The sequence below is a fragment of the Colletes gigas genome, unplaced genomic scaffold, assembly GCF_013123115.1.
Source record: "Colletes gigas isolate AHSC1104 unplaced genomic scaffold, ASM1312311v1 Colletes_gigas_Sc00002, whole genome shotgun sequence".
Taxonomy (NCBI): Eukaryota; Metazoa; Arthropoda; class Insecta; order Hymenoptera; family Colletidae; genus Colletes; species Colletes gigas.
The window spans coordinates 4,423,760-4,495,848 of NW_025106631.1; the positions used below are offsets into that span (position 1 = coordinate 4,423,760).

The 72,089-nt window shown below is 47.7% G+C and overlaps 1 protein-coding gene across 1 annotated transcript; it reads left to right on the top strand.

The window, feature by feature from the left end:
* The first annotated feature begins 6,032 nt into the window (after positions 1-6,032).
* On the top strand, positions 6,033-42,096 carry LOC122398957 (B-cell lymphoma/leukemia 11A-like). The gene is made up of 3 exons (XM_043399230.1): positions 6,033-6,331; positions 28,558-29,010; positions 39,959-42,096. Exons 1-3 carry the CDS (start codon positions 6,295-6,297, stop codon positions 42,094-42,096), a joined length of 2,628 nt encoding a protein of 875 aa, XP_043255165.1. The 5' UTR covers positions 6,033-6,294.
* The last annotated feature ends 29,993 nt before the right edge of the window (positions 42,097-72,089 follow it).

The window sequence follows — 72,089 nt, forward strand, 5'->3', positions numbered from 1 at the left end:
TCGAGGGTTAAAATAATTTTTTGTTTTTAATTTGAATGTTAAGATGGTCGATGATGGTTGGTTTGGGTCGATGGTTGGTGGTTTCTGGTCCGAAAGGCGTCGCGTAGAAAAATATTGCCTCGCCTTGGAAACAACGGTCGCGAAACAACGTACTCTCGCACCGGAGGAGTGACCGTATAAGACCTCTTCCTGTGCGGGGAATCGTAGAAACCCACGGGTTAAGACGCGCGGAAAAATTGCATGAACTTGCGGACGTTTGAAACACAGTGCCCCACGGTAATGAATGTGGGAGTTTCACACGGGTCAACGGATCGCTGCGTTTTCTAGGGATACACACGAGAGATGCACTTGGAATTTCTCCTGGCTCTGCTCGGCCCGCACTATATAGCGTGCACGTCCGTAATAAACAGGCTTGATAACTTATGCATTCCAAATAGACGATACGATCTATCTAGCACTGCAATAAATACGACGCGCGCTGGATACCGCCGGTTATAAATTCGCCAACATTTTCAGCGGAGTCCGCGTCGACGCCGCTGCCCAATAAACCTCGTCGGGGCAGAGCCGGTCCAATTTTCGCGATCGATCGAGAATCCTGTCGATCGAGGTCCAGCGGGCGGAACGATCGTTTTCTTAAAAACCGGAACGCGGCCACGTTCGAACGAATTTTACGAAAATATAGAAACGCCGCCCGGTTGTAGGCGAGCAAACATAACAGGGGACCGTGAAATGACTTTTTGGATTCGGGGGATTTCGGGAAAACAAGTATTTCGCGCGACTCGAGTCGCTCGATCGATGGTTTCCATTCTTCCTTGAAGAGAGATCTAATTTCTTCGATCGTAAGACGCCTTTCGCTTTAAGAGACGCTGGACCGTGTGATCATTTTTATCGATGACTGTACACGGTGTAATTTTATTTATGAAAATATTCTACTCGACGATTCGATCGCTTTCCGTATCGTTCTCGGAGAAGAAAACGTAGCAGCTAGAATATTATAACGGCGCGACGCGATTACGGCCACGGCACGACACAATTAAACTGGATTTATAAGGAAAGGTGCACGAAAAATAATAACACGTTTATCTTAATTGAAGTCTCGACCCGAAATCGTTCGTTCTCCGGACAACTAACGTCGTATTTATAATTTAAACGTGATAAATACACGAAAACAGGAATCTTGAAACGGACATTTAAAGAATGATACAAAAATTTATCCTTGAGTAGTAAAAGGTACTTGTCTACCGAATTATTTTTATAATCCATTGATACGATGCATTAATTTTGAATTTCTTCCCAGAAAATTGTTGAAATAAGTTGTTTTCTTTTAATCTGAAATTAGCTGGCAGCTCGTTCGAGCGTTGGAGAGGCCAGGATGGAAATATCGGTAACCTTAACGCGAGAAACAACGAGCTCGTGTGCGAGGTATCGCGAGAAAGCTCGACGGAAATGCGATGTTCACAGTCCGTGCACGACGCAGCGCGGCCAGGCCCAGGCACGGTGTCGTTTCACAGATTGGTCGAGATATCTGGGACAGGTCCGGGGAACACTGTCCAGGACCCAGGAATCTGTACCAGGACCAGCAACAGATAATTCCGTCGGTTAGTCGAAAGTCACTTCAGATCCTTCGGCGAGAAACGCCGCGGACAGGACAGCCCCCAGGCCTGGGAAACGTTTTCGGCACTCGTGGCCCTCCCTCCCCACGTTTCCCGAGCCGAGGGAAAGCAGAAAAAGGCCCAGCCCCACTCTGGGGACCAAATTAAAAGACGCTGGTCGACGCAATTAGAAATTTAACCATCGCGATCAACGCTACTGAAATTTATCTGATAACAGAACTTGAAGTTTTAAGAAATTAATAATTCTAAAGCGTGCCTTTGTGTAAAATATTAAACTTGCATCGATCGAATAGCAAACGAGTAATGGACGCTTTGCTTTGTTATTTGTAAATCTGGTATTTATCTCGGTTGAAGAGATTGTTGCTTGTTTAAGGGGTCTGTTAAAAAGTTTGGAAAGCAGATCCTGGCGATCGTTGGCGTCCTCGTCGCTCGTCGAGATCGCGCGTTCGATTCGTCTCCCTCTCGGTTGTCTTTCTGTCTCAGGATCTCGATCCTTGGGCGAGTAATCCCGTGGAAAGATCCGCGTCGCAGGTATCGATCCCACCGTGGATGAAGGGTTTAGTCACGGAATAATTAATGTGAGAGAGCAGGTATCTCCTTGCGTACACTCGTCTACTCCACTTTCTCTGCGATTCGACGGTGTACGTGTTTACGGGAAGTTCGAAGGGGACGAGCGTGCATCGGTAATCGCTCCCGCGGATCCATACCGTCGCTTCGCCCAGTGACGAATACCGCGAGATCATTGTTCGCGCGAATATAGTCATACGTAGGATTCCACCGGCTCGAATCTAAACGGTCCGTTTTAAAAGTCGAATGAGCGCCCGGTATAATTCTCCCCATGTTTTCGTCGCACGGTCAATGGGCTGTTTTGAATCTACCCGTTTCGGCGACGATTCACCGCGATGAATTAAGGATGACGCGAAAAATCACCAGCCTCCTTTTCCATTAATAGATCAAGAAGGAAAATTCAAAACATCGAGCACGAAATCTTGAAAATCGTAAATAAAAAAAAGTCGCCTCGAACGATTAAAATTCCAATACCATCGTTTCGTTTTGCAGTAACGAGGAGTAACTGTCGTACGACTCGAACAGAACATATAATTAATACGCCAAAACAAGATACAATTACCACGGGCACGATCTTTAACGAGTTGCGTGAAAGACACGTTAACCCTGCATTGCATAATTTACCCAATTAGGAATCTAATAAAAACAATCCTTGTAAAGTTTCGCTGAGAAAATTTTGTGGGATTTGCGCATTATAGGGGGATCTAATAGCTCTGCTGGTTCGCTCATTTACTGTCTGATTGGAGTATTAATTAATTCATGGACGCACAACCAACCGGAGGAATAATTCCTGTTTTGAGAGATAAAGTAACATTCATACAATAGATGGTTAAAATACACGAGCGGCCCTTTAAGTACTAATTGCTTATTATCTAAAGTATATTTCGAATTTTAGTTCGGTGTCTTAATTACGATCAATGTCGGCGATACGGAATGCGGACGCAATAATGTGTTTATTGTTTCGATGTTTTCGACCGATTATTTATGGGTTACGATAATCTACGTTGAAAGGAAAAAGTATATAAATTATGGGTTCAAAAAAATTACCCGCGGAGGAAAATAACGTAGGAAAGTAAAGACTACGGGTAAAAAATAATGTATAAATTTATAAAGAATTGCGTTTTGTGTTCTTTAAAAATTTTGACAGTCTTCGTAGACGCAAAAACCGAACCTGTGGGGAACCCGGTGCAAACTGTCGTCGAATCGAATGCTAGCGCCCGTATGCAACGCGGGACTACAAATAAACTCGTCACTTCGAAACTGCTCTCGATAAACGTACCTCGAAGCACCGCGAAAGTGATCGTCGGTCGCGTAAATCGCGTCGCAATATTTATACAACAAAAACCGAAAACGAAAGGGAATAGAAAACGTCGCGAGGAGCGACCGGGCGGGCAAGGATACCCAAAAGAAATTTCGAAGAGGCAACCGGGGTAACGCGAGTATAACAAATGTGACACCGATCGTCAACAAAAGCCTGGCGCCGGTCCAAGCTGCCTTAACACGCATAGAAATTACCTCGGGGTAATTTAAACGCCTGACCAGCGTTAATCGTATCGTCGCCCCCTGAAAACTAACGGCCCGTGTATTTCGAAAACTCTCGACACCCCTCTCCCGTTCCGCCACGGAAACCTGGGAACCGTTAAAACAGCGCCTGGAAACCGAGGGACCGAGGACGTCGGGAATCCTAAAAACGCCGTCAAAAAGTGTGCTTTTCTTCGATGGAATATAAATCGGGATCTTCGAAATAGCGTTTAGGTACTGGGCTAGGTCCGGGGTTAAGTTATTGATCTTCCCCGGCATGAGATGGTAACGAACATTGGGTCCGTGCTCGGAGAAATGATCCACCGAATCGGAGCTAATTATCTGGATCACACTTTGCTGGATAACGAATAATAGAAATTACAGATTTGGTACCCGATTTAAATAATGCGAATTATGGAGTGGATATTTTATGTCGAGTCGTATGGGAGAGTTATTTCAAATGGAATAAATCATCTATCTATGTGTACAGGATTTTTACAATTGGAGGAAAATGAATTGAACAAAACTGCTAATCTCTTCTTCCTTTTAACCCCTTAACATTCATGACCGAGTCCGACTGCTTTGAAAAATGATTTAAGGGATGACAATATTTGTTTTCTTTCAAATTATATGTTAGATACAATATTGTAATTAACAAAACCAAAACTTTATATAGCTTAGAAACAGATCCAATAAAGAAAACTGATTATTCTTGGTCAGCCCGAAAAATATGAGCGTGAAGGGGTTAAAAACCCCGCAACCGATGTTTCCCTCGCAATCCCCCACTCTTGCACGCGATTCGAATTAAACTACACATCCTTTGCGAGTGTATTGCTCTTGAATTCTTGAATCGATGGTTAGTAACAGCTGGCTGATCTACGTTCGACGAGTGACAATTGTTCGTTACCTTGGGACAGAACGGTTCGGTCGCGGATACGAACCGACAGCGATGCTCGCGTTCCGTTCGACGGGATCCCCGGTCGGAGGAAAAAAGCGAGAACAGCGAGAACAGCGAGGGGTGAAAAAAACGCGGCGGCTACCCCTGTGGTGCGGTAAAGGAAGAGGATCTCGGTGCGTCGTCCGACGGACACTCTCCTGGAGCCACGAGACTCGCGACACAGCCTGGACAGAGAAGAATGATCGAGCTGGGCAGAGGAGCGGAGGGAGAGGTCGCGGGGGGAGGACTAACGCGGTTGTAGGACTCGCAAGACCGAGCGTGTACGTGCACGATGAGAGAAGGGAGACCGAGAGAGGCGAGCAGATGCCTGCGGACTGAGAGAGAGAGGCGTCGGGCCGCCGAGAGCGTCGAGCGCCGTTGCCGCGACCGAGAGAGAGGGGGATCGCGTTACCCCCACCACGGGGGTGAAAACTACCCCGAGAGCGCGTGGGGTGTCCGGCCTCGGCGCCGAGCCGAACCGAGCGCGTCCGAAGCGAGCGCAGTGCCCGACACACCAGGTCCCGCACGGCACGACTAGGCGCACCGTCCGGCACAGTCCACTCAGAGATACGACCCATGCTGGACCATCGTCGCTCTGGTCCACGCCGGCATCAGGCATCCAGCATCCTCCGCGCGTCAGGCCGCACGAGACACCACCACCAGGCCGTAGAGGACGAGCAGGACACGCGACTCAGTCCCGGTTACGCGTCGCGAGACACCGGAACAAAGAGGGACCAGCGTCGGCGACGGTCCGCGGAGACAGTTGGCCGTGCCGAGACGCGTGTCGCGCGACCAAAGGACCTTGTTTTTGTTTTCGTTTACGTTGTTCCGACTGCTGTTTGTTCCGGTCAGTGAGAGGGGCCGAGACCAGTGACGAACGGTCGTAATGATCGTGACACGAGCGTGACTGTACGCGACGGCGGACCAAGTGATCGGTTTACCCAAGAGATACGTTCCCGTTTTCGGTGGTGACCCGTGTGCTGTGAGAACGAGCGGGAATAACGAATAAGGCGCGTCGGCACCTGTGCGGCACGCGGCGGGCGGTTCCGTCTGTCCGCGAGGAGAATCGGTATCGGTATCAGGTGTGCCGTATGCGCGCCGCGAACCGCGTCCTCCCGTCCGGCTCTCGCGATCACGCGGAGCAGACCGCCGGTCGAGGAACATGAGGACGCGCGCCAGTTGACGAAGAGGCGCGACCCGGCCGACTGTCAGTTCCGTCAATCGTCGCGGCCAGGTGCGCGAGGGACGATCGGACGCGACAGATTAAAGGACCAGGGGGCAGACAGGGTGCGAGAGAAGCCGAACAGTGCGTCGAACAGGGGGGTGTCCGGTGTAAATCAGTAACTGAAATACCGCGAGCCCAGTGAAGTTTATCAAGGTGGAAACAGGTGAAACGACGGATGGACTCGTTCCTCAGAGGCGGAGGTGAGGGGGAGGAGGAGGGCTGAAGCGTGACGATCTTCCCTCTTTTCCCCGAACGAGAAGACGCTTTTCCTTCCACCGTGGTCGTCCTCGCCTCCCGTGGAAGGAAAAGTTTACAGAGACGAGGGAAACGCGAGCACGACGACCGCCGCGAAACGACCCCTTCCGTCCTGGACCGCCGAGGGAAACGCATTTCCAGACGTGCTAAGCGCCGCGAACATCGAGAACGTCACCATGAGGATCAAAATGCCCGCGGTCAGGATCGCGCAAGGTGAGTGCCAGACAAACCGAACGCCGACGGAACCGAGTATCATTATTTTTGGATTCCGCGCCGTCGACGAGACCCGGCCGCGCGCGCTCGGCTGAACTTGAAAAGTAGAGCGAAACTTTTCGCACGCGAACGCGTCCCTCGAAACTGTTACCCGACGATCGACGAACTTTTGCTGAACGCGACGTTCCGCGAACAGGGGGCTTCGATCGTTGGAATTCACTCGCGCGGCGTTCGAAACGCAGGGAGTTCCGTTCTTCGATCTCCCGCGGACGCATTGTTCTTTCGAGAACATGACGTATTCGCTCGGGAATTCTTAATGCCACGTTCGTACGCGCGACAGTCGGGTTTGCAACGGGAATATCAGAGTCGACGCTCGAAAACTTTAGAGAACGAGGATCGAGGCACGAGAAAAAAGGCGCGCGGGTTGCGTGAAAGTTTAAACGGCCCGGCGAATGATCGAGCAAATTGCGTTTGAATTTCCTGGGGATACGAGAGAATTAACTGTAAAATCGGATAATAGCGCGGGAGGAGGATCGATCGCGTCGAAAGATATTTAAAAGGCCTTGACTCTCGCGTAAACGATCGTCGTTAAATCCTATGGGGTCCGAGAGAAGCTATCTTCGATCCCGAGCCCTCCGGATCGTGCCCTTAACCCAGTCGCGTGTACGGTAAATCCGGCCTGGATGGATCGAGGAAATCTTTTCGTCGCGTTTTCTTCCCGCCGCAACCTGTCGCCCCGCGTCGGAGGGTCGCGTGGCCGCGCCGGGAAGAAAATAAAAGAGGCGCGCGGACGTCTCGAAGGCGACGCGGAATGACGCGAAGGAGCAGCGGGCGGAGGAAGAAGGGGCCGAAGGAAAGAGAAAGGGAAAGAAGGAATGAATGAAACGGGAAGGATCCCGACGGGGGAGGGAGGGGGGGAGGCGGCGGGAAAACCGGGCCAACGTCTTGGAGGGACTCGTCGACGGTTGAATTTTTAATTAGTACCCCGACGAGGCCCCCCCACCAGCGCTCATCGGGGGTAGAAAAAGACGAGCAAGGTGGCGGCCAAGGCGGAGGTGGAGAAAGAAGAGCGCAGCGGGGTGGGCAAGAAGGTGGGGCGGCATTGTCATGCGCGCGTTTTTCACAGACTTTTCCACCCCCGACGGTTCCACGCCACCATCCCCCGCGTCGCCTCGAGCCTCGAGCACCCCCTCGCCCCCCACGGAGAGCAGCGGCGGCGGCGGCGACGGCGGCTCCGTTTTCTTAATTACAACTGCGATATTCTTTAGTTCGCGCGATGACGCCGCCGCGAAAAGATACCGGAATATTTCTCCACCGATTAACCCCGACGTTGCGTTCGACGGGGACGCGACCTCCGCGACGGTCTCTCGATCGATCGGCGATCTCGATCGGTCAGTGGTCGATCGTACGTAGGAGGCACCAACAGTCGCGAACCTCGAATCGCGAGACGACCGGAAACGACTTTGAGGCTCGGTGGTCGTGACTCGTGTACACACGCGGGGGTTGACGATCTTTCTCGGCGATCTTTGTCAGTGTCCGTAGAGTGGTCCTGGTTGAACAAGCAAGATTCTGTGAAGGTTGAACCGCCGGCGCACGCATGTCTGGTACGAGGAGTAACGGAAACCGCTCGCGGAATCGCGGCGCGACGCTCGTCGAACGTTGACGAATGGGATCGGTGGTCGAACCGATCGAGATATGTAGCGTACGAGATAGTTTCGAGAAGAATCGAAGGATATGCCGTCGCGTTTCGAGCGTGACGCGAGCCCCGAGAGGTGAGACTCGGAACACTCGTCCTCCCCCTCGACTATCCCCTTTCTACTCTGAGAGTGTACGCCATCGAAATAATTCGCGTGGGATACGGAAAATGAAGAAACTTTGCCCCGATTTTCGGTGTTGCAATATGCACTTGTCGAGATACATTTGTCAAAGTAAACTCAAAAATGGCATAGAATTTCCAGAAATCTAGACTCCGTATCGATAGTTCCGGATTTAACGAGAAAAATTGCCATTCCACTTCGCGACGAGTATACTCGTGCGCGGCTAATGGGTCGAGAGCTATCTGTCTGAAATATTCGTTCGTCTTCGAACTCCCGGGCATGATCGGTGTCTTCCCCAAACGACCAACGTCTGTCAGTGTCAGAGAGTGGTCCAGGTCGAACAGTAAGATTTAAGTTAAAGGTTGAACGCCGGCGCACGCATGTCTGCCACGAAGTTGGAATCCGAAAACCGCTCCGCGGAGTCGTCGACGCGTCTCGCCGGCGCAAAACTAGTCGCAGCCTGATGAACGATCGGCTTTCAGCGGGATTTATGCTCGTAATTTGCACACGGCATTACGGGTCGTCGATCCGGACGTCGCGTATTCGATAATTTCGAAAATTCCAGGACCGTCTTACCCATTGTCCGTTCGGGTTCAGAGTGCCACGGTAAACACGAAGTTTATTTCGTTGGTCGTTGGACGTTAATAGGAATTTATACGATCGTAAGAACGGAAGCAGATTCGACAAACTATCCGACGGGAGAGCGATCGACTCTCTGCCAGCGATCGATCGTAGAAATAACTTTAATTTATATTTATTTCTAGAATGTGTCATGGTTCGTAAAGCTTGAATATGACCTAACGTGCTCGTCGCGAACATATATAGAATATAAATTGAGAAGTCCTCTTCTAGATTACTTTGTAATATGATCTTTAATTCATATTAAAAGTTAGATCGTTTGAAAAATGAATTATACTTGGAGTTCGTCACTCTTTTTGGGAATCGTAACCTGTAACGTGTTCATATCCTTTTAATAGAACGCGTCTTCCTTTGCGCTCGTTTCCAGAGATCGTTGATTGTATTCCCTCTCGAAATGACTCCGGGAGAGTTGGACGTCGAGAAACTTCGGGCTGTCGTTCAAACGGACGTTGAGGGAATTTAAGGGAGCGCGGCTCGATTTTGGCGACACGAGGCTTTAAATTTCTGTTTGGAAATGTGGATTATCCACTTCCCAGAAACGAACGTACGTCTCCTGTTTACATCGCGATTATCTACCTTCTCGCCCCGTCCTACATATGTACGTATGACGAAGTAAATAGATCGCGCGTTTGCCCGGCCGTCAAACGGCAAATACCTCTCTCCGCACAATTACCTCTCGATTTATGGCTACGATTTCGACAGAAGCGGCGGATTTCGGGCTCTTCGATCTCGGACCTCGACGCCTTCGGAGCAAACTTCGTCGACGACGACGCGTGAGAGTCGCGAATGCGCGGACATTTAGAAAAAAAAAGAAAATCTGAAACGATTGAATTTAGGTCGAAACATTCGTAAGATAAGTTTTTTTGTTTCTTTCCTTAATATAAATTCATTTGATTCGTTTGATAAATTTATTTGTAAATAGCTTTCGACGATCGAGACAGGAAAATTACCTTTTCAACGAGCGTCGTGCGGTTATTCGGAGCGAAAAATTTCGTATTGTAAATCAATGATTCCGGAACGGAGACGTGTAATAATGTCAGCGTAATTAGTTTACGTCTTGTTCCGTGCATCGATCGTATTTACAGGAAATTAATGTTGTCGAATTCAATAAACGGCGTTGCCCGATAAACGAGGCCGCGAAGGAAACGTTGGAAAAATTGAATGAAACGAACGTCGAATGTTCACCCGGTCGCCATATTCATCGAATCGCCACTTATTAAAACGTTTGCATCGAAGAAGGAAACCTTGGGTGCATTTTATTATTATTTAACCCCGTTGGCGAGTTTAAAAGATTACAATTATCCGCAATATTTTAAATAACGTTCGACCGGTAATATTTACCAGCAAATTAAAAGATTGTTCCCTTTTTAATTATATGTACTTGGACTCGGAACAATTCCGATACGAGCGTTGCTCGAACAACAAAAAAAAATTCTCAGCAACGTTCATAATGGTTTTTAATTAAGAATACGTTTCCACGCTCGTTCCTCCTGGATACGAATTTTTTTTCACACGTCCACGACCAACGATCGAATTTAATATCAGTCGCGATGTAACGATTCCTTATCTGGATAAGCAAATTCCCAATTAAGATACGAATCGTACCTCGTGTGTACGCGCTGACGCGATGACGTTTCTGTCCGAGGAATGTCGAAACAGCTGCTGTTCGAACACTAAACGGCATTGAATCGAGCGAAATATTAACAACAGACCGAGCGGAATAAAGTGTCGAACGACTTGCCTCCGATACACGCTAATTGTCGCTCCGTAGAACGAGGAAACAACATGGAGAGGAGAAGGGAGCCTCGGGAAGGTTCGCGACGTTCATCAATTATTCGTTTATATTCCTGGACAATGTACGATCGCGTGTTTCGCGTGGAGAACAAATACGGAGTATATTTAGAACTCTACTTTGGACGCAAGAAATTTTTTAGAGACGTTAGCGATGATTAAAGCATAGTTAACTGAGAAGAAAAAATAATTTTTTTAAATGAAACAGAGAGTACAATTATTCTCGATTTTTGGGCTATTTTACGCTTTATCTTTTTTATTTAGGAACTTTCGGTGGTGTCTGGAGGCGTCGTGACGAGCGAAAAGGGAAATTGATCGTCGGTAGTCGCGCAAAAGCAATTTTATCAGCCGCGTCGAAAGCGTGACTCGTTAATTGACGCAATTACGCCCGCATAGCAGGACACCTAGCGTCGCGGCGTCCTGCAAAGCCTCCCTGGGAGCCACGGTATCGGGCCGGGGCACTCTCGAGGACGTTATTTAGCAAACAAAGCTGAGTTTTACGTGCCCTTGTCGGCACGTGCGCGGCATATGCGCGTTTTCTATGCCCGCGCGCGTTAAACATTGTCTTTGACGCGGCCCGTCGGAAGCCCTTCTTCGTCTTTCAGCGATCTTCTTCTCCCCCCCCCTCTTCTCCACCAACCCCGCGTTTCTCGCCCGACTCGCCACCCTTTTTCGTCCTCGTTCTTATCCCGCGAAACCACCGTTCTTTTTCTCTCTCCTCCGCGTCCGACGCGCCTCTGGCCCCGGCAAAAAACTACTTTGATTTGATTTCTCAGATTAACCTTTCGGGGCGTCGGGCGTCGGGCGCGTGGCGAACCCTTCTCTCCTCCGACTACTCTCTCCCTCTCCTTTTGTCCTGGAAGTTCACGGTGTCCTCCGGTGTGCCTCTCCTATCTGTTTCGGAGGCAGCACGTGGCCAGGTAAGAACTCACGGCCGATCGTGTACCGAGGAACCCCGACTTTTCGTCCCGGAAGCACGCGAGCCGCGCAAAAAGTCCTCGCGACACGAGTCTACGCTAATAGGTGCCACGTTCTCCACGATTTTTCGTCAAATTCTTGCCCAGAAAACGATATCAAGCTACGGATAAAAGATAATAATTTGTCCGATTACTCGATGCTAAAAATAAAGATTGGATCGTTGGCTTTTCGTTGCTTCAGGGTTTTATTGGGTGTCTATTGTTAGAAGGAAAGTTTAGGAGGTTTAAAGTTAATATAAAATACTAGTTTATATGTAGATCGCCTATACAAATTCAGTTTGTTATACATTTAAGACTAAAATACTGTTACCGATAACGAATTCAACGAAGGGATAAATTCTAGATAAAATTTGAAGCCATCGTAACATCAAATCCGAAGAAAATAAAGCAGAAAAGAAACATTCCCACCACCGTGGTCAAGAATTTTACATGAAATCGACTCGCAGGAAGAGTATATTGAAAATGGCCTGCAGATCCACGACCAACATCCGAAGAACGTCATACTGCATTATTCCAGAGGCATAATGGAGCGAGACTCCTCTCTCCGCCACATAATTCATCACCCGATTCATTGTATTATAGACATCGAGGATTATAGAGATCAATTTGCTTGATGAAATAAATTGAAAAGATCAATTTCTTGTGTTTCTGATTCCGTATGATCCATCCCATCTATGATTTTCAAGGGGTTAAAAATATTATAAATATTCTTTAAACGAAACACTTCTATTCCCCCAAGACAATCCACCGTTCAACCTATTATCCCAATTTGCAAATTGTAAAAGTAACTTCTCCAAGTATAAATATTCCTTAAACGAAAGGTTGCTATCTCCCAAGACATAATCCACTGTCCACTCTATTTATTGGGCATCTTGCAGATTGCGAGAATCGGTTAAATGGACGAGGGCAAATAACTCGTGCCCTCCTAAAGGCGACCTAACCCTCGAGCAGCCCGGAGGAATTGTCCAGAAAGAGTCGAAACGGTCGACGTCTCGTCACGGGGAGTCCCCGTCGCCTCCGCGCGGATTAGTTCATAAATAACGGGACTGTTTACGAGTAATCGATCGATTCTCGAACCTCGGGGAAGATAGATGGCGCCACCTGGCGTCGTTGTCCGACGCCGCGTTGACGCTCGCTACTGGATAGCGAAAGAATGCTCCACCCGCGTTGCGGTTTAAACTCCACCGCTGAGTAAACAGAACGGCGACGCGGCCATTTAGGCACTCCGTGGCCGCGTTCCGCGCCGTCCGGTGTCGTTTGAAAATAGTTGCCCGATAAGATAAGAAGCAGAAACGCTCGAGTTCCAAGCCGACGGCGTTTCCCCGTTATTTCTGGAACCCGGGCGACTTAATAACCAGCGATCGCGTAATTCTTTGCGCAGAGTACACACCGGGCCGGGGCGAGAGACGTCGAAGGCAGAAGTAATTAAATCCATTACCAGGAAGAAACGACGGGTCCGTGGAGTAGAAATTAATTAGCCATCCGGCCGGGGGCTTTCCTTAAATCCTCGTCCTTAGCCGCCAGGACAGACGATGTCGATACAGCCTCTCCCGTCTCGCTATCTTTCCCGAACTCCCGGGCTGTATATCGTCCGTCCAATCTGCCGTTGGGCAATTTCGGCTGAAATACGATGTCGTCGGGTTCGCGAGCGAGCCCCGACGGCCCCGGCTTATTGGCCTCCGTGCCGTATCCCTTAAAACGGGGTTAAGACCGCGAAATCGTCCATAGAACTGGTCGCGTTTTTTATCCGACCAATCGAGCAACCCGCCTCGAGAACGTTCCGTGGATTCTGAATACGCTGATCCACGGTTCGAGCAACGTCCAAGCTGTTCCCGTTCTGTACATCGACCTACCATTCTTTTTTTTACAACCTGTTTCCTAATTGCAAAAGTATACTCTCATCGACTCGATTTAGGACTACAAAGGGCGAGAGTTTTCAAACGCAAAGTTCTGTTAGGTAAATATTCTCGAATAGATCCTGAAACCCCGTTCGAACGTCCCAATCACTATTCGAATGGCGGCAGAAATAGGAGAAGGGACACTTCGACTTTGGGGCCATAATGGATTTACAAGCACTCCAGAATAGGCTTTTTCAGAGCCCGACAGGGTCTCTGGACCGAGCACGGAGTACGGAGTTATTTGTCCCTGGGTACTCGTCGGTAAAAAAAGAAAAAAAAATAGAGAACGTAGGGAAGAATGGAAGCGTCCAACCTGCGGATGTCCGAGCGTATAATGCTAGGTGCCGTAGGAAAATTTATGTTGTTTGCAGTCTCGGTTTCCCGGTCCATTGTCCACTATTGTCCGAGTCCCTCCTTCCAAGGTGCGAACACCCTTCGGGGCGATAATCTGCTCGCATTATTGTACGCTTTGTCGGTCCGTTCACTTGTCGGAGGGGGGATCCTGACGGCTACCTGACCAAGGGTCACTTCGTAGCGCCTTCCACCACTTGTCCAAGGTGAGATTCCCTCCCTGGACCATCGTCTACGGTGTCTCCCCGTTCAACAGGGTGCATCGACAACGAGGGTCAACCTGACCGCCTCTCCTTGCGATCCCCGGACCCCTTTGCGGTCGACGTTTCGCTAATCGCGAGGTGCAGAGGTCGTGTTGCCACGCGTGTCTTCCTCCTCCGTGAACCAAGAGGCTCTCTAGGGTCTGGCGCGATCGATTACACGTATCATCGAATCTACGCCACGCGTCGGACAGCTTTAACAATTATTCGTCGAGATCTTCAAGATCTGTACGAAAGCAACTTCGAGGCAGGTGAGTCTCCTCCGTTAAATTGTCAACGATCACCGAACAGTCAGCGCCACGTTCAAGGATTCATCGGTGGCTGAGCTCTGTTTAGCGTCTTCTTAGCGCGGATAATTGTTTACAGAAGTCTGGAAGCTTTAGTAGATCCGCTTTCTTTCAGGAATCGAAAGAGAGCGCTTTCGAGAATCTTCGTGGATTATCATCGCGTATAGGTTCGTTGGGCTCCCTTGGCCGTGGTCACCCGTTATAATCTAATATTCGAGGACGGTGCGTGTGTAGACCATGTGGCGTGTACGCGTCCCTTCTATAAATAGGAGCCGCTGGAGACCAAGTTCAGAGGAACGGGGAGGACCGCGTCGTTTTTAGATTTTCCACCGGTTTCCAGTCGAGTCTGAGGTTAGAACGCCGCGAGCTAGTTATGCGCGCTCGTTTAGGAACGGCGTAACTTCGGGAACTTGAACGCCGCTTCGGTGCCACTTTACGGGAAGCCCGGCCCTGCTGGCGGCGTGTAATTAAATGGGAAAGAGGAGCCACCGTAATGGCGCAGCCTTGAGGATTTTCGTGGTGTTCGACGGATTCGGATTCCCCGTCTTCGTGATCCACTTCCCCGGGACCTCCGGAGCAGCTCCCTTTACCCGGCGACCTGACTTTATAGACAACTCCCGGAGTCGTTCGGGAAGTGTATTTTCGAGGTTCGAGATTTTCAGCCCGTCCCGTTGACTTCGCCGTCGTCAATTTTATCGAGGATTTATATCCACGCCTCTTCGCTTAAAAAGTTATTTTAAAACCTGGTGCTTTTCTCTGAATATTCCTCGACTACCAAGAACGTTGAAAAGATTTTATATTAAATAACCGACGAGCGATTTATCAACCCGAAAACGTTAAAAATATATTCCTCGATGCAGACCCTGTCTAGAAAGGGTCGGCTCTAAATATAAACGCTGAAAATTAATCAATCGTTGGAGAAACGGCACGACCCAACATTTTTCACCTACGAAACGTTCGGTTACGCAAATCGCGGCTCCGTTTGTTTGCACCGGAAGGGGAAGCGACGATTCGAGACGCGATTTTCTGGCCACGGCAGGATATTTGCTTTAACGAGAGACGGCCATCGGTCGAGAGAGCGCGTAGATAACGCGAGGGAACGTAACAGAGAGACCAGTTCGTAGTCATGTCCGGCCATCGCGTCTCGAGCGATCCGGAAGTCGAACGAGAAGAAAAACCGGCTCGAAGGTCTGCCGGTTCGACCAGTGGCGTGGCCGTTTCGACGGCCGGTCTCCCGATTGGCTGTCGACGACAAAATTGCACAGCGGGACGGGACTTTTTTTCGAAAAAGTCCACGCAACAAGAAGAGAGCGTTCGAGCGAGAAGAGAGAGAGAGGATTGTCCGAGATAATTCATTGTACCGGGCTCTGGACCAATTGCGTGGCCGATCCGCGGGGTGCTGCACGACGGGGTCCGAGCACACCGGCGTGAAAAAAGAAATTAGGGGTCAGGCTTTTTTTCTCCAATGGCGAGAATAGTAGATAATAATAGGGCTTTAATAGATAATCGATCCTAACCAATGCGTAACAATTTATTCGCGACGCTCGATCGAACGGTTCTGATCGGTTTGTGTTTCTTTTATTGTCGTCTAGATTATGATTTTTAGGTATTCCTGCGTGAAAAGTAGGGTTGAGTTAGTCTGTACGATACTTCTATTTTTGAAGTAGAATTGACTTTGAAACTTTAGAAAATTACGGCTTCGAATGGGTGTATATTATTTTAATATTATGAGTTCGTGTTTCCTCGATTATCAATTCCCATCACAATTTTTGAATCATATACATAAAAGTACGTGTACCCAGGGTGCAGATCAGAGCATCGATTATGAAATTATTCTCCAAAGAATGTAAAAAGCTGTTGATAAGGGTGGTTATTCTAATAGATATATTTTGGGTGACCGTGTCCTAGTGCGGGGCGACAAAGGGGTCGGTGATAGGATTTGTCGTGGATCAATTTATCGCTCGCGTGATCCTCGATCGGGTGGTTTATCGAGCGGAATGAATTTCGTATAATCGTAGCGGGAACGCGGAATGATGCTCCTCGCGGAAAGTAAAAACAGCGAATCGAATCGGATGTGAACAGAATGCCTATATCGAGCCACCCCAAAAAGTTACAAATACAATTTTATGAAACAAATAACACAGAAGATTTAACAGGCTCCTCGAGACCGTGTCCCAGGACGAGTCGCCCAATGAATAATAGACTGAACGCAGAACGGAGGAGACACGGGAGAACAGGTTGCAATCGAATACACTCGTCAAGATGGTGTGCCGTTTAAGTACTTTTCCTCCGATGTTGAGAGACCTCGTAAAACTCCCCGCTTTGGATACGAGTGACAACGAAAGGAGAAATTATAAATACGTGTAAAGACACGACCAGCTTTGTCGCGACACGAGAAGTCGTGGTATAATCCGAGCGCCCTTTCTCGGGACAGTTCTCGTAACGTTTTCGGGGATCGCGACTTCGCCGCGGGAAATTTCGGGGGCGAACAACGGGGGCGTCGAGCGAGGCCGCCCGGCCGCGTTAATTCTCGCTCGAGAAAATTCGCGGCGGTCGTTAATTATTTCGCGTGACATGCTTCGGCACTTCGCGCGTCCGCGCGTTGTCAAAAGTTTGCATTCGGATGTTTTGCGGCGAGCGGTACCGAGTTTCGCGATGGTGGGGTGGGGGGAGGGGGACGTTTTGAATAATGTAACAACGAAACCCACCTCTTCCTCCCGGCGACCCCTCTTTCCTCTCTTTACCACGGAACTTTCTAATTAACCGACGCTGGCCTGGGCGAAAGAGCAAGCCGGAGAAACGGTCGAAAGCGCGACGAAGACACCGACAACGGAAAAGAAAGAGAACAGGCGAGAGAGTGGGAGAGAGAGAGAGCACGCTGGACAATAAAAGGCCTTCCATGGTGTTTCGTCGCGTTCCCCATTGGCGATCCTACGGGCTTGTTGTTGCCGCGGTTCCCGTCGTTTGTTCCCCCGCGTCATTGTCGAACCGCGAATGGGCGACCGACGCGTGCCGTTTCGCGATTTTAGGCAAACGAATAATATACTCGGGGACCCGGGAAGAAAAAGGGAAAACGTCGTGAATGGGAATGGCACTCGGAGTCAAGATGGCGTAGTTCGAGTGCCCTTCCTCGAGGATGCAGGGAACGTCGAGAGGGTTATTCCGGGTCTAAATTGATTCCGGGATCAGGTGGTTATAGGTAAACGCGACGTTAAATGTTTAGCAACGGTGTGACTCTCTTCTTGGCAAAGACCTTGTTCCAGAAACTGTCCAAATGGGTTTTTAATTACGCAGCTGCCGATCGTTCGAACGTAAACAGCGATGGGGGTGATTTCGTTCCAAGTACTGTTCGGTGCTTAGCGAATCAACCTTGGAAAGGACTCCTAAATCTATTCCTTTGCGAGTAACGATGAGTAACGAGAGTCAGTTGGTTGCTTGTTAGAGTCTGATACATTCTGGTAGAATTTTGGGGGAAGATCGTCGCAGAATTTAACGTCCAGGTGCTTCTGAGCCCTGTGTCCGGAGAATTTTGCTCTCAAAAGTCTGTATCGAAAGGAAAACTACAGCGAACGCGCAATTGATGCTTCGATATCATTCTTTACACCGACTTCCAACTTTCCCAAGTACGAGACTCTCAAGGTACGACAACCGGAAGGACAGATGGGCGTAGTAAATAAGTCGCTGTTATCTCTCCGGCGGAGATGGGCAGAATTTAGATGCGAGTTCCGAATAATGAATAAAATATACTCGATCTTCTATTCATCGTTCGTTAAATAAAGAATTTGAATTTCCATTATGCGACGAAGGTCTGTTTTCGCGTTAAAACATGACGATTCCGCGTGATTCTTAAACACTTTGAAAGTATACTGTAATTAAGCTTGCAGGGCTCTCTGAACCATAAATATCAAGAACAAAGTAATTAGAGCCGATCTAACAGTATCTGCAATAGTTAGGGTAATGGAATTACGTTCGCACGATATATATTTTTATATCACCGTTTCGGATCGTGCACCTGGTCGACGAAGCGAACAGTAACATTATACTTTCGTTCCCAGATTGTTGCAAAAGTTACGGAATCGTTTCGATTTTGTAAAATAATTACACTTTATATTATTTTTCAATGTGCATCGAAATATATGCTATTCGTACAAACAAATCGGTATATATTTACGGATGGGAAGATCTGGATCAGTACCTCTCAACTTATGGGTCGCGACCCGGAAGCGGGTCGCGGAAATATCTATAGCGGGTCGCTGAGCTGCACACGCTCTCCAGATAAGGTTTCAGGCTTTTATAAAAGAAATTATTAAAAACTCAAATTAAACTCACACTATGGATTTAGATAAATAAAGAAACAACGGATCAAATTCTGTAACGTTCCGTGCATATCAATACTCATTAATGACCTCGAAGAATATTTCACGGTCTCTGCAAATCAAATAATATAAACAGTATTTAATAATTTCTTTGAATAAAAATAAGGGTTCCAAACTGCTAAATAATTTGAATCCCTCTTCACCTACGACGACAGTGGTATTTTGAATACGAATATTCGTAAGGGGGTGGAATTGTTAAATCTTCCAGCGCGTTCGTAGCTCGTTACACGATACAGTGGAAATAGCTGACGCGATTTCCGGATTTACCTGGGGACCGTGTCGAAATCAAAGGCACCTCGAAGTTGGATTTCTCAAAGGTGGAAACAGTGGTCGGAGTACTTGTTCGAGTAAGCTCCGCGAGCGCGGCGTAAAGCTCGATCGGCGTCGGTAAAACGTTCTCGCGCGACTTTTCCTCGATCCTCGGGACGCGGAATAATCGCGGAGGCGATTGCCAGGCGCGGGAGGATGCCTCTGTAAGAACGAGACGCGACGTTCCCAGGAGCCGAGCATCGATTTCGACTCCCACGGAAGGTGAAAACTCGGTTAAAGGCCACGCACGGCCGCGTGTGCAGCCGATCCGGCGCCGAGATGGGGATGTGACAGGACGTCAGAATGGGATTTCGGAGTCCGCATCCGTCGACAGTGTGCGGCGCAGAGGCAGCTGGACCGCGTCTAACTGTACCCACATGATTTATTTTGATCAAAAAATCACGGAAAGGGGTTTTCCTTGAAAGAAGCTGCGATTGAAAAGGGGACGGTACAGGTCAGCTCTCTAGGACCTGTTTGGCCGTTTCTCAATGGACAATGTCCTGCTGCCGGCTCACAAAGGACCCCCGGGACTAGAGATCCTCCCACGATACGCATGTGGAGCGACGATAGAGAGAAGGATCTAACCCGACGAGTGGGAAACCGACGAGAAAGAGAAAGACGCTGCGCCGTATACCCATTCACGGCCCGTGAGAACCAGATTTCATATTTCTCATAACCGCCTGGCTGGCCCGACCGCGGAACGGATAGAGCGCAGTTTTCTAGCCGAGTCTCTTGGACCACTAGCACGATTCCCAAACTGGTCAAACGATTTCACCCGTTCCGTTTTGTCCACTCGCGGCCCTACCGTCCGTTTTCTTCGCTCTTCCGTGGGAAGAGATTCCCGTTTTGCGCGGACATCCGATCGGGGATGTGACAGACACAGCCATTTTGGAAATTTTCAGAGTTTCGTCGATCCAGGGATCTTTGGACCGTAGTCGATGTTTCGATAGGTCAGCGATCTCACGAGAAAATTCTGATGAAGCAGCTATCACCGACACCTTACTTTCGACGCCACGAGTCTGTAAATCTTTAGCGTTACCTTATTGCGTGACATCCGCAAGTAGGGTGACTACAAATTGGCTTAGTGAGGCTAAAATTCCTGGTTCTCGAATGGCAAACGATCAATCCGATAACAAGACTTTCTCCAGATACGAATCCGATTGAAAACGTCCAGGGGAATTCGTAGGAAAATTTATGCCGACTATAAACGACGACCAAAGAATTAGAAAATTCTAATATCATAATGTATGATATCTATAATTTGTAATTCTATTGACACTTTTAATTTCTACTGTAAATTCTGGAAAATTCACAAAAATGGAATGAGACCTTTAACTCTTCTTTCCTATAAAGATATAAGCTTAAAAGAGAAAATCAAAGAAAATACCCGAGAGAAATGAAATCGATATGCGACCAAATAGTATGGATCGTCTTGCTAGCGCGTGTTATAAATACTTAACGCCTGTTCTAGAGTTCAGCATCGATTCGAACCAATTAATTTTGCGCAACAGGAGTTTAAAATTTGCACGTTGGTTAAAGAGATGGACGAAGGTGGCTCGAAGAAAAAATTGAAAACTCGAGAAGGAATTGTCCGGTACAAAAGGACATTGAGATCGAGAATAACCGGGGCAGACAAGCTGGACGGTCTTTTTCCCGTACTGCTTATGTATTTCTTACAATTCGATCCTCGTTCCCCGTGCATTTAACGCGAATGGACACCAACACTACGCCCGTGACCTCGATTCCATTCGAAAACAAGTACCCGTTAGGTCCCCGGTCTCGTGTTCTACGGCGAGGATCTTAAAGAGGCGTCCTTAAAAGGGAAAACGATCAAAGATACGGAAGAAAAGCTTCCGTGGAATAGGCCGGTTCACGAGATCGAGGCGACCTCCGTCCTTGATCCGCTCGATCCACACAAAAACGGGCCCGATTTTTTCCTCGATCGACCGGGTCAGCGTTTTTTATCCTCTTCCTCGATCGGGTGCAACGAGGCGCGCACGACCAAGGGTCCCCTGGAAAAAAAACTGCATCGACGACGCCATTTTGGATCCTTTGTGGGGTAAGCGTTTTCGTACCGGCGCGACGAACTCGTTCCTCGTGGGGAGGTTAAAAACTGCTCGCCCCTGGTGGAAAGTCGAAAGGACGATGGGGTTTCCGTGCACGGATAGAGAAAGGCGGCCCGCGGGAAAAAAGGGCAGTGAAAGACGAGGGAAAAAAAGTGGGGGTTTCGTATAAAAATTACCCCCACCATCGGGGCGAGGACGTGCCGGTAGGTCCTTTCTTCCTTTGATATCCTGTCGGCGGGGCCCTTGGCCGACGGGCCTCTGCGCGTGCCCCCCCGATGCTCTCCAGTCAGCATCCGAGCATGGAAGTAACCAGATCTCCGCCCTGTCGATCGAACTTGTACGCGTCTCGCGACGATTAACTAAATCCTCGAACGGCGATGCTCACCTTCGTCGCTCTCTGTACTGTGTACGCGTGTGCACGCGTTTGAATCTCGCTGGTTCGCGATCGGGGACGCGACTGTGCTCGATGGAACTGGCTACGCTTACCTCGCGGGGACGCGTAATGGCGCTCAAAGGTAAATCAGCCAAACGGGGAGGGGGTAACCGAATCGAAACACATCGATGTGTCATAATTTCGACGGTTTTCTGACGATGAAACGACAGGGTTTGTGCAGGAATATTCACAGTGCGACGGGTGAGAAGGAAACTCTGATAATTCTACGATCTGGTAAACATTGTTCGCGAAATATTCACAGTGCGTTTATTAGTTCTTGTGAAATCGTGGAATTTATATTCCTGCGTCGATATTGCATGCACAGTGGTTAAGCATGACGTGGAATCGAAGAATTACACACGTATTCGTATTAAATTTTCAAGCTAGGGGTAGAAGGATCGGTATCGTGAAATTACCTGAATTTCCACCGAGCAGTAAAACAGTTTTAGGGTTGACTTTAAGAGACTTGGTCGAACGAAGGTGTCGAGTTCCGTGTAGCAATATTTCTACAATATACAGAAATGCACAGTAGTTCTTACTGATATTTAACTCTCGAGTGGATCATTGGAGGCCTCTGCAAGTTTAAACCAATAATTCTTTGATATATGTCAATGTAATTATTTGAAAATTTATGTAATTGAAATGCTTTAAAGGTGATTTCCATGTACCAATTTGGTAAACATCAACGTTGAGCAAAATAATTCAGTTGAGACTGAGAGTCCACTTAAGGGTTAAGATCTCTAATGTGTACAATCGTCAACTGTGTTCTATTATGGAACAGTGTTAAACAGTAAAGTAAACAATCTCCAAAGTACTTACTTTTTCGTCGAAATGGATGGGATAAAATAGGAGAACCGACCCGAATAGTCCAGGATTGTAGGGTTGTGCAGGGAGGAGAGATTTCGCGTCGGAGAGCAGACGCATTTCGGGTTTCTGCGAGTCCCCGAAACGACGTTGATTTCATCTAGGCGACTCTATTATCGACGATATCGCGGATCCGTCCGTTCCGTGCGGTTCGATATTCTCCTGCGACGTGTGCCAGGAGTCTATCCGTTTCTTGATCCGATTCTATATTTCGCCGTGGATCGACTGCCACGTACGCGGCGCGTACGATGCCTCGGAGAAGGAAATTGGCGCGACCCAATACTAATGGATAATGGAATTATTGGTTACGGTCGGAGCTCGCCCTGGGGATGATCGTAATTCAATTGCTTCGATGTGTCCTCTGGACGTTTTGACAGGACGGATGTCCTAACAAGGAAACCGCCTCGGGGTATCTTCGAGGTTTGTACGTGTTGGTGGCGTTTGTATCGCCGTGGCGCAGATGTGTGCGACAAAAGTCATCCCCGACGCTCTTGTTTCGAACCGTTCGACGACGCTGGGAAATAGTTTCGTGCCTGGTGAAATTGCCGCGGCATTCACATTTTCTAATTCCTGACAAGCCGGTGTCGCGGGACAATAGAAAACTGTTTGTCGCGACGTACGCTGCGCGAAACGCTCGCGAGTATCGATCGTCGCTCGCTTCGAGCCCTTTGAACGCGTCCAAAGGATCGTTGGGCTGCTGGGACTGAAACGCAACGTTTAAAAATTTATATCAGAATTCGATAATGGTAGAATATTCTATCGCGTTAAAAATAGAGCCAACTCGAAACAATTTTTCAATTTGTCTTCCTCCGGCGACGAGGAGAGATCGTCGAGGGCGAGAATTATTATTAAAATGAAGTGATTAACGACGTAATATCGGAAGGATCGTGAGTAATCGATGCCTACCGCCGATTCTCTGGCCCGGACGTTTCCTCTTACTTGGAGAGGATAGGAAAGAAAATTAATGTGAAAGACTAATAAGCTCAGGACGTTTCCTACAGCGATTCCCATACGTATCTGCCCCACTCGTAGATGGAAATTACGAAGTCTCTCGCAATAAGGGAGCCACGCGGTACAGTGATCGAGGCATTACAGATGTATGGGCCAATTTGTAAGCAATCCAACTTACATTCGCGGGGCAATATTGTATTTTTATGTTATCTTTTCTCGGCTATTCGCGGTCTATCCTCCGCAGACGATGCTCCCACTCGTGGCCACTCGCCTACCCAGGGTTTCTCTGTGTTTATGCCAGACGAGCAATCCTGGAAGAATCGAATCAAAAACAAGGAAATTAAGGACCTCCTCTCGGGAACCGATATAACCATCCTTCCGCGTACAATGTTTACAAAGTTCTAATTGCTCCGCGTAAGCTCACCGATTCGAGCAGATAAAATTCGATCCTGACAAATCAATATGCAGGAGATTGAATGGGAAAAATGGGGGTCGACAAATACTCGAGCGAGACTCTAATAAATATACTTGCACGGAGGATCCGTAAAATTTTTTGAGAAATCGTTCCAGAGTGTATATGAATTTGTAACCGAAGATAATCGACAAAATGGAAGAGATAGCCTCAAAAGGGTGCAGATTCCCCATCCCAGGATCAAACCGTAGCACGCGACAGGCTGCTGCAGGGACATCAAACGAACGCGTACAGCGGCTCTCACAGGCACGTTCCTTATCGAGCCAATAAACGCTCAACGGCCGCGACGACGTCCCTAATTTTGCAATAAACATAAACGTGCCAACTGGGAAGCTAATTAAGTTTGTATTCTCGCGGTGGAGACGTTTTATCATCGACTGTGTCATCCATTTGTCCAGGAATTGTTCGAATGTTTACAGAATACAAAGTTGAAGCATAGTTCATTAATATGTTTCGAAATAACTATAGCAACATAGCTCGAAAACAAGGCCGCATAGGACGTATGTTTATGTGAATTTTTTTATTGTTTTCATGTGGATAATGTAGTCCCACATGCTACGAGGCATAAGAGATATCGCGATTGGTACGATTTGGAGAATGAAATTGATTTTTCAAATAATTACAATCGGGGTCGTGATGTTGGGGTTGGGACCGTTGTACCGTTGTAGGAATGAGCGATCGTAGCGCGTGTCTCCCTCGGAGCGGTTCGCGGACAGGTTCCAAGGAAGACAAAGTTCCATCGGGAGGTCGGGTGAGCGCGTGCGCGGTATAGGGAGATTCACGAAGCGACGAGGTTAGACACGTGTCGGTCGGGTGTTCCTCCTTCGCTCACCTTCGGCGCGGGGCCTTGTCGAGGCGAACGCCAGGGGTAGCGGGTCTCCCGTACCCGTCGTCGCAGCTCCCGTAGCCACGGTCCAACATCTGCCCCCGAAAAAACAAAAGCCCATTGTCGTTAACGACCGGTCGCGCGTCTCTTGTTTCTAACCGAGCGCTTTTGAATCGTAGGCGAATAACGGACCCCGAAGTCCATTCAGAGGACCCGGGGCCCTCCGGTCTCCGTTCCTTTTCCGTTCGATCTCGCTTTTTGCCCTCTTCCTCGTCCTTTCCAACTTTCCTCCCCCCCCACCCCACCCCCCCTCTCTTCGGGTTAGAGAAGGTCGCCACCGCGTTCTCGGCCTTTCAAAATTTTCATCCGCGCTTTCTTCGCGACTTTTCTTTCGTTGTCGATCACCGAACGATCAACATCTACCGTGCCATCTCGGGGACACGATTGTCTCGTACGATCCGCGCGCACGGCCCAACTTATCTCGCTTCCTGTTCGCCCCAGGTACGGTGTCCTTCCGGCGACGGGGGAATTCGAAACGCTCGCGAAGAAAACTCGCAACCGGTGACGACGTTGCTTCGGGAATGAATGCTTATCTTGATTGCGGCGCGAGGAGCCGTCTATTCGGATCGAAACTCCCTTTCGAAATTCGTTTTTACGCTATTCGCGCGGGAAATTTATTTTAAAACGGCTAAACTATCGGGTATTTTGCTTTTAAATAGTCGTACGCTACTCGATTTTAAATTTGTTGCAGCACTTTGTAAACGCATCAGAATTGATAGCTCCTACGAGTGAGAATAAATTTTTCTGAGGGCACGTAAAATGGATATTCGATTTTTCGAAAATTCAACGTTAACCTTGACTGTTGAAAGTGGTAGATTCTTAACCCTGACACGTCACAAGTTCCTGATGTCAAGTTTCGTAATCGTGAGACTACTCGTCATCGAGTCTTATAGAGGTTCGGTCACCTCTGGGAAAAATTTGAATGGGAGATTCTAGAGGCCAAAATAATACGAAAATCAAGAATACGAATTAGTTGTTTGAGGCTTCGTTAAAAAATTATTAACGTTTAAAGTTCCATACCGACGGGAAAATTTTTGCAGCGAAAGAAAAATTTCAAATCGTTCTGGAAAAAATATTTTTGACTGCGCGGGTCAATTACAATCATTTTTGGTGAATAGACGTAACCCCGAAATCCTACGCACTTTCGAGAAAAAAATTCCTAAACGAAAATGTAACGTTTGGCCGGAAAATTCATGCGAATGTTTAAATCATCATAACTTCTGAACGGATTGGAGGATTTTAAAGTTTCAAATGGCAAACAACGCGTATTTTGATAAAGAATATGTAGAAATTCTAAAAATTTTGGAAAAATTGGTCCTTGGCTTCGTAAAGCGACAAAAACCCCATAAAAGTGGTCCAATTTCCAAACACCCATAACTCCTACAATACTGAGTATATTTCAATGAAACTTTTTTCTGAAGTTGAGCCCATGGATACATACAAAAAAGTATTAGACAATATTTCCGTACAACGTCAAACAAGCTTATTAAAAATAAAAAACGAATATTTAAGAAAAATCGTCAGGGGTTACTGCTGAAATTTTTCGCCGAAATTGAAAAGCTTCAAATCATTCTGGAAAAATTATGTTCGGTTGCAAGGGTCAATTACAATCATTTTTGGTCAATAGACATACCCTCGAAATCCCACTCACTATCGAGAAAAAAATTCGAGTAGGTGGAGAAATTTTTGGACGAAATTAAAAATTTCATATCGTTCTAAAAAAATTATTTTCGGTTGTAGGGGTCAATTACAATCATTTTTGGTGAATACACATACCCCCGAAATCTTACACACTTTCGAGAAAAAAATTCGAGTATGTGGAGAAATTTTTGGACGAAATTAAAACATTTCAAATCGTTCTAAAAAAATTATTTTCGGTTGTAGGGGTCAATTACAATCATTTTTGATGAATACACATACCCCCGAAATCCTACGCACTTTCGAGAAAAAAATTCCTGGTGGACAAATTTGATGTCAAGTATCGCAATCATAAGACTACCCCCATTGTTATCGAGTTTTATATATTAAAATCAACAATTTTTATATTCGTAAAACAAATCTATTCTTTCTCACGGCCATTTCTAGTATAAATAAATATAAACTTTAAATAGTATATGTTCGAAAGATTATTAGGAATTGAATCGTACGTGAAGAGGTTAAGAAACCTGTTAATGGATTTCCAACCGTAAAAATTGAATTCCTGGGTATGGAAGGTGGCACGACGGTCAAGGGAGGCCGCGTTTGCGCGCTGTCCAGTGGTCAATCAAAGCTCCGCCCCGAAAGAATCGAACGGTCTGCGCGCATCGACGTAAAACGCAGAAAGGGATGAAGAGGGACGCGTGTATAGGTGCACGTAGAGGGCACGGGGTGGAAGGATCGAGTTGAAAAAGGAAAAACGGGCCGGACAGATGATAGGAGATGTTGGAGGGAATAAAAGGACGAAGTCACGTTCGCCGGGGAACGTCTTGCAATGAAAGCGGAGGGAAGGGCGAGCGTAAAAGACGAGGAGGAACGCGAGGAGTCGGGCAGCGAACAATAGGCAGAACTACGGGGCAGACGGTTCTCTTGTTTTTACGCGGGGCTGGCGTTCCTATCCGAATGGATATGGATACTTGACTCGCCGAGGGAAAAGATCGATGTATGAAACTCCTGCCAATCTCTATGTTAATGGCGGCCCCGAACTGCGAGCGGAGGGCAACCAACAGCCGCGAGGATCCCCGCCAGGAGGTCTCCTCGAGGACACTTAAAAGTGAATTGTTACGTCTGCGGCTGACCCCGGGACCTTAGACCCTCGAACCTCGGTGAATTATAAGAGCTGCGTAGAAGGAAATTAGATCTCTATATCAGCCGGCTACCCCCGCTTTCCTCGGGGCTAACTAAATTTCCCTTTCCGTTCGCTCTCCACGCGCGAAACGCACGAAATCCGGCTACGTGGGTACGGATTTATGCACGGACCGCGATTTAATTACGAATCCGCGACCGCTATCGCCGCGGGTAAAACGATTTAGAAATAGAATCCCAAAGAGTAGGTTCTTTACGGAGCCACTGGTCGCTTGTATGTTTTTGCTTTGTCTACGATCATGATGGCTTTGCTCGAGTTTCGACCTGGAAAAGTCGCAAGACTATACGCAGTTCCGGGCTTAGAGCTTCTGCGGCCACGAGCGTTCTCTGGATTTTAGCCACCTCGTTTGTTGAACTATTTTACGTATGAAATTAAAGGTGTTTCTCTAAGATTGGAGTTTGGCGTTATCGTAGTAGCTTTTTAAGTAGAATTTTGCTGCATCGTAGGCTTTAAGAACGAATAGAAACCGTAAGAATATTTTGTTAGGCCCGAGATAAGCAGTTGACAAGCAAATTTCTTGGGTGGGCCAGGACACAGGTCGAAGAGGAGGGGCCTCGAGTGCTCGTATCCTCAAATACTTGAGGGGATCTGTTTAGTTTCACGGGACCGTGCGTGTGTTTCTTTTGTAAAACGAGTAGAAGCGGGCCCACTTGTGAAAATCCGAGCGAAAGCGTGCTGCGCGACGGAAAGGACCCATGAAAAGTGACCTACGGTGTCCGATACGTTTTCCCCCGTATTGCAGATCGACTCAATTTTCCAAAATTGTTTGCCTCGTTACAGATATTAGGATGTGCCAGAAAATATTACACGCTTGATTTTAATAGGGTAGAACAAACCAGCTTGATCGTTGCCATCGTTTAGAGGGACAGTTTGAACTAAGAGAAAAGATTATCCAAGGAAGATGCAATAGTTTCTGGGACGACCTAGTATATCTGACTTGATCTAGCGCTTAGTGATTATTTAGAATATAGAAGAAACGAGCCCTAAAGCGACTGTTTCGTTTGCAGCGGAAACCTCGCAAGGTACCACATCCCCAGACACCGTCCAATGCGGGGGTTGCAGAGCGTCCTACCCCCTTGGCGAGATCGTACGGTTCATCGAGCACAAGGTTAACCACTGTCGGAGCACGCTCCAGGGCTGCCACAGTCCATCGGCGACGGCTGCTCCGGAGGACTCCGATCCCGAGGACGCCCTAGCTCTGAAGGCCGTCGATCAGGACTCGAAGCTCAACTCCGTGCCCAGCATATCCGCGCCCATCAACAAAAGGGCGGGGGGCAGGCTGGAAAGCCCTCCGACGCCTCAGGGCTCGGGCCCGGACACCGGAAGCCCGATCGAGCTGAAGGCTAGCGCCAGCTCGACGCCCAAAAGACGGACGGAGCCCTCCGACGAGGATAAAGAGGATCTTCCGAAGAAACCCAAGACGGAGTCCGTGGACGCGGACACGAACACAGTCAATTCCGGTGAGTCCCGTGATCTCCTATTTAACCCTTTGCTCCACCCTTAGGAATTCTAGAACCCCTCGAGGAATTTATTCTTTAACAGCTACGATTTGCAAACGAGTCAAAAATTGAGGGTGATCGAGGGATGGAAGTAAGAAGTTGTAATATTTAATTTCATTCGAGATCAAGACTGTTTCTTGTACAAACCACGTTAGATATTTGGGATTAGAATCACTCGAATCGTACGAAATTTGGTAAAATTCACCGTTGTAATGAATTCTTACGTTTCACGAATTATACAGATCTGTGATTTTGCCCAGAAATTTTAAGTATATAAGAGTAACAACAAACTCTGACCAGCGTGGAAAAATCGTACTTTCTATCTGATGATCGGAAGGTTCCAGTTACCAGTTTTTAACATGAATATCGAGCAACGACGCCGAAAACCGAGACACGTGCTAGCAAAGCGCATTCACGATGTTTTGACATATTCAGCTTCGAGTTCTGCGTCGGGTCTCGCGAGTCAAGGCGATCTCTATAAATACTGCGCGTATGTTCCGGCAACAAATGCTCACCGTGACTTTCATATTCTATGAAGCTTTCGGACCAACGCTCGAGCAGATCGGAAACGATCTAGGAGAGACTTTACGACCGGGGACGAGGCGAATCGCGGAAGAAAATTCCGTTTCCGCCTGCTCGTCGAAAACCTGCGTGTCAACTTATCGTTTTTTGTCCCTCGAGTGTTCGGTTTGGACTATAGTTTCGTGTCCCGGATGCTTGAGAGTGGTTGACGATCTTTTAATTGAGAATAAATTAGCCAGCGTTGATTCTCAGGAATCTTTGAAATTACTAAAAATCGAAACATCGACTCGAACGCCCCGGAAAACGATATCCATCTGCGCTGAAAATTCTGCTTTCGGACTCGATGGTCAGGGGGAGGAAGAAAGAGAAAAAAGGGAGTTTTAAAGTACAGTTACAGGCTGCCATCTGATGTCGATCGTGGTTCAACGGGCACGAACAATGCGGCGGTGGATTCGATTTTTGAATTTAAAGAGCTCGCTCGGGAATTGGGGTGAACCTGCCCCCACAGTCTCCCCCCACACACCCCCCTCTACGTGACCCCTTTTTATCGGTGGCCACATTGTCATATTTTGAACAGCTTAACGCGCAAACGTCCACGCTCGTACCGTGTCCTCTACTTAAAATTATTTTTGCTTCGACTTATTATGGGGTCGGTTGTTGAACAAATAAAGAAGAACCGGACGAAAGAAGGAGAAATTTTCTACGGAACACCGCGAACTTTCGAACAGAAAATCTCTTACGACGCACATTAATGAATGCCTCGAGCATTCTTACGGAGTAATTACACGAATTGTTACCGTGTAAACGTGCGAAGTCTTGTCACGAGTCTCGTACACGATCGTCTCGGTACGTTGCACCTATTTTCGCGTACCAACTTCGAGCAAACTTTTGCGATATTAATTTCCTGTGTGCTCGAGCTTCCGACCCGGCAGAAATATTTAACACGCACAGAAAGCGCCAACCGAGAATACCGATTAATTTCTTTTATTTACGCAGAAGGGGGAGGGGATGAAAATTTCACCCCACCGTTCGTGATTCGAAAATTCCGACTGTCCCTCGATTCTCGATTTGCAAATTTCCGGCGACGACCTGACCCCTCGACCTCGCGTCTCGTGGCGTCGGGTTCTCCGAGTTCCGCACAATCGCGACTCGCGGTTACAAAAGGGTGACGACTTTAATTTCGCACCCACTCGTCCCGACGAATCGACGCCGCGATCGCGTCGGTTTACTCCGATTAACTTCAAAGAAGCGCCGCCGCGGCTCAAACAAAATTCATGCAGCCCGACGCCCTTGATGAATTGAAAGCACAGCCTTTGAGATTCTTAACTCCAGTGCTTACCTGTGCAAATTGACGCGGCGGCCTGTTTTGCATCGCACAGAGAGCGACGGAGAGAGAAACGGAAACGTGGAGAGGCCAGCAGCGAATCGCCAAGACGCGTCGCGATGAGAGCCACTGGTCCCGGCTCCTCTGTTTCCCTTCTTACAATTAGCGTCTTCTCACTTTTGTAAATATTATTACGTTCGGTGGAACGACCCCCCTCCGGTACTTAAAGCTCCTCGAGTCTTAATTGTCTCTCGTTCGAAAGCGACGATTACAGGGAAGACTCCGTTCGCCACGGATAATAATTTTATCAGACGCGCTACGCTTTGAAAATTCCTCCGCGGACGCGGATTTCTTTCAGCGCGAGACTCGCTCGAGACCGGGGCAAAGAACCTCCCACGATTCGAGAATCAGAAATTTAACGACATAACTTATAATATAGGGACACGACGCTTGGAAACTTTGCCCTATTTTTCTGAAATTACGGATAATTATTGGGGACAGGTTTCAAGATATGATGGAAATAATAACACTTACATTTGGTAATAGAACGGACAAATAATAATACAGCAAACACAACGCGTACAAATCAAGATCGACCGAAACAGAAGACAAATCTACCTAATATTTTATTTTATTTAATCGATAAACGGGAAGGTAATTTTAGTCAGGTAAACAACACGGAGACGAAATGTTAAAAAAGTTAAAATGTACAATTTCTGAATGATGCAAGACCACCTGTTAACATATCTACTAATGTTCTATTCGTACCAAAGGGTAGTTTCTTCAAATAAATAACAATATCAGAAACTGAGTCCAATAACTACCCTAAACGCGTCCAAAGATGGAAGGTTCGTACGTCGCTCGTTTCCAGCATCGTCGATGGAATCCTGCCTACCTGTCTTTCGAGTCGCTCTTGCAGGGTGAACCCCGATCTAGTAACGAGTCGAAGGTCATTACTGCACACCTTATTCCGTCTCACGTTGGTTTGCAAGCAGACGCAGCACGCTGGGGTCGGTCGGTGTTCGCACCCGAAGGGTTAGTTCGCGTTGCAACGGAACCGCAGAGCCTCTCGCTTCACAGGAACGAGTGATTAATGCAAACGATCATAATTACGTAACAGCTTGTTGATCCCGCGCTCGCCCGGTGTCTCTTTAAAATTTCATCACGGTCCGTGAAACTCGTTTCGTTGTCCCCCTCCTGGTACCAACTCGCGTTAACCCCATCCCGGGTTCAGCTAGACGAACAGAGAGATGATCGTGCTCTTGTACGCGTCAGGGTTGTTCCACGGATAAGCCCCCTTTCGTCGCCTTTTTTGTCGTGTTTTTTTCGTTATCGACCGGCCACGTCCAAAGGCCCAATTAGAATCGTCCTATTGTCTGGCCACGTGGTGCGCACGAGCCGACCGTGCGTGTGAATTCGACGCGACAGTGTGCGATCCTGTATCTAGTCCGGTCCCGTCGCATGTGTCCAGGTAGAACGTGGTGCCACGCACGCTGGACCCAACCCAGAACCCCCCTTCATCCGGCTTTTTAGTGGCTTTCCATTCGCCGGCGATCGAAACTACAGTTTATCTCCGCTCGAGAGGAACAACGATCGGAATTAGGCGACCCTACGCTTCAAAAATAATTTATAAAGTAGACTAGGACAATAATACAACGACAGAGAAACCGGGGGAGTTCGATAAATATTTTTCTAGAAACTTTCCTCGACTCGAGATCATCGAGAATCTATAATATTGCAAATTTTGCAGGGGTCGCGTAGACTCCCGTGACCAAGGGCCCAAGGCTGACTCGAACTTTCCACGGAGCGAAAGTTTACCGGCTCAAATTGCGAGAATTCTTCTATCTACAGAACTCTGGGAGGACGATTCTCCGGGGAAAGTAAAAAACAAAAAGCTCTCGGAGTTCTTCTGTTACGAGCTATTGGTGCTAATTCGAGGCTTTTAATCTCTGGATTTCTGATTTTCCCTCCATCCAAATAAAATTTTGTGCTTATGATTGTCGAGAACGACGCAGTATCCGTTCAGAGTACGAAGAATCGTAAGTTCCAAGGGACCAGGATGAACAGACGGCGATCGAAGGCGAGAGGGATAAAGAAAGACGAAGAGTGAGGTTTGGGGGGTGGGAAGGAAGCGAGACAAGAAGCGATAATCCGTCGAAATTGACACCGAGCGCTCCCGGTGAGATGCAGATTTGATCTATCTGTCACGTTTGTCTGGAATATTAATTCTCGTTCGCGAGGTTTCTTCTCTCCGGGCGATTTTTTTCACGCCGGTTCCACGACCCTCTCGTAAACTGCTCTCCTTCTTTCTCCTCGGTCCTCCTCTGCGCGGACCGCCCGAGGCGCGTCGAGAATTGCTTGCGAATTGGTTGTATTTCAGGGTTTCGAGGTCCTGCACCAGCCCCTTTCCACCCCCCCCCCCATCCTTCTCCCTCCCTCGCTTCTTGCGCCCGCGGAAGGAAGTCGACGAGGACGACATAAAACTGATACGGCGCGCGGTTTTCTCCTTCGCGATTTCTGGATAACCGGTTACTCTCTTCCGATCTGCCTTTTCTTTTCAGCTCTCGCGGATTTTCAAACGAGCACCGCGGAATAAAAGTGTCGCCGGGTTCGGGGCCAGGAGTAATATGACAAATATTCCTTTCTTGGCGACGCTGGCAATATTTCCCTCGAACCTTCCTCTCTTTCTTGACTCGGGGGTGAAATCAAACGGACGACGTAATGCAAATTTATTGCACAATTTAAACGATGCTTATTCTTCTTTGACGGTTCTCTTCTTCCTGGCCATCTTGGATCCTCGCACCGGAGTATATTGCATTCTTCCATCATCTAACTAATCGATGCGAATCTAAATGCATTATAATTGCAATAAAATAATCCTGTTACGTTCGTAACGATTCGAGGTCCTACTAAACGTTGAAACAAAGAAGAAGTTTACGCCGTGTTGCATATTTGCGATTTATTATAACGAAGAATTTGCCAATACGCGCGACGAGGCACGTTTCCATCTTTCACGAGGTACTTTATTGACATTTCTCGATGCTAAGAAATTTCCGGAAACTTCATTTGTCTTTCGCGAGAGAAGACGAAGACAACGGGGGCCAAGTCCCCCGGAAGTCAAGGAAGAAGAGAAGCTTTAATATACGCGTTCGAAAACGCTGACGTGCTTATACGCGCCATTTTCTTTCGTTCTTGTTCCGCGCGCTGACAACGACTCCGCAAGACGAAGTCGCGACGCGCAAGAATTTCAAGAAGATCGACGCGGAGAAGAAACACTTTTCGGCACGCGTACACGCCTTCGCTGGAAACTTTATTTCGAACCGGACATCGTTCTGGGATTCTTTGCTTTTCCCCTCTTCGTTCATTTACGAGACGAGAGAGTTAATGGTCGACGCGGTCCGTTCTTGATGTCTGCGGTTGGACAGAGGAACAAGCCGGCCGAAGGCTCTTAGAAAATACTCTGACCAATCGTGTTGCCATTTTATAGTGACCACAAGGTATATATATATGTGTGTCGTGAGAGCACTCGGATGTGCATCCGTTTTGTTTGAAAGAACCCAGAGGCTCGAGGGACTTTCGGTGAATTGTTCTCGAACGTACAGACTGTGCCAAATCTATGGCTTTAAAATGTTCCTTGAGAATTGCCTTTGTAATCGCGAGAAACCATCGAATTAAAATTAATCATTAAGATATATACTTTCACTCCGTGCGCCTCAAATTTGAATAAAAATTATTTTTGGGGGAAAAGTATCGACGAGTGATGAAAAGAAAGGACCGTCCAGGAAATAGAAACTGTAGGGTACGGTTTCTATTTTCAGTCGAGAGATTTAACAGTATTTCGATGCTTTATGGGAACTAAAGATATAATAATAAACATAAACACGGTATTAGATTTTCTTGAAACCGAAGGCCACAAAGGCCCTCGCGCTTTAGAAATTGTTTTATTGCCGGCAATCCCATAAACCGGGTTCTCGTATGCTCGAGCCTGACCATGGGTCATTCCAACCGTTAGCCGTCGCTGGCTGATTTCTAAGAACCTCAGGTCAAAATACGCGCCAGGAAAAATATTTTTGCTCGTAGGACCGAACCGTTCTCTCCGTTCCACGCGGCTACGGAGAACGCCAGCATGACACGCGCGAGAACACGTCCACCGACAGAAAACGCTCTTGGAAACCAGCCACAAACAACTCTCCTACACATGAAACAGATCATACTTATCGTTCTCCAGCAGCTATACTCGGTTGTTATCGTTTAAACGTATCGAGATCTCCTATAGTTTTCTCTGTACATTCGATTCGCTCTTGATTAATTTATCGACTCAATCATTTTACTGTTAAACTCGTTTAAATTATGCTCCCTTAAAATTTAGCTATAGTGAAATTTTTAGACAACACTGGGAAGTTCGATAGTTTTGTAGGTACAAATTGAAAAATACAATGTCAGAAAAATTAAAATTTCTTCGTAACATAAGGAAGAAGGGGGATCTAATCTTCATTCAAATATAATATAAATTGAAAAATACAATGTCAGAAAAATTTTGGAGCTTGCGTATAATATTAAACATAGACGCAAATAGAAATTAAAATTTCTTCGTGACATAAGGGAGAAGGGAGATTTGATCTTCGTTCAAATATAATTTTTAACGAATTAACGTACCTCTAAACTTTCATATTTTATAGTCGAAAAGTGATGTCTAGCGATTAGGGTAAAATGCTTCGGTGGATTTAACGAACGTTTGCGTAAAGTTTCGTAAAAATTGGCTGTGCAACGTTCATAAGGGAGCATCGAAGAGCGAACAAAACCACAAGTGAGCCTGTCGAGTGAATTTCACGGCGCGGCGGCATTCCGAAACGAATTTCGATCGGTCATTTCTGGAATACGTATAATCCGCCTGACGGCCCTGATTAAAATCGCCCACAATCTAGCTACCTGGATATGATCCCGTGCACGTTGTCCCTTTTAAGTGCAACCCTTGTACGTAGGACAAAGTGCATACGCCGCATACGTTGGCTAATCGATATTTTAATATTGTCACACGCCATTCTGGATTAAAGGCCTTTGTGTATATGTATTGTGTGTGTGTGTGTGTGGGTCGTGACGTCATAGACGGCAGATGTGCCCGGCTGAAAAGCGAAAAGATTTCCTCCGCGTCCATGCGCAACTATAATTTTAATAAATCCGTCGCGGAAAATACCGATTTTCTCCAACGATTGTTGTTCTCTGAAATTCTAATACTGAAATTCTGAGATTCTATTCTAGAAATGCCATAGAAATGATTCTTTGTTTAAAAATCTGTTTCACACGTGTAAAAAGGAATTTTCAACTCTACTTTCGAAATCTAAATGTCGTGAATATGGTTTTTAGAAGGAACGTACGAAATAAATGACGATAGGATGAAAATGTCCACCGCGAAAAATGCGTGCAGAGTCGGGATTTGGAAAATTATTTTGTAGAGAGTGTCCCCAGAACGAGGGTAGCTAGGCTCCGTGTGAAATCTTCCGTGAAGGGGTTGAAAGGAGGTATCCGTAGGTTGACCAAGGCTTGGCTCGTCGTTAAACAATGGCATTCCGAACGATTTGCCCGTAAACGTCGCGTGGGCCAATTTGTCGGGCAATTTCTGAGGAAAATCGTTCGGTCACTATCGCGAGCGACGTAGGACAGAGATACGTACGCAGCCATATTGTTCGTTTGGTTCCATGATAGCCTGACAAATTTAGCTCTCGGTCATGGTTCGCAGCACGACGAATTATAAAGTATTGGGCTCCGGCAAAATGAGACTGTTTAAAGGGGAAAATCGCTCCCTCGAAACTGAAACATATATTCTCCAACTTAGCAGCTTCGATTGTATTTTAATGTAGATCGATATTACTTTCGTATCTTAAAGAGGAGCTCGCGAATAAAAAATTATACTTTACGCGAGTGTCAAAATATCGGAGATATTTAAACAAAGGTATAGACGTAGGTTTTTTTTCTGTTACGTTATTTACTCGAAAAGTTTAATTCCGTGAATCATGATGGATGCGTCCCTCCCTCGTCCTCCCCCCGAAGGGTGAACTGTTTCCCATAGAGGATCGTAAAAATCTAAAGAAATAATCCTAACGGATGGCCACCCGCGACGTTTGCATATGAAAAGCGTTCTGCCCGTGGAATCGATACACCTTTATTATGCTCGAGCACTTGCTTATCTCTGGTCGTAGCCGGTCCCCTTTTCTCGGCTCGAGGAAACTCGGCAATATTTTCGACTTCCGGGCGGAGAGTCGTACGCGAGGGGCGCCGCAGCCCGGAGGCGCGAAACAATATGCCGAATTTTCACGGTTTGCCCACTCGATGACCCCTCATTTGCGGCGTGACTGGTCCCTTTCCTCGCTTTCTAATTTTCTTTTCGACCCGGTCCTCGGAAAGGTTCCAATCGATGACTCGATGAAAACACGACGCGTCTCTTTCGCCACGCTCATCGACTCACACTCAAAAATATTTCACTCTTGCGTTTGTTCGTGTTCCCAAACATTAATAAACGTTGCGACAGAGATCGAGGTTTCTAAACCTTTAAATTACCATTACTTATATTGTAATTCTTAGGATAAATTCCAAGTCGGTAAAGATTCGTACCATCGTTCGATTAACCGGAATTCCAACAACCAGGAAGCGTTTTGCTCCACCTACCGCGAATACCTGTCGCACAAAGGCGTTTAATTGACAACGCGCGCGATTCCCTCTCCGAACAGCCACTCCGCGTTCTATTCGTATTATTTATATTAATCCTAGAAAGACTGGTTGCTAGCCAAAGTGTGAGAGCGAGTTTGTTCGAGCACAATTGTCCGCGACTGTTTTCGATCATCCTTCGCAAGTAATTGCACGAGCTTGTAAATCGTGCACTCGGTATTTATAATGGTAGTTTGTATTACCGTGCATAGAAATTCTTACCTGACAAAGGGTCAGGTAATTTCTAGACTGTCCACCCTTCGAGGCAGTCGGTGGTCAAGACTCGAGACCAGTTTACGTGCCGACTCGTCGTTTCTCATCGTCGAGGAGGTTATCGGCGAGGGATCGCCGGTTATTTCTATCGTTCATTCCGCGAGCGTTTCTCACCGCGACGCGTAAACGCAAGCGTAATCGTGGTGAAAGGTCAGCGAGGCGGGGAAGAAAAAATCCGTCGCCCACCGGCAGCCTCGTTATTCTACTTAGCACCTTGTTACATGAGGCGATATGTGTTCCATTGTGTATTGTCGCTCAGCGTCCTATCACTTACTAAGTTGACGTCCCCGAGTTGTTTCTAATTTAATTTAGGATTCATTGTTTACCTGTCGCATTGTCGCTGGCATCCGAGGGAACGTGATTCATTTATTGGACATCGGGCCGCATTCGCTTCTGCACATATTCGCCATTCACGCGACATGTCCTAACAGCGGTTCCGCAAGTATTTTCAGACATTTGCAACCCTTTCGAAATAGGTCTTTCTACGTTCGTCGATTTTATGTTAAATGTGTTACGCGTGTGTTTCATTATTGCCCCCGCTATCGGTTTATAGTAATTTCAGATTTCCAAATCTTGAGAACGTATTATTTCGCAAAAATTCGCGAAGCACATCGAGCTGAAGAAACTCGCGTAAAACGTAAACTCCGGTTTAGAGGAAGTTCGGCTTTAAGACGCTTTCCGAGAGACTTTCTTCGCTCGAACGTCTTCCCCTATCTCGAACAGCCGTTTAATTAGGACTGCTTTATTTTTCCCCGGATCCTTTGTCCTCGGTTCATTTTTCCTGTAGCTGAACTATTCCGAAACGACGTAATATGGAAAACGAACTTGATAATAAGAAAATGTACAGAAATAACTTTCACAGCGGTTTACGAACGCTTCTAAATAACCCCATTCTAAGTAAAAAAGACAATCGAAAGTAAATCCGTTTACTGGTGGGTTGCTAGAAAAATACTAGAGGCAAAATCATCTCTGGAAATTTCGCGACGGGTGTCTGGACTAAATAAAAATAAAATAGATAGTAGATACGGTGCTTATTTACTGTAAATAAACAATAACGTTTCGCAATTTGCAGCTCGTGCACGCCCCCTAAAACTGCGCGGCTTCTCCACCCCCTCACGATCATCTCCAACGACCGGAACTACGGGGACTGCGAATATGTTCCCGAGGTTATGTTCGACGTCGTTTTCAAGCCGCGAAATAAGGGTCGTTCTTCGAGCACATGGCGAGAGCATCGCGACGACGTCTGTTCCGCTCTTTTCCTTCGCGCTGTCTCGGTTCGTCCGCGAGGGTGGCCTCGAATTAATAAAATCCCACGGACGCCCTAGCGGCCGTCGCGGACCGTGAAAAATGGACGAAAATCTGATATTCCGGGATTAAAAACATTGAAATTCAAAACCCGTCCCTCCCGCGCGTTCTGCCCCCCTCGCGGGGCCGCAAGAGGGTCGAGAAGTCGTTAAGGGTCAGTTTCAGCCGCTCTACCGCAACCGATCTCTCCCCCATCGCCTTCGACGCCCTATCGCCCACCCCCGGGCGCATCAGCCATCGACCATCTTTCACGGAGATATTATTTTTAAGCCCCAGCGACGCAACGTGCCGGCGGAGCCGCAATTTGACACAGGCGCGCCGTTTGAATTCCGAATTCAATCGACGGACCCGATTTCTATCCCGATCCCGCGAAATTAAGGGTGCCCAGAAAATTGATAGTTGGGGTTCCCCGGTCTTGTCTACGTGTGCGACACCAACACCGTGTCGCTCCTCCGCGTGTCCCGTATTTTCAACCGCGTCGCCATTGATCATCGAGCCCCGCGATAATCAGCCTGTCGTAACTTATCGCGCGCATAATCGCCTCCGGCCGCGTCGAATCCGAACGGATGCCTAACCAGTGTCGAAACAGGCTACGGAGTTTCTCGCTCTCCGCGACTCTTTGTGCTTTTAAGCTGGGAAGCTCGAACCCGCCGTATCGAACGACAATGGTAAAATAAAGGAATTTTGTTTCTTGTTTTCAAATTAGATGAACTTTTGACAAGGTTGAATTTCGAATCCTTTTACCACGTCTAACCAGAGCCGCGTGATTTTGTTATGTTTCAGAACCGAGATGGCTGCAGTGCTCGCAGTGCTCCAGGAGACTGTCATCGGCCTGGGAGCTGCTGCAGCACGTGCAGAGCGTGCACGGCGCCAGGCTGTACACCTCACCGTCGTCGTCGACGAATTCCTCGTCGAACACGCCGGCCCCGAGTCCGCCGACGCCCACGCCGACCCACGCTCACCATCTGAGTCCGCCGAATCACTTGAACCTGAGCGGCAAGTCGACCGGGAGCTCGTCGGCGGCGAACTCGTCCGGCGGTACGAACTCGAGCGGCAGCAGTGGTGGACGACAGCAACTGCAGTCGTCCGCGTCGCTGGTAGGCGACCCGCTCCACAGCTTCCTGAGGCTACCTCAACACCTGGAGCGCAGCTTCCCGCCGATGTTCAGGTCAGACTTTCTGGCGCTGAACCCGCTGGCCGGTTACAGGGGCCTCCAAGAGCTCCAGACCGCGACCAGGAACCTCCAGAACCTCGGCGATCCGCTCCGAGGCATGGACGGTCTGAACCTCGGCGACCCGTTGGTTCGTAGCTCGTTGGACTCGCTGAACAACGCCCGCAACCTGGCGAACTTGGCCGAACTGTCGCACGGTCGCGGTCTGGCCGGCCAAGCGCATCCACCACCACTCGAGACCAACCTGGATTTTTACTCGGCGCGCCTAAGGAGCCTCGCTAATCCGTCCTTAGGCGCGGCTCCACCTAATAGCGGGAACACCACGACCAACGCGAATCCCCCTGCCCCGGTACCGCCTGTACCAGTGCCAAGTACCGTCCAGCAGCAGCAACCGCAACAGCCGATCCAGAACCACGCGCAGTCCGTCGAGCCCCCGAGCCCGGCGGGGAACAACCCCGCGATCATCGCTCACGCCAACCACCAGAAAGAGAACTCGCCGCCCTGCTACAACCAGAGCCCGGTCGGCCACCACAACAACAACAACTCGACGGACAGCGAGAAGACCAGCCCGCCGGTCGCCTCCACCCCTATCATCACCGATTCCGCCTCGGAGACCATCTACGCGTGCGAGGTGTGCGATAAGAAATTTCGTTTCCAGTCGAATCTGATCGTACACCGACGGAGTCACCGGGACAAGGAGAGGCAGTACCAGCAAGAGGGCACCCAGGATGGTCAAACGACGCCCACCAGGTGCGAGGTATGCGAGTTGGAGCTGGCCAACTTCGCGGAACTGAGGAAGCACATGAGGAAGGAGCACCAGGAGGCTCTGAACGCGGCCAGTCCTCAGGGCAGCGTCGAGACCGTGCCGGACGACGGGTCCAGCTGCGACGAGAACATGGACCTGGACGAGGCGGAGGAGAACGACCAGAAGGCGGAACGCGAGGACACCGAGAACACGCCGGAAGATCTGAGCACCACGCAGGGTCAGAGCGGGGAGGAGAGCAGCGGCCGGGTCGATCAAAAACCGGCCAGCTTGGTGGGCGACCTGATGGAAAAATTTGGCTTGAGCAACATAGCGCAGTACTCGGAGGCCTACCGGCAGGCCCTCCAGGAGAACCATCGCGGAGGATTCATCAAGACGGAATCACCGTCGAACCTGACCAACTCTCTCAACAACAACAAAGAGAAAGACAGCGCCCTGTCGCCCACCAACTTCAATTCCTCGACCACGCCCAACATATTCTCCGGCCAGGGTTTTCCCAGGTCCTCGGGGCCGGACTTTGGCGGCCTCTGGCTACCGAGTCCCCACTATCTGGAGAACAACGAGTTCCGTAAAGCGACCAAGGCCACCACGTCCAGCCTGGCTCTCCAGGGCTTGCCCAGCCCGTTGCTGAAAAAGGAACGCAGCGGCAGAAACGACACGTGCGAGTACTGCGGCAAAGTGTTCAAGAACTGCTCGAACCTGACCGTTCACAGGCGGTCGCACACCGGCGAGAAGCCCTACAAGTGCGAGCTGTGTTCGTACGCGTGCGCCCAGAGCTCCAAGCTCACCAGGCACATGAAGACGCACGGTCGACACGGCAAGGACACCTACAAGTGTCGTTTCTGCGAGATGCCGTTCTCGGTGCCCAGCACGCTCGAGAAGCACATGAGGAAGTGCGTGGTGGTGGTGCAGCAGGGACCCAAGCTGGGCATGTCCTACCCGGGCAGTCAAGACGAGGACTCCTCCTTGAGTACTAAGGATACTTGATCTTGGAACGGAAGCCTACCGCCGATCCCGCCACTGTGGCCGCACAGGCCGCCCTACCCGGTGTACTGAACAGCGGATCTTCCTCCTCGGGAGAGTAAGCAGAGACAGAGTAGACGGAAGGCATATCCTGAGCAAGTAGGAGTCCGAGAACGACCGATCCGAACCGTCGCGATTCGACGCGACGTCCCCGTCGAACGCGACGTCCGAGCGTACCGAAATGTCCAAGAGAGCCTCTCGGGATTAGGAGAGGCGAGCGAGGGGCGGTAGGTCGGTGGGGAAATAGCCGATCGAAGGACCTGGAAACGGTCCCGACGACGAGTACGCGGGGAATCGAAACACAACGAGGAAGAGACCCTTCCGGATGCTTGGCTCGACCCGAAAGCCGACCCGAGGGCACTTTCGATAACGAACACTGAACCGGAAGAGCACACGGTTCCGCCAAGCGTAGGAGAGAGAGAGAAAGAGAAGAGACAAAGAGTGGGGTACTCGATAAAAAGACCTGCTCCGAGTTTAAAGATTCAACTAGAGAACGAATGGTTACCACTTTTGCGAGTCTCAGCACAGTTATTTAAAATATATCCTTATAAATAGTTATAAATAAAGACGCTATAAATATATATATATACATATAAAGAATATAAATATATATATATATAAATATAAAATCTAAATGCAAAAATTATACAGAATATAAATATTATACATAGGATAATGAACATAGTGACTTTATTATCGCATTTGAAGATTATTTATTTAATGATAGATACATTATACATACTGTATAACGTAATATATATGTATATATGTATGTGAAGCGTGTTTGTGTATATATATGTACGTTACGTTATATACTATGGAGACCTGCAAACACTCTGTATGTATTAGGGACGAAAGGGAAAGGACGAGAAAGGGAGAAAATGCGAGGAAAATCTTTTTGTACATTAGACCCGATGTCGCTGACGCGACAACGCGTCCAACGACGCCGCGATTATTCGTTTCCTTTTTTCTATTTTGTTTCTTTTTCGTTTTTCTTTTTTTTTTTTTAATAAATTTTCTTTTTTCTCGCGGAATCGACGATCCTGTCTGTACATAAGCGCGCGCGCATCGGTATCTCGAGAGCTCTGTTAACGCGTCTACGCTTAGGATACTTTGATCGTAACGCGAAGCATGGCAACGGAACACGCGTTGCGTTTCTAGATTTTAAGCACCTAGCTCGATCCTATGTAAAATGTATCATAGTACTATTATTGACTTAAATTGTCTACTATTATTATTACAATTTCTATTATTGCCTATTAATATTATTATTATTGTCATTATTACTATTATTATTGCCTTTATTATTATTACTATTATTATTATCCATTGCCACTATTATTATAACGCGGTTGTGCAGCGACTGTAAACGCCGTCTTCATTATTTTATCCCGATATTAAATTATTATCGAAAACTGTTTTAAATGGTTAAGAAGATGCCAAAGTTGTTTAGGTTTATCGGCGCTATGATTCGTCGCGCGAGGCGTCCGTCGAGTATTCTCGCGCTTACTTCTTGTTTTCCGCGATCACGCGAATGGCCGTTCTATGTAACGTTAAAAAAAAAGAAAAACCCCGACGACGACCGATCGGAGATGTTCGCGTTTCAAACGAAATGGACAAAAAAAAAAAAAAGAGAAGAGGAAAGGTAAAAACGTGGACGAGCAGAAGAAATTTTTTTCTTTTTTTTGATCGTTCGACGCGCGAAAACATCGTCTCGATGGTCGCGTCATAGTTACGCCGACGCTATTATTGTAGCGCGTTTTGTTCGTTGGTTATATTTATTGTCGCGATCCGGTCGCGATCGGCTTTCGTTGGATCGAGACGCACGTATCGTTGATCCTGCGAAAATCGTCGCCGACCGACGCGACGTCGCGCGACGGCCGACGGTTGGTTGACGATGATTTTTCTGTTCTTTCGTTCTAGCCCAAGACTGAGGTATTCCCGGGCGACGCGGCCAACGTCGCCGTTAACGATTATACGATTCATTTACTTGCGTTCCATTAACGATATATAGTTTCTGTTTCTTTTTTTCCCTTCCTTTCGTTCATCCTAAACGCCTCGTTGTAAACGTTTTCGAAGGGGACTGTTCCTAAATAAAAAAAAAATGAAAAAATGATCTAGGCAATAAGGCTATAAAAAAAAAAAAAATACTTCGGTGACCGAACGACGAACGACGAACGACGAACGGCGTACGTGTTATGCGTGTGTGTGAGTTTGCATGCGTGTGTGCGTGCGTGTTCGTTGATAATTGCGCGAATGTGGAACGAACGAGCGAATTCGTCGAGCGTCGACGACGATGATTGCGAGCGTGAGTAATTAATAAATGGAAAAAAAAGGAAAAAACTCATATCAACATAGTTGTCTCGGTGTTAGACGTGTACGGCCCTAGATAAAAATCTCGTTATCTAGTTAAAGGACGTTTGTTAGATTGATTCTGAAATACGTACATGCCCAGGCTCCGTTTATACGATATTGTAAATAATGGCACTGCCCGTAGCGAATGAGACGTAAGCAGGGAGGTGGAGAACCGGGCGGAGAATAAGGCAGACGAATGTCGTCACTATTCGAACGAGAAATAAAATAAATCATCACTACTTATTAATTGCATCAATTTTTTCATGCGAACAAACAATAAAACGAACGATGTTTCCGTCGACTTTTGGGAGAAAATCCTCGACCGATCGAGAGTGACGCGAGCTTCCGTCGACGAAGAGGACCCACGCTTTGGTTCCAATAGTTTTCCTCTCGTCTTTCTTATTCGAATTCATCCTACCATAGGACCAAGTTCCCTGCCTCGCGAAGCGAACAAACGAAACAAAAAATATGATAAAAAAAAAGTAATGAAACTCAATCACACACGCAAATCTCGCAACGGGCGATCGGGCCAGCGGGACACGCCGCGAACGGAACTCGAAATCCCGATGGTTTCGATCGTCGAGATCGTCGCTCGGTGTTTGATCGCGTCGTGTCCCCGGCGGTCGGTTTCTAACGTTTCTACACAGGGTAAATCGAGTAAAATAAAATAAACAAAAAAAAAAAAATAAAAAAAATAAAATAAAAATGGTAAATGATAATCCCAGACGGAAAGAAGAATGTCGGAAGTATAGCGAAACGAAGTATCTAGACAGTTAAAATAAATAAAGCTAAATAAAGATGACAAAAAAAAAAGAAGTATTTCCTATAATATAATAAGCGACGGGGGGAGAGGTAGTGAGAGAGAGAGAGAGAGAGAGAGAGAGAGAGAGAGAGAGAGAGAGAGAGAGAAAGAGAGAGAACCACGCAAGGATGAACGCGGACGAGCGAAGCAATTGACGGGTGAACGAAACGAGGCGAACAAAAGGTATCGGTAGCAGGGAAATTGGATTTTTAGCGAAAAATCTTCTGATCCAGGGTAAATAATCCGAAGCTCGGTTTCTAGAGATACGGCTGGGTTGTTAACCTGGCGTTTGGAGCACTTTTGAACCGAGGATCGACATTAAGGCAATACGAAAACGCAGGCGTCTTCGGGCGAAGTACGGCCAAAGAACGCGACACTCTTTGACCGACTTTACCACGGGGAAGTCCCTAATTATAAACATAGCAGATACGGTGTATGTCTTGTGCGATTCAAATAAACCACATTGTTTTTAAATAACCCGTGTCGTCTGCATCACTCACACTCGCTTCGATTGCTGCCACCCCCTTCCCTATCAACCACCACCCTCGCGGACGAGCTTTTCTTGGGTTCGTATTTCCTACAGAGTGGAACGGACGACTTGTTCATGTTATTTGGCGATGGGAGAAACAACACGGTAAGATTATAAATGACGGACACAAAGAAAATTTAATTAACAACAAAATTTAATATTTGCATTCTATTCCTGTTTATAATCACTACAGATGGGATTCTCGAATATTATTTCCACGACTTTTTGGAAATCAAATAAAATACTCTAAAATAATAATATCTTCGTAACAGATATGCGGAATATTTGAGAATAAATTATAATTAGAATACGTTTAGGTTGAATAAGAGGAAAAGCGCAGCTGTAAATACTGTCGCAAAACCTAACCTCATCCTTAATTGATCCTCGATGCTAATTAATCGATTGGTTGAAAAGCCAAAGGGGCGATTCGTTTCACGCATTTGCAGACTATAAAATGCTCGTTACATAAATTATTTAACTCGTTCCGAGGCGTTACTACCAGACGCTTATTAGGTACGTTGCATAACGCGTTTCGCAACGCCGCTCGACCATCGTGTTTTCTGATAACGAAACTGCGTTTCAATACCTTCCACGGTAAGAATCGGGTCATTTACTGATTCGTTTAAAGAATTTTCAAGTAATAATAGAAGCTGCGTTTCTTTATTGTTTCCCGATTCGTACGAGCACGCGCGATAACAGTTGCAGTTTCGAGCGTAATGCACCGCGCCATCTTGCGATGCAGGTTGGAATCACTATTTGGAGCTCAGGTAAGGACATTCGTGCATGCTCTAGGGTACGTTTGGTTGCAGTTGCAAGGGGACCAGTCACTGGCACCCTTGAACCAGGTAAGCCGCTACACTAAACCCTTCTGCATCGAATCATGGAGGTCACGATTCACTGAAATTCTTTTCTAACGAAACCTGTACACTGGTGAGCCGAAATCTTCAGAACCTGACCACAATTGGAAGTTTCCAGGTTTAAATAAACATTGGTGTACGTAACCACGTGGAATAATTTTAAAATGTAATCTTTTTTCCAAGCACACGCGCCGTAACCATTATTATTTTGACGATATCAGTTTAACGACGCTCGAGAAGATCGTTCTTACTTAAATTTTCATATACGGGATGAATGGCTTTCCGCGACGCGAGGATCTAAAGCTGGCTCAAGCGTGCCACTTTCTTCTGCTTTTCTCCACTTACACCACCCAAGACCAGCGTTTCTCAACCGAAATTCTACCCTTTACAGGAGCGTCAATTTAAACGAACAGACTCTAGGTGGGAGGTACTGTCATTCGACGTTGTTGTAAACTACATGAAATATGTAAAAAATTCTTTGTTTCATCGAGAAAGAAAATTCTCCTGCTCGCGGTAGATTTTTCAATGCCCGAAACGGCGGAAAAAGCATCGAACGAAAGACGGGTAGCCCGATGAGGCGCATCCCCGGGCATATTACGCGGACTTACCGCCACCGATGGGTTACCCGGGGTGCTTTTATCGCGCGTATCGCGCGCGGAGGCGCCGTAAACGCGTTCACGGGGCGCGTCTCGTCGCGCTCGTTCATCTCCCGAACGCGTCAAAGCCAAAATACACGTCATAAAGTTCGAAATCCGGCAGTAACGCCCGGGACAATCCGTCGTCGGGCGCGTAATCGAAAGCCCCGGTGTCGGAAAGCTCTCTCTCTCTCTCTCTCTTCTATTCCAAGTCAGCGACGGTGGTACGCGCGCGTCTCTCTGTTTCGCGGTAATCGACTCGGCGCGAGCAAACACACCAGCAGCCGCGCGAATTCGAAGTTAAGACAATGCCGTTAATTTTTGGTCGGTCCCCATTGTTCTACCCGGGCACATTCATCTGTCAACCGGCAGCTGACTTCTGGCACGTTCGCGGTAGTCGACCGACGACCGGGATTCGACCGCGGCGATAGATCATCCGCCCCCTCCGTGGATCCCGTTCCACCAGGACCAACCCCTTTTTCGTCCACCTCCGCGCCGCCTCGGACAATCGAGCCCCGATCGAAAGAAAACCGCGGGTGCATCGTCGGAATCGCCCCCGCCTCTCGCTGGTCAATAATTTCGCCGCTCGTTTCCCCGACCCGTTTGAATGCGTGTTAACTATGGTGACGTCACCACAATGGCGGACACTAATCTCCACGTCAGAAGCAGAGGTGCCCCCGTGCTCGCCCGCCCCCAACCCTTTCCCGTACCGGCGGCTTTCGTCCCTGATCTGTCGTTTCTCCGGACAAAATATGTCAAACGTTCCCCCCACGCCCACGGTTCCTTTGTCGCTACCGCGGAAAACAGCGCCGCGGCTACGAGCAGTCAACGCGATACGAAAAAAAAAAAAAAAACAGTGACGAGGACGGGAAAGAGAGAAACGCCTTCCTTCTTTTTCCCCCTTTTTTTATCACGACGTTTCGCCCGACTATTCCGCGGTGTTCGCGGTGGCCTGTCGTTTCGCCGAATTTTTTCGGGTTTTCAAGAATTCGCGAAACGCTCCTGGGGCTCTCTGTCGTGCTCCTTTGACCCTCGAACTCGAAAACGTGGGATATTTTTGATGCTTTTTTCTCTCCTTTTTCGAGGGGGGAATTCACGGTTTTCGTGCCGCCTTTCGTCGACCCGTGGCACATTTTTTCGCGGAGCGCAACGATTCTTCCTTTTAATTACGCGACGATTAGTCGGGCGCGCGGTATCGTCGAGTTTCGGATTCGACGACTAATTGGTACGTCCGTTAAATTTAAATAGTATAATAGCATTTATACCGAACCAAAGGCCTGTTGAATTGCATTACACATTTTTATCTACGTAAATCTGTGCATTTATTTTAGTGTGTACAGTCGACGTATAAAAAATATATTCCATTATGGAGTAAAATTAACCCTATGACTAGTAAAAACTCAGTCGATCGATAATTGTAAAATTGACCGTAGTCGAAGGGTTAATTCCGAGAATCGCAAAATTTGAGAAACGTAGCTCGAACTGGTAATTTGCACCCAGCAATGTTTCCACAAATTCCGTTACATAATCGTATTACATTGTTGAACGTAACAATTAATTATGCACCGGGGATTTAATCCAAACAAATCCGAATCGAACGTGGACTGTAGATGTTCCCGTTCGAACGGTTCCGAATGTTCGTGCGAATTTCGAGGGGCCGCTTCACGCGATGCAACAATTTCGCGGCTGAAAATAAGTTGGAAACTACGAGCGGGGGGATATCGCCCCGAGGATCTCATACTTTTTCTTCGTTTCTCGCACCTGAGCTACCCGAACACGGGCGGCGTCGATGCAATACACGGTTGCCTACTAATAGGTGGTACACTTCCCCACAAAATTTCCTCCCCTAGGATCCGGTTCGCCTATAGCCCCTGCATTGAAAGAGACCCCCGTACCCCCGAAACTCGAACGAGAAAATCGCGTTCTACCTTAACATCGAGAATTAGAATTTTATATTTCGAGCCTCTACTTCTGAATTTTGCCACGTTGAAAATTTACGAGCCCAGTTGGTGCGGATATAGGACTACCTGGAAACACGAGAGATCAATACCTCGTACGATATTTTGATTAATAATATACTTCTCTATAGGTAATTAATTAAAAAATAGTTTAAGAAAAATAGTTTAATTTTTGTTGAGTTCTCCCCTAAACAAGATCATATTTTTACGTTTTAAATTACTATCCTGGTCACTGAAATTTCGTTACCATCTTAGGGTAAAAAGGGGGGCGCTAAAAAGTTAGTGTATTAATTCGTGGATTCACTTAACGCGGATGCAAAACGATCGAGCAAATAATATTCGCGCATTCTTCTCGTGGTTTGGCGATAGCTCGCGAGCACGGTTGTTTCCCCTTAAACGACAGCCATTTCGCTATCTCCCGCAGACACGTATGATCTCGCCAGGCGTTAAGCGATTACGTTGTTCGCTGTATCTTAATGTCCGGTGTTCATTTCCCGGGTCCCTTTCGGGGACGGAACGAAAAACTGCAACGGAGGTTAACTACCGGGAAGGAAGAGGCGCGGAACTCGAAGTTTGTTAGATCGTGGAATTAGTCGGCTGTTAAGCCAGATAAGCAGTCAACATGGACGAAAACAATTGCGCGGGATTAGTTCGGTCGCGTTCGCGACGCTGTCTCGTTCCACGGTTAAAAGATTAAGTAATGTTCATTTGTCAACCGGCGAAACCGGCGTTCCTGGGCGCCTGTATTGTCTCCTGGCGGGGCGTTAAATATCGCGCGAGGAAAGAAAAAAAAAAAAAAAAAAGAAACCGAGGACCAGAGCAAAGAGAATAACGAAGCAGGGGGTAATACGGACGCCATCACGGAAGGTGAATCCGAGGCTTAGTTGGGCAAATTTGTTGAATTATCTTATCGTCGAATATCTCGTCGGCCGGCACGACGTCGAATTAATTTCAATCTCATTATTGCCGATACTCCGCCGTTCTCGCGACCATCCTTCTCGGTTTCCCGATAAAGAACCGGGGAAGTATTGTCGGCCGGAGCTCTTGATCTCCTAGCCTCCGTCGCGTCTCCGCCTAATTAAATGGATATTCCTAAATCAATTGCTCAAACATCTCTTTACGCGGGCCTCGACGCGATACTTTGCCTTCAATTTTCCAATTTGCGACTGGAACGCCCGTTTCTAAATAACTGCAACCGCGGTTATTGAAACTAACCGTTACAATTTTAGTTGTACCCCTCCAGGCCCGTTCGAGATTTTTCTTTTCCCTTAAACTATTTTTTTCGTACCTCGAACTATCTCTGTTAGTCAAAAAGACTAACCAGGATCAAAATTTTTGGAAAAATTATTCCACGCGATACTTTGCTTTCAATTGACCCTCCTCGCTGCTGAATAAACGATCGGGGGGAGAGAAAATATGCAACGCGAAACGAATCAGTTCGGGTTGCTGAAACGAACGCATACGTTTCTGCGACCTACCCCTCCGCTCACCGTTTGCACCGGGGGGGTTGCAAAAGATTGCCGATATTTTTCAAGGGAGAGAAATCCACCCCCGAAGGGTCAGTATTCGCCTACCAGAAGGGTGGCTTTGACCAATCGCACGCCTGGCCTCGCCACCCCTTTTTGTTGACCAATAGAGGACAGCTTCGACGTGCCTACTCGACCGATCTCTTTGGGGATATGTCGCCAGCCTAACGAGTTAGGCGAGAGGCTGAGGGTTCGTTAAAACGTTACGCCGCGAAACTTCTGTAATTTGTCGAGGAAAATTTTAATTCACGCTCGACGTCATCGCGATCCGACACGCATCCTCCACCGACGGCTTCCTTCGGAGATATTTTTGCAACTGGGAACAGTACGATGTAAAATTCTTGTGTTCAGGGGTTGGAAAACAATTTTTTGGACTTTTTTTTTCTCGCGTTTGAAGTTTGTTATCGCTGTAGACGAAAAGTAGATTATAACATAAAACTTTCAAATGCTCGTGAAAAATATTGGGAGCATCTAGCAATCTGAGACTGATGTAGTAAATATAATTCAATTCAATATTCTAGCACGAAGTTATATCCACTGTTTACTTACATTTGTGTAGAAATTCTCGTGAACGTATTTATTTTTATCAATGTTCAATTTGCGTTTCAGGCCCAATAATTGACGTTTTACTTTCGAAATTAAGATGATTACAATACGTACCGACGGCAGAAACTTCTCAACGTCCGGACGTTAATATAAACAGCCTCATTAAAATATACGAAACAAGCATTTAATGCGCATCAAGCTGAATATTTTGTAGCGTCTCAGCGAACGTAATAAAATATAAAGTAAAACAATAGGGCCAAGCAACGCGTTAATTTTCTATTAAGCTTTAACTCACTATCGACGTCAGAAATTCTAAAACAGTGATAGTGAAAATTCGTTGAAACTGTTGAACGCGGCGCGGGATTTCCGCAAGGAGAAGTTCAGAACGGTGATGAAAGTAAAAGAATCGAAGCAAGGGGTTGGAATATAGTTGGCGGAGAAAAATGACTGCCCGTCGGAGGACCGATCGCATAAAATTTCCGTGGCGAGTGGCGCGTTACGCGTCCAGGAGCCTGTGGTCGCGAAGTGAGCGCAAGTTTCGGTGGGTTTTGCAAAATTCACGCACGCTAGGAAGGTGGATACCGGGGCAGCGAGATAATAATGATGAAGTTCGGTGTCCGTGTAGCCGAGTGGATGGCGAGACCGGGAGGGTTGAAGCCGGCGGAAGGAGAAAGGCAACTCCGTGCGGAGGGGGTGGGTTATACATTTGAGTACATAAATGTATGTAACTTTGAGTTTGTGTTGGAGTGGGCGTCGGCCATCTTGTCCGGTGGGTATTGACCGAGGCGACCGCCAGGCGAGAGACATGCCATGGCGGGCAAACCACCACTAGTTACTACCCCCGGCGCTAATTGCTCTTATTAGTTAAATCCGTGCGGTATCGTCGCCGAGGCGACGTCGACCTGCCACCGGAAAAAACCTTCGACTTCCGCTCCCTCGGGATCTGATCTCCCGTACGACCACCCCCGTAGCCAACGGACCCAACCGACGTCCGAGAAAGTTCGCGCAAAACGTCCAGAAACTAGATCCTTCGCCAAAAAGATCGAGCAGTAATTCCTCGGTTGAGATTCTTTTTTACGAAACTTAACTCTAAATTCAGTTTTACTCGTAGATTTGAAGAAAGAAATTATTTTTTAGCTATTGAGTTAATTAATACTCTAAATCGATATTTTTTTAAAAATTCAGTAACATTGCATTACAAGATTACGAGAGTAACCATCGAAGTTTAACAACTGTTATTCTTGTACTATTTTAACTCTCTAAATAACAGATCCCGTAAAATTTCCATGATATTTGCAGTGATATTAACAAACGTAAACGTTTGAAAATTATCCTAGATAGCTGAACAAAAATCGTACAGTAAAATTCGACCAAGAAAGTATTCCTAAAGTTCAAGTTCGAACGTACAGGATAGCATGAAAAATGAATGGTTGAACAGTGTTGGTTGAGGTGGGTTCTTAAATCTACTCCAAGGCAGAAACGTACGATTTTCTGTCCGACGTAGCCGCCCCTATTCGTTAGACCTTGTGCCGAGAAAAGGAAAAATTAATTGCGTCGAGTTTCCTTATTATTATTCGTTATTCCCGTTTTCGAACTCGGTTTACTCGCACAGCCGCGCGTAAGTAAGTGTACACTTACCGGCGCACTTTCTTTGCGTACAACATTTAGCGAGCAGAGGAATAGAAAATCGTAAGCTTCCACGAAGGAGTTCCGTTTAGATTACCCTCGTACGAAGAAATCTCTAACATCCGGAATCCACGACGAAGCGGGGAAGTTTTCAACTTTACGGCGAGGACGTAAAATTTGCGTCGAAACAATTTGGAAATCCTACGGAGCAACGTATCCGTGTCTTTTATTTGTTTGTGTGCGTTGCTGTATGCGTTCAAGGGACCTCGAATCGTAAAAAAATTAACTCCTTTAATTTTGATTTACCATCGAGGAGCAGAGAATTGCTTTTAAGGAGAAGCATAGAAGCAAAGTTCGCGATATTTTCGCTCGCCCGATCTTTCAAAATATTTTTCAGCCGGTGGTCTTTCCCGCTAGAAAAACACGGGTGCCAAACAAAACTTCGCGAGACTCGCGGGCGAAGTAAACCGTAGGTTTAATCAATGTCTTTAGCGAGGTAATTATGGGAAACTTTTTCTTCGGGCTCGGCCAGTTCGAGGCACGCATTTGCATTTGTCTCGGAAAGTTCCTTCGCTTTCTACTTTCCAGCGATTACACGGTGCTGGCTCGTTTGTGGACGCCGCGAACGCGACTAATAATGATACAATCTTCTACGATCGCACGGAGATTCGCAAAGAAGCTCTCGGGAACGACCATCCATCCTATTCTTCTCCGACCTGTTAAAATTCAAGGTACGCCTTTGATTCCGGACGTAACCTATTTGTCTCCCCCGTAACCTTCTTGTTTCTTTCCTGGGTAGAAGGATCCTCTCTTTCCACGAGAAGCACTTAATTCGAAGGATATTATTTACACCCTCGATTTTTGATATAAGAATTACGGTGTGGGGGGCTACAGGGCTTTTTGTAAATTAAATTTCTCTCGAACACCTTTTCCTAACAATTGGTGAACCTCCAGGAAACGATACAATATTTATTTAAAACGAGTAAGTCTTCTGTAAACGAGGAAATTTAAGTTATATAGGACACGATGTCGATGTGCTTGTTTCTATTGTATTGTCTCTATGTATGGGTAAATATGCTTAAAATTCAACAGTGTCAATTCTGTCGCGTGGCTTATAACTACACTGCAAATTTTGATGCAAATTCATATTTTTATTATTAGAATTAATGAAATGGGAGTTTTGCAGAGGATTGTCTCAACCCCTAAATATAATAATTCGTATCTTATGTATTTTTTATAAGTGCATTCTGTACTTTTGTGCATTCTTCTCTAGTACTTGGAAAAATTCTGACGAACAATCGCGCGTCCGAAAGAGAAACTACCCCCTTGCCTAAACCATACCGAATCACATGTTGACAAAATTAACAAGGAGCATATCAGTCCCGTGACTTGGAAACTAAAAATGTATCGATCTTTTCGACAGATTCGTTAAAATATTTCGCGACCCTTTCGAAAGAGGAATGAATTTGCAGTTGCATAGAATGCAGCAATTATTTGGGTGAAATGTAATTGGTGAAGTTGCGATTACCGGTTACCTTTGGCTCAGGTGGGTCGCGGGTTCGTCGAAGAGCGCCGCGGGAAAGAAATTGGACCAACGGAGCGAGCTGCGGGGTTTGCGAAGCCGCAGACTGGAGCAATCGTCGCGCGTCGACGAATTGCGGAATGTGTCACAATCAACGAGCGTCGTAGTCGTTGTCGGTGGAATTCTGTGCGTCGCGCGATACAAGGTCCGTCCCGGAACGGTGCGAAACGCCAAGGCGTGGAAACGGCGGGGTAGCTCCACGGTATTGCGGCTGGCGAAAATTCCGAAGGTTCGTCCGTTCCCGTTCGTCGGTGGCCGCAGGAACCATGTATACAGCGCGGACTCTAATTCACGCCCGGTATTTCGCGCGGCGTGTATTTTAAGGCTAGTCCCCGGCTCTAAAATTCCACCCTTGCGCCCGTTTCGCTCTCTCGCCCAGCCACCCTCTCTCTCTCTCCTTTTCTCTTCGCGTTCGGTGTCTGTCCTGCTTCGTGTTTCGCTTCTATGTACTCCCTCTCCTGTTCAGCAAGCCCGTTTCTCCCTCTTGGTGGTCTCCGTCCGCCTGCAACGGCCGCGTTCGTTCCTCTCACGCTTCGACTCGATCCCACCCTCTCTGGCCACCCCCTTTGCCCCTTCGTGGAACACACGAGTAACCGAGGTAGGTAGTACGATGCTCGTGGTGGTGGTGGGTATAGTGGCTGTAGATATAAAGGTTGTTCAGCCGAGAGGGTGGCTGCGCGGGGCAAGGGACGACGAAAGAGAACGAGACGAGCAAGAGGGTCGAAGGGGCCGCGGGGAGGGATCGACGGAGAGGCATCGCGAAATGCGAGAGAACGGAAAGAGAGGAGGACACGGATGTGGAGAAACTGAACGAGACGGAGAAGGTAGACGCGGTCGAGAACGAGAGAGAGGAGGACGGAACGACGGAGGAAGAGGGAGAGAGACGGTTCTTGGACTCGGTGTGGTAGTGCAAGGGTTCGTTCGACCCTTAAGGGGTTGTGGCTAGCATCAGCCCCCCTTTGCCCCAGTCCTCAGCCACCGCTATCCCCTTTACCGACCTCCAGCTTCTCTTCCTACTCCTTCCAGACCTCGTCGACCACCCAGTTAGCCACCCTCGTAGCCACCCCACGCCGGGCAAAACTACCCACCGCCGGCGGCCATTTTACTCTCCCTTCGGCCTGGACTCGCCAAATTGTAATCCGAGGCCCTGGAATTCCGGGTAGAGCAACCGTGGTCCGGCCTCAAAGGAGGCTTCTCCTTCGCCTCTCGACTTACCCTTGGATAATGATTAACGGAGTGCTCCTCTTTCTCGCCCTCGCGGCTTGCTCTCCCGCGCTTCCCAAGACAAACAAAGACGAAAGGCCCCGCGTTTCGGATCACAGCGTGCCGGTTGTTACACCCCCGTAATAACGCGAAAGGTCGCGGAAATTTTATTCCGCTAGCTGAGCCGACCGGCCGTTTGATGTTCTCCAGACACGTGTTTTCGCGGAATGAAAACGTCGCCTTTGTGCGTTTTTTCGCCAAGAACAAAACGCGAGTACGTACGTCGAGACGTCCGATTCTCTCGAACGAAACAACGATTTATTAATTTCGAGATCGATCGACGGGGTCAAACGCCTTGAGGACTCGAACCCTCCGGAAGAGGTCAAACTCGCCGCTTTCTAACGCCTGGCGACACGCCTGGAAGATCCAAGCTAACGATACCCTCGAAATGTCGAATAATTAAAATTTTTCAACCCAAGCTACCCTTAGAATCGGACGCTCCTGGCGATTCTGTAATTTCCAACGTATCGTTGCCATCTTTCGTCGAGGGCTCGGAACACCGTGAATAATTTCGATTCAATTATTGCGTCGAGAGACCCCAATCCCTTCCCTGATACGTAGTTACTGCGTTCCCGCGAGAACGAGCCGAGGAACGCGTAGACAATAATTCCATATCTCGGTGTTCCCCGGTTTATCTGATTGGGCAAACGGTATCGCCCTGGAAATTCGCGATTATCTGTTTATGGCGCGGTTAATGGAGGTCGTGCTCAGTCGAAACGGCTCGAACCTCATGTCTGCCCGATATTGGCCAATAATGTAGCACGTACTTACCGTACGGTGTCTGCGCGGCTTCGACGAATAAAATTAATGCCTGAGGAGGAGAACGGGCGACGGGAATGGAGGATAGGAGCCCGATGAACCACGGGTCAAGACCCTGCTGCGTTTATTTCGTCTCTCGATTTCTTCTCCAGCGCTATTCTCGCGTAGGATCATTTTTACCCAAAAAGTTCGACACACTGACTGCCGTTCGGCAGGGGGTCACCAACCTCGAGTTTGTAATAGTTAACCCTACGCGAACTTTCCAAGTCTCGACCTGGATTAATTTCGTTGCAAACCTTTCTCCCAGTATCTAATGTTTTTTTTTAGACACCGTTGGTATCTTCAGTCTTGTTAAATTTGTAACGATGAGATTAATATTACTCTGCTTTGAGTTGGATAAATCTGTCCCTTTGGAACGTAAACAACGACTGAAGTTTCGAGCATGAAATTCTGGTATAGAAGGGTGGTCCAAAAAGACCTTCGACATCCGATGGTTATTTTAACGAGACTCATTCTTGATACAGATTCTTTATCTTTTTAAAAAAAGAATTTCACTCAAAATATTTGCATACACTCTCTGGTCAATTCACTAACGCGAACTTTGTTTCAACATTCATTCTAAATTCACACCGTTGCGATTGATTGCCATTATGTATTATCGATAATGTGTCGGTGACCCCTAGAATCGCGCGTTAAAACAGCGAAAAATTCACCGTGCCACAAACATACGATACTCTCTCGGCAGTCAAGGTGGTAAATGTAAAATTCACTCGATCTATCGCATAATCTTCCTCCCCGCGTAGCTGCGACTAATGCTCCGCGATGCATCTTAACACGTTCGCTGCGGAATACTTTCTCTATCGAGTTCAATTCCACACGAGAAACAGTTTGAGTGTTCGTTACATCCTCGAACAAAGTCTCTTTAATTTTTCTAATATCGTCAGGGTTCGCGATGTATCAAATTAACCCCCAAAAATGTAAGCGAACGTGTTAAGGGACAAAAGAATCTGGTCAGTCCTCCCCGGAAAATCCATCCTTCGCGAGACACCTGCAACAGAAAATAAAAAATGTAAGCGCGATGCTCGATTAATCGTCTCGGGTTTTCGAGAATTATTTCACGAAGACGCTGAAAGTGACGGAATAAGGCAAGTAGGGCGAAAAAATGATCGATCAAAGGGCGTTCGACTCTAAACCTGGTGCCGTTTTCGAGCACCGTTCGTCCATGTTGCGAATAGATTTTATCACCTCGTAATATAATTTGTTGTGCAGCAACATTAGCAGTCGCCACAACATTTGTCATTCTGTGCGCGCGCCTCTGTGTTGACAGGACTGGCCCCGTTTCGAGGGCGAAGTTCAACGTATAAACCGGACCGGGAACTGGATCAACGGGTACCAGGGCCTTGTCGTTCCTGCATCGAGTGACCACAATCGCCCGTGTAGACAAATTCGCGTCAGTGGTGATCAACTGCGTGTTCCAAGACGGCTACATCGTTACTCGATACCGACGATCAAATATTTAACGCGCCAAGACATCCCGACAACGGACCGATACGAATTACTCTGTCTCTCGATCTCCACTCATGCACGATATACATATAAATAAAATTGAAACTTAATTCTACAATTTTCAGACGTATAGATGGTACTTGTGCTGAACTTTTATATTCTGGGTTATTTAAAAATGTTTCAAACCGAGGAAGAGAGCTGTTTATCCTCGTACCTCTTACTCGACAGGGATGTACTTTAATTAGTGCTTTTCAATCGCATAAATCGAGAAAGAAAATCATTTCTGGTGTACAGTTCATCTTTGAACCTGAACTTGGTAAAGGAAACCAAGGGATATATTAAAAATCTGAATTGACATAGCAATCTCGCTTCGAACAAATATCGAATTAATCTGTAAATTTCTGGACCACCGTAAACAGGCGAACGCGTCGTGGACGGTGTTAAAATTTCGATATCGTTCGACCTATGGATTCTCGGTGGAGAGAAATGGCTTATGGGATTCCGGCTGATCGTTCATTTGAAGAACGTTCGCCGGGATAGTCGAAGCGATCGCTCTGTCCAATTTTCTGGATTTCTCGTGCACGAACTTCTACGTATCCGAGAACGAATGTGAAACGAAGCTTCGAAAAAGGGGAAAGGGTGACACGGGACGACAAGGGGGAGGCGGACAAGGGGCGGTAAAAAGGACTTTTCCAACGATGGTTCGCTCCTGAGCTTGTACCATCCACGTATACACATATCGGCATCGGTCATGCATGACAAGACGCCTGACTGGCCACGCCGGTAAAAACGAGGAAAGCGCGGAGAATACAAACTCGCCTCGTTTCTTTCGCGCCATTTCAAGACTCTGCTCGCCGACTACATCTTCCCGTTATTTTTTTCCTCGGATAACGCCGCGGACGATCTACGCTACCTCGACGTTGATACGGGCACCGGAAATCCAATTTCGAGTTACGAACGAAAAAAATAGCCATTTTAGCCATTTTCTTAATTTCTTTAGCGGCTCTAAACGTACTACTCCGTGCATTATTTGTTTCTTATCAAAGGGTGATTACTCTGTATCGTCTCAACCAAGAATGGTTAATGTTTAATCGCAGTATCGTCCCGTCTAGCGAGAAACAAACGAAATGAGAAGCTAAGAGCTGCCGCGAAAATTAAGTGGCACGAACGATCTAGGCGAGAAGTCGGGATCCATGTCTCTGTTCCGATCCCTTCCCCGTAAGAACGCTGGTAAGAAGGAAAAACGAGCCATCCCTCCGTGTGCCGCGGCTCGTAAAGGAGGGTAATAATCGAAGCGCGGATGGATGCAAACCCGCGCGGCGAAACTCGCGCGCGTTACGAGGGTCGGCAATCTCTTCGTGCAGTTTTTCAGGAACGAGCCACGGAGGACCGTGTGCCCGCGGCTGATAAGGACACCTTTATCAAAAATCCCTAACCCCTCCCCTCCGGAGACGGTGTCGCGGCCACGTTGGAGGGTAGGATTTTCGACCGGCCTCCAGCATCCGTCTCCAGCGGCGTGATTCTCGAATTTATAGCCAGGTACCGGCGGGCAACGACGGTTATTACGAAAATTCCAACGGCCTGGCAAGATGGCGGGGACGTTTGTGGGGGCCCCGGCTGGCCCGACGGCGGCGGCGCGCGTCGAAGCCGGTATCGATGATTCCCGTCGGCGGTCGAAACTCGAAAACGAGCGGGAAAATCCAGCGAATTTCCAGAACAGTGCGTCGTATCGATTCGAGTTTCCGTGGGCGTTGCTATGAGATGGACCCTTGTACAGCACCGAGAGACCGAGAGCGAGCGAGCAAGGTAAACGGAGAATGAGCGAACGCGGGAGCGAGAATGGTAGACAGAGGTCTTGAGTGTCGCCAAGCTACCCTCCACCTCCTTTGCCTCCTCGCGACAAACCCACCTCCGCGTGCTCAGCCTTCGGTCTCTTCCTCCGACCGCTCGCTCTTCTCTGTTACCCTGCGCCTCCGTTATTACTTCTACAAATATACAAGCTATCGCATCCCGCGATCGAGCTTCTCGAGACCCCAGGCCGCGCCACGGGTAAATTCGATGGAATCGGCTGGCTAATACCGCTTCAAAAGAAACGCGCCGTCGACTTTCACCTTTGAGAGGCGCGATCTCGCCTGAGATCCGCGGCCTCCGTGCCTCCGCCCCCGCCTCCCCCGCAACCCAGTCCTTTGTTCGACCTACGTGTCTCGAGTAGGAAATAATGTGAAAGATCGCGCGGAAACGACCGGAGAATCCTTGCGTCGTCCTTCTATGCGAAATCTCGGAAACCAAAGGAGAAATCAGGAAAGGGGGCGGCGTCGGGCGTTCGCGGTCCCCCGTCCAAGATCAGTCAATTTTGACTAGCAGACTTTCGTTCGAATCTTGTACAATTACTAGCTCGAAGCAGAAAGGTTGTAATATATGTTGGACACTTGTTACGCGGAGCAGGTTGGAGCCGGTGGTCCAGCATCCGGTCAAGCGAGATCAGAGATCACCGGTTAATCTTTCCCGCAGCTCGTCCATCCAGTTCTGGACCATGAGAATCCTGTTTGGAGGGATGCTCCCTCCTAATATTCCCGTCTACGTCCTAAACGAGATTGTGATTCGAGTCATTATTCATTCCTAGCTGCGACCCTGTCGCATACTTCGCTGATTACATTTGCGAACATCTTCATTGTCCGGCCAAGCGTCGACGCTTCCTTTGCTGATTTAAAGCGAAACACCTTACGACTCTACCTGCGAGGCGCGCTCGATAAATTTCAAACTGTATCTCGAACGCTTGGTTTCTTCGACTCGATAGTAGATATACATTATATTATTATCAAAGACTGGACTTAGATGTTTTCATAAATGTAAATGTCTCCACACAATCCATCGTTGTAACTGGTATTAACCTGACTCTTTGTGTAAAAATTCATCGTCAAGTCTAATATATTAAAATCAACACAGTTTTACATTCACGAGGTATTCGTAACACAAATATCAAGGGATTGAGATATTCTGTGCTCCTAAAATACTTGATCGAAAAGTATGGGAAAGGGGGCGAGCGTTGACCGGGTGCTAATAAAAATCAGGATAAAATCCTTCTTTTGTCGAAGGTAACGGATAACTAGCCACTCGCGGGGGCAAGAATTACGAGTTGTCGTTTTATTCTCGCATCGTTCGCGCAGGAGGTTGAAAAAGGTCAACAAGACGTGAATCGGAGGGTTGGTATCAACGGAGCCCGGGGTTCTTGAGGACGCACACGCGTCCTTTCCGGAGGACTCTCGGGGTCCTTCTTTCTTCGTCCGGCTCTTACCGTTTCCATGACGCGCGTACGTCGCGAAATAACGGGTATCCTAGACTCACTTAATTGGGTCCGCCATTTTCGGTGGCGCGACCCCTCGAAAATCCTCGTCGTTTCCTCCACCCCGGTCCGCGCCGCAACCCCGCTGGAAAGGACTTCACAGAAGGGTTGCCCAACGCCGCTACCCGCCCCCGACCCTCCAGGCCTTCCTGCTCGACCCGAGTGGCTTTTGTTTTCGCCCCCAAAGGGTCCGCCATTTTGAATTTATGATACCCCGAAACTGCGGGGCTCGGACACCGAAAAACTTCGGTCGTTAGTGAAAGTTAAGAGCCGACCCTCTATCGTCCGCGCCGGAGCGCGCGGAGTCATTTTCTGTAATAGGAGATGGAGACGTTCCTGATGGACGCGCGTTAATGATACACGCTTCGCTGACGAACACCGGTCTTTTGAAAAATTCTCGGATACCGGTCTGAGCCGCCGCGGATGGAGGGGGTATTAAATCTTTGGCGACGGTGATTGCGAATTTCCGCGTGCGGAATCAGGGGGAGGATCGATCCAATATGGCGCGACACTTCCTTCGAGTTTCGATCAACGAATCGCGAATCAAAGTTGTTTTTTTATTCGACGGTATCGAGATTATTCTGCAGGGATGTATGAAAATACAGGAAGCGTAACGGGCAGAATCGTGTTTGCTGTCAATTAAAAACTTGGGTTGTTAAGTAACTCTTAACGTCGACGAAACTTGTCGCAACTTTCTTGTTAACTTGATTTGGTCTTTGAACCTTTTCGTTCTTGAATTATTAAAAAGTTACGGGCGAAAGAATCGCGTTATCGTGCATAGAAAACGATCGGTTTGTGAAAATAATTTAATATAATTAAATTGTATGTTTCCCCACGGTTTAATTAGAGCATCGAGCGTGTGCACGAATTGAGCAACTGGAAATCGTTACAACGTTCGTTGAAGTGCTTTGTACGACAAAGCTTAAGTAGTTCTATAGGGGTTCCGGATAATCAAGATCAAGCGCGTAAATAAAATACTTGACCTCTTCCGATTAATTCCGAAAATGCGCATCGGTACGCCGATTCGTCTATTCGTCGACGACGAACTGTTTCTACCCAGGCAAAAAATGCATATTTTCCTGACACGCGTATAAATAAATAAAAGCTGTTGATATCACAAAAATTCCTTCCCCTATCAGGGGGTTAACGTTATAGACGATGGTTGTCGGTGTATTGAATGATTTCGAGCTCTTCGATGGAAAATGTTCCGTAGAATTCGGTTGCAATCGGACGAAGACCGACAATGGGATTTATAGGAACTCCGGAGCCGTGGTTCCCCGAAGGCCTCGGCCTTGCTTTTCGTTTAATAAACCATCGAGTAACGAGGAGCAAGCGGCGTCGTTTATCAGAACGGTACGTACACGTGCGGCACCGGGAATATTCGTTTACGACAAATCCGATTTCCCGCGACGATCGAGAGAGGAGGAGCCGAAACGTTCGGGTCGCTTTTTCCAGGAGGTCGCGATAATCCGATATTCCGGCGGGCAGATAGTTTAGTTCAAATTCGATGTCCGGAGGAGCGGCTAGGACGCGGCTCGGGCGGAGATGTCAACTTAAAACAATTGCTAAGCTGCGGGGTGGGACATAGCGACACGCAATATCCTGACTCCTCTAATTCGATTAGGGAACTAGCTACGTAGACGCGGTACCAGGAGTTCCCTGCAACCAGCCGACAGACTTCAGGTATGCTAGGCCTCCACGACGACGGATACAGTCACGCGGGTACTGACAGAGCCAGAGATAGTCACCGAATTATTGGACTCGATGGAAGAACCGGTTCAATTTGCCAAATTAATCCGATGCCTCCCCGCCATTCCTGCCGGCCAGACCACGGAGTCGAGGTTTTCGATGCAAAACGTCTATGGTTCAGCGAGTTTCGCCAAACCTGCGATACACGGTGCTTGCAAATCTAAACCTATGTATAGTCAAGTATAAAATCAAAAACTAGGTATTACTAATTTATTCCGAAATTATGGTTTGAGAGAATGTATCACATAGGGGTTGAGAAGCAGATTTCAAAGTTGATTGAATTTGCCAAGTTTCTGATGATACCTAGGACCACTCTGGGACTTAAATTCGACTTTCTAGTTCAGGTGTATTTATGGAGTGTTTGGACGAGAGATAAAGTTCTTCGTAAAAAATATTGATCCCTTTCTGATTTACAAATAATTGAAGACCTACCAAATAATTGACACTTTATCTCTGAATATACTACACCGCTGTAAATGAATATCTTGTATCTTTAATGCGAGTTAATAAATAAATATAAAAGGAGGCAGAACTACCTTGGATAAAATTGGTTTACAAGTTTTATCCTACTCAGCAGCCAGTCAATGGCTTCCATGCCATTACAACCCTCCCCCATCTAGCCAGTGCAGTCCTGCAGTGTCCCTTTCGCGCCCCTAGAGCCAGCAACCCTTACGTTTAGGAGGGGAGTCGCTTGTTGGACAACCCTGGGAGATAGAGGGGGGACCCATCGAGCTAGAAACTAGATCTAGGAACTAGAATCGTCTGCATTACCGACGACCTACGAGAATCGTCCGCATCGATGATTTGACCGTGTCCCATCCACAGATGTCGTCACCACCGTTTTACCAACCCCTACGATACCGTGTTCCGCCCGACAAGCCCGCATAGCACTCGACGATTTTCGTAATCGGGAGAAAACGATACATCGAGGAAGCCCTGCCGACCCGTATCAACAAGTTTACTTTTTTTCTTATAACGCTGGTCGAAGGCTACGGAAACGAGACCGCCCATCGACCGAACGCGAACCGCCTCTAATTGCACGACATCGCGGGAATGTATAATTAGTGACCTGTACGAGGTAATTCAGAAACGCTCTCTATTGACCCAATTACGATTCGCCCGGAAATGCCGTCGTCGACGTTTGCAACCAGCCGCCGTGTAAACACGGCATGCATTTCGACGTCCGTCGTGTCCCCGGAAGAAATTCATCCCCCGCGGTTCCCGTTTCCACGAAGATCGCGAAACGTCGCGTGATCGCGAACACGAACTTTTCATTTTTTTATTTCTCTCTCCGCGCAACGTTGAATTGTTCGGTGGAAAAATCAACGGAAGCACGCGAGAGACTGCAACACCGAAGAAAGTTGCTCGACGTGGCGTGCGTGTGGCGTGGATTGTTCTCTCCTTCTCTCCACAAACCACCCCGGAACGTTACTCGAAACGCGTATTTCCCAAACCCTTTTCTCTTTCCCTCTTCCTCTTCCGGCCGTAGCAGAGACGGCTGGGCCGTGAATGGTCTGACGTATCGTCGGCGTGTCTGTGCCTGACACCTCGGATTTTTCCATTAAATTTTCTCGACGCGAAAATCTATCACCGGTTACAGTTCCGGAAAAACCTGCTTCGACTCTGTAAAGCGATTCCCATTACGATTGCTCCGCGGGATCCCGTGAAACGTATCGAGCGCCATTGAGGGTGGCCTGCCGAAAAGAGGCTTCTTTCGCGTACTCCGACTCGTTGGATTAATAAAATTTGTTGTAACCCTTCTCCCCAGTCCGGCGGAGGAGCAAAGCTGCGCTCGAAACTCGACTCTTCGCGAATTAGTTCTGTTCGGCGAGAGAATATATTGCTACGATCTTTCGGTGAAAATAAAAACGTTGCAAAATGTTGGACCGTAGTACGCGACAGATGAATAATTACAAGGGTAAAACGAAAACAGCAAATAATTGACGAAATAGATCGACTTCGTATCGCTACGTGTATCTAAGTTCTTAGCCCTTTGTAGAACGCCTCGCGTATAAGTCCTGGACCAATAGGGTGGCGTCGACTTTGCGTAAATACGGATTTCGCGCGCCTCGTTCAAACAAGGGTCGCTCAAATACAGATGGAGTCCCCGGTCGAGTGTTTACTCGGGTAATAAGATCGACTAATTTATCAATAAGAATTCCAGAAGTTCCCGTCTTTGCTCGACGTTTCGCGAACGAGATCGGCGAACGTCAAGCTTCGCCGAAAAACAACCCCTAATTTTGCGCGCATCGATTCCGACGCGCGGGGAAATATACGCATCAGACGTCGGGGTGATATCGCGCGAGCAGGTTACCAACATTGTCCGTCAAATGTCAAACGTCTCCAGTCGGTGACAAACACGACTCGAAATTAATGACAGGCGGCATAACAAATGTATTCTTTATTTCGATTTTATATTTCGACGGATTATTCTTCAATAATATGACAAAGTAATTTATAAGAGTAACATCAATTATAAAAATAAACAACTGAAAAATAGCATCCTGAAAAACTTGGTGGAAATATTAATTAATATTTGGGAGGCGTAAACGTGGAGAATTTTGCTACTTTAGTTAGTTACTCCTGCATAGTTGGGACACTGTAGATTATATTTGAAATTTCTATAATACTTAATTTCTGAAGCTGGCTGGTTGCTAAATGTTGTATTAAATATTTGGTGTCTACGCCAGCGAAGCTAACAGCGAGCCGCTATTTGGGAGTTTAGTTTAATTTATTGTAATCCTCCGTCTACACGGTCAAGGGGTAGAATCGAAGCGGTCGTACGCGTGCATTATTGCACCGATAGGAGGACGATTCCCACGACGTGGCTCGATATTGATCAAGAAATTGAGATACACAACGAGGGGACGCGTTAGGTAAAAAGTAGAAAAGCGACGTTGACACGAGGGCAGGGTGGGAGGTGGGGGAGGTGGGGAGAAAGGAAAAGTTTAGGAGCTTGTCCTAATACCGCGAACAGAAGCGGAAGGGATGTGCCGCAGAGGGCAGCTTCATTTTTCAAGGAATCTGCGAGAAAATGCAAATGCGCGGGGCATCTGGCAACAATGGCCGTGGTCTGTGGCCCCTATTTTAAGGGTTGGTTTTTTGGTCGACGTGGTAGTAGGTGGGGTGGTCGGAGGCAGAGGGAAAAAGCATCGAGCAGGACGAGGACGGAGAGACCGTTAGAGGGTTGGGGTGGCAGGGGAGGGTCGACCGGGGAGCTTTGCCGGCCATGCAAAGCAGAAGCACAGAGCGGCGGCAGCGGCAACCCCCGACGACCGACCTCGGCTATATACTGGCTCTCCCAACCCCCTGATAAGGGTGGACAGCCACGATCGATTAGAGGGCTACCCACCCACCTACCCATCCGTCCCCTGCCTCCCATCCCCCATCCCACACCCTCCTTTACATCCCACCCACCACTCACTCTCCCTCACGGCATCCTCCACGGAGCTTCTACCCATATTCTGATTCGCAACACGGCCGGCTAACGATCCCTGGTTTAAAAATACCCGCGATCCTCCTTCTCCACGCGCCACCCTTAATCCTTCCAACTTTCGTAGTTATTCCACTCTTACTTTTCACCCGGACGCGTGTGCACACTTTCGCTCTCGCCCGTGCCTCCTCGCCGCTAGACTTCGTTATATCCTGCTTCATGAAAATTTATGAGCGAAATTTAGCGAGCTGGAAATTTGTTTACTCTCCGTTTCGAAGGAACTCGATACAAATCGGTGTCCGGTGTCGACTTCTCGCCCGAATCCCGCCAAGCCGTCGAAACAAGCAAACGAAGATGGTCGTCGAACTTGCCCCGTACGCGCGATATCCTCGGTTTAACGCGTTCGCTGTCGCAGTTCCCGCTGTCCGACGAAAGGCTAACAATAAGGAACGATCTCGAACTACTTAGGTTAAGTTCCCGGGCGTCCTTGCTGCTCGAAACTTCGCCGAATGGTCGGTCCGCTTCCGCGAGCGGAGTCGCACTCGCGCGTATCGCGAGTTCCGAAGTGTCGTAACTGCTAACACCCTGTTTTCCGGCGAACAACACGCGCCACGCGTCGTTTTTCATTCAACTTTCCCGGCACGGAAGCGCGGCGACAGATTTTTAATCATACGCGAGCAAACCTTGGACAAAAGCAATCGTCCTTTAAATATTAAAGCTTTTTCAGGGTACTCGAAATACCTTGCAACAGGGTGAGAATCATACACGAGAATAATATCGATGGAAAATTAATCACACTCGAGAGAGGCGGAACGAAGTTCGATAAATAATTAAAAATCGAGCCTGTTAAACGGCGTGTTTTGCGGCGAAAATTGGCATCGATTGATTTTCAATTACGGGCGTAGTTTAAAATGCCTCAAGGTCAATGGCGTCGTAGCTCGGGCTTCTTCGTCGCGGCGAAACTTTCAGGAAAGCCTCGCGACGCGTTTCCATTCAATTATCCGACGCGAGATATTTACTGCTGCGCGCAAACGGACGCAATTTCGGCGTCCCCCGCGCGCGCGCTCTATCGAGCCGGAAATAAATCTAAAGGCTTTTTAAAAAAATTGCCAATAAATCGTCGCGTTAGCCCGGTCCGGTGGGCATTTTCCCCTCGGACTTTAAAATTCCTTAATTCGCTGGAAAAAAAAAGGGTGACGCGCAGGCCGGTTGCCCTTTCGTCGTTTGCGGGGTCGACCTCTTGCCCCGAAATCGATATCAGCCGCAATGATATCATCCGACGGACGCGTTCTACGCTCACCGCGAATTCCTTACGTAAAAACCAACCCCTTGGCGTGTCTGAGAGCCTCGCGTGAAATTCTCATTCCGATAACGGGCTACGCTTGGCCAGCCGAAATGCTAAAAAAGTTTTCTCAAATATCTCGCGGTAAAATTTGATTCGTAATATTTGTTACGTAGTGGAAACTCGATGAAATCGAGAAGGAACTACAAGGGGTTGTATACACAAAAATTGAAAGTGGCCTGGGGAAAGGAATATAAAAAAATGTGGAAGAAAAGTGCGTAAAGATCGATAAAATGTATGTGAATATTGTCAGGCGTAGTTTTAACGATGACAACGGCTACGTATTACGATGGATATGAGTATTGTAATCATTGTAAAGGGTTAGAGATATGTGTATCTAGGAGAGGAGCGGGCGCTTCGTGCACGTGAACTTACAAAATCAACAGACAAAATACACAAATCCTGTTATGACTCCGCAGACGAGTCTGTATATAATACAGAAACAGTTCGGTAACGATAACTCGAAAACTTGCGTGTGTTTTCAGAAGTATCCGAAATTGAAACTTGGAATCGCGCCGCTCCCGAAATTTAGCCTTTCGTAACTCGTAACTAAAATATGGTATAACTTACGGGTTTTAGCCTCTTCCTTGTCGCAAATAAAAACTCGGAGAATTGGAAACACCTCGCGGGCAAAATAATCGGTAATTTCGTCTTTTTTCGAGCTCCGTGGCGGCGGTAGCCTCTTAAGTTGCAACCGAGTAATGGCTTCATCGATCAGGGTAGCTATAGTGCGCGCCGCCACGGCCGCTTTCCATACTTGGGGAAATTATAAATTTACCGTACGGTCGCGGAGGCAAATGCGTTTAAACGCGCGACCCTGCCTTGAAAACAGCCTCGTTCCGATAAAGTTCCGCTCCGAAGGAGACGTTCGCCCGCTAAACCATCGGGACACCCGTTAGAGCGCGGTAAGAAGATACACGGACGGGAGCGGAGGGACGCGATATAAGAAACCAACGAGGGATGGAACGGGCGAAGGAAACAGACGTCGGAAAAAAGCTGATATCCTTGGAATTTTCATATCGACACAGAATGACAGTTTTTTAATATTAAATTCTTTCCGACCTTTTGACTTCTTTTTGCCGTCGACGTCGCCCTCGACGAAGTTCCGCGCCGTGAAAGCGCGCGCGGAACGGCAGACGCGGGGATGAAACAGAACGAGCCAGTCGAACGAACGCTAATTTTCGTTTCGCGTTCGTTCGTCCGGCTCCGTTCCCCGGCAGCGTTAAAAAATGTTGCACACTCGTTCCGTCGAATTAGTCGGAATAAATTGGAAAAGAGGCGAGTATCTTGTTACGGTTCGGCAATCAACCCTTCCGGGGGACGGATAACCCTGTCGACATAATTTTTTTCAAATAAAAGTCGCCTGAATTATCTTCGATGCGCTGGCTACTTACGCGAGTGGCAACACTTTAATTAAATTGCTTGAATGGTGGAAAAGTATTTTTCCTACTCTACGCTCGGTATTGGGAGTTTATGCGACTCGCAATTTTATTAAAAAATATTTTAGAGCAGTTCTAAAATCGAAGCTACGAAACCTTCCCTCCGTCGTTCGGGGGTTAAATGAAATAAGGATTTGGAAAAGTTTAATCCCTTTACGAGCAAGGAAAAGAACGTTACGAGGGACGAGACTTTAAATCCGAGCAAGGTGGCAATAAAATGCAAATTTTTCTTAAGCATCCTACGAACGCGTTATAATTTCGTATTAGCAAATTCAAATGGTGTACATCTTTGTAACCCCGTAAATTATATTAGTAAAATTGTAGGTTTTTAGAAAAAAAGTTCTGTTTGTACGAAGCAACGTATCTTCGTGAAAAAGCTCAAAGGGTTGTTTCTCGCGCAGAACGCAGCCAAAGTTTGCCCTCCAGCCGAGCCACCCCCGACATAAAATTGCCGTTCGCCTTTCTTTACGCCTCCTATCATGATATCGCGCTCGAGACGCTGGAAAGTTTTCAATTTACAAGCAATATTAAAATAACCGTGCTCGGTATCGGAATCGACAAATAATCGGCTCACAAAGGGGCGAATCCGTTCGTAGTCGTAAACCTGTTCGATTTTATCCTGCAACGGTCCTCGCGGAGGACTCGTCCGCGCGATGAAGCGATCGACGCGGCGGCTGAGCAAAGTCGATGGAGACGCGATCTTTCTATCCCGATACAAAACCGAGACGCAATAAATATCTAATAAATTTCTAGCCGGGTGGTCGCCGGGGGTCCCGACGGAAGGATGAGAAACGACGACAATGGGGAGAAAAAACAGGATGCCCGGGTGGCTGGATGAAAGCACGGTCGCGCTACAAAACCCAAAACAGTTTCCAGAACGACTGTCATTTATTTCGTTATTTATTTTCGTTGCACCGGCGACAAACGGAAAGGAGAGAGTTCCCGACGTTTTCTGGGGATCGGCGTTACCCTTCCGGGATCGCTCTCTTTCTCTCGCTTTTTTTTTTTCACCCCGCGCGCGTACATTGTGGAGTCGAGTGCAAGTTTTTAACCCTTAAAATTCGGCGGAAAGGGTACCTATGTAACCGGGAGCTTTCGGAGACAGACGGGGCACAGAAGTCGACGCGCGATGGGGTTCGACGATGCGGAGAATGGCAACGGATGGGGGGGATGCAAAGTGCGGAGCGAGCGAACAAGAGAGAGCGGAGGAAAAAAAAATCGCTGCCTGAAAGGAAGGATTACATCGGGGATTTTGGTTTTCGCGTTTCATCTGGACCAAAGCCGATTTCCCGATTTTCCGTCTTTCCGCCGGCGAGAGACCCGCCACTCGAATTAGATGTCCATTGTACGAGCACAGAGACGAGACTCTCCTCCCGCCGCCTGGCCCCCCCCCCGACTTCGTGACGTCGCATATTAAGTCGCGTTCGACCCTTTAATGGAGTCTACCCCCGAACACCCGAGTACGAAAGACTCTCCGCCTAATATGCCCGATAATATCTCCGACGGTGGCGTTTTGGAATTCAATAAAATGACAAGCCCGTGGCTGAATTTCCCGCCCGTAGACACGGAAGAACGGTTTCGCCAAAATATCGATCACCCCTGCCTCGCGACGCAATTAGAAAACACTGTTCGATCTTCCAGGCTTCCGGCTGGATGTCACTAAAATAGAAAATGGCGAGAGAGTTCTTTTCCTACTCATCGTGATCCGTAAGTCACGTATGGGTGTGTTTGTTTGGACAACGACTGTTTTTCACCTTTCCGTCGGTTCGTATCCGCCTCGTGGGAAACGGGGCCCCCGTGACTCATGGTATCGATCAAAAATATATTAGTCCCCGATATGACAGCGCGGAGTGTTTTCCTTCTCTGAGGGTACGGCCCGTAGGGTCGAGACGGGGTTAAAAAAAAAATACCCCCCGAGAACGGAGGACGACAGTTTTTTTTTTCTCTCCTCTCCCGTAACCCGCGAGAGCGGCACAAAAGGTGCGGGCATACCTGCCCGACCGAAAGGGGTTTCGTCTACCTGTAGAAAAAATGAAAGAACCGACCGGCCAAATTAATGATTTAGTGTCAGTTGCGATATTTGGGGTGACGATTCCTTCTCTCCTCTCCCCTCTAGGCGATCGTTTCGATCGACCTCTTCTCGGTTCGCGAAACGATGAATCGAGATCGCACGGCGTTACATTTCGTTCCTCGGGGCAGGGGCCACACGCTTCTTGGGAAAACCCTTTTACCGATCCCCTTGGAATCGAGGAAAAAAGGAGCCGGGTATCGCGGAAGAGTTGCAGCCAGTCATCGAGATTTACGAGGTATCCGCTCGGAGCCGGAGGAAATGAAGAGACGCGATCCACTTCGTTTCGGGGGGGAAAGGACCTAACGTCGACGAGGATTTGTTAAATGAGAAGAAAAACGATACGATCGCTGACGGACCCTCCGAAAATACCGTGAGAATCTTATCTCTCGTTCGTTCGCGTTTCCGAACGCTGCTGAACCCCGCGGCTGGAAGAGAAGAAGATTCCACCGTGATCTTTAAGGGCAGCTCTTAACTGCAAACGCGTCTCCGTGAATTTTCCACGTTTAATCAATCGACGTACCGATTCGACTATTTCAAAATAGCCGCGAACCTGTCCGATAACTAGGACAATGGATGTCTAAGTATGGACAGTGGAATGCCTCGATCAGGAATTAGCACATTTAGAAGCTATCGCGG

Bases quoted from the DNA above. Each gene is read 5' to 3' on its own strand.
- LOC122398957 (XM_043399230.1), top strand. From the start codon at position 6,295: ATGAGGATCAAAATGCCCGCGGTCAGGATCGCGCAAG. The intron at 6,332-28,557 runs GTGAGTGCCAGA...TTTCGTTTGCAG, and splicing joins CGCGGTCAGGATCGCGCAAG to CGGAAACCTCGCAAGGTACC. The intron at 29,011-39,958 runs GTGAGTCCCGTG...GTTATGTTTCAG, and splicing joins CACGAACACAGTCAATTCCG to AACCGAGATGGCTGCAGTGC.